General features: G+C 49.0%; 1 protein-coding gene across 1 annotated transcript; it reads right to left on the bottom strand.

Moving 5' to 3' along the window:
* Window positions 1-13,216: 13,216 nt before the first annotated feature.
* PKP1 (plakophilin 1) lies at window positions 13,217-62,098 on the bottom strand. Its single transcript, XM_027706242.1, has 14 exons — window positions 61,897-62,098; window positions 53,244-53,344; window positions 41,059-41,480; window positions 31,514-31,658; window positions 28,842-29,049; window positions 27,945-28,122; window positions 25,748-25,862; window positions 24,469-24,624; window positions 24,189-24,365; window positions 21,581-21,734; window positions 20,879-21,065; window positions 16,181-16,265; window positions 14,687-14,787; window positions 13,217-13,603 (listed from the first exon to the last, which is right to left on the bottom strand). Exons 1-13 carry the CDS (start codon window positions 62,096-62,098, stop codon window positions 14,716-14,718), a joined length of 2,202 nt encoding a protein of 733 aa, XP_027562043.1. The 3' UTR covers window positions 13,217-13,603; window positions 14,687-14,715.
* Window positions 62,099-66,427: the final 4,329 nt, after the last annotated feature.

Here is a 66,427-nt window from a genome sequence, read left to right as displayed (position 1 = left end):
TCATTGTCTGCTCCAAGTCCCAGCTGTGGGTGGCTCCATGCAGGTGGGATACAACACAAATACCATCCCCATGATGGTTCTGGCCCTCAGAGGCACAGAACTCCTCCACAGATTCCAGACCCCAGTGTCCTGAGATGGATATTTTGGCAACCTGGCCCTGTGCTCTGTGGAAAAGCATTTGGCCCAGAAGATCTGCCTCAAGATATGAGGGTTACAGCTACAGAAAAGTTCCTCTGAGGCACCTGAATCTTCAGTGGAAGTTGCAGCTTAGAACTGGGCTTCCTAACACCGTAGACACCAGAGAGGAGCAACAAGTGCTTCATGGCAGGGTCCTCAGCAGCCTGCACATTGGGTGGGATGGATGCCCATGCTCCAGCCACGAGGTTCTGTGTTGAAATAGAGCCCCTCTGGGACTGAGGTGTTGTGAGATGGGGCCTGGCATCCCTCAAGGTGTCCTGGAATTTGGCGTCTCCCTTGGAGAGGCACCTGCCCTCGAAGAAGCCCCATGGTTGCATTTCCTCCCCAGCAGTCCCATTTCCTCCCCAGCAGTTCCCCACAACCTGAAATTTGCTGAGGATCTGGGAAAACTGGTTTTAATATGGGCTGTCATTTAGAGGTTCTTCCTCAGAGGCAGTCCAGAGATGTTTCCTGCTGGAAACACATGCAGTTAGGCAGGAGTGTTCCAGACAAAATTATTGGCCTGAAATCCCTAAATTCTTCTGAAGGGCTGGGTCTCTGACTTCATTTACCCATAGAAAAAACCCCAGTGTTCCCATCTCTATTTTGCCCAAGTAAATGTGACCTATATTCCCCAAAAGAAAGGACCTGCAAGAGAAGTAACATTGTTGTGGAATCTCAAGAATTTGCCCAAAGCAAGGAACAAGAGAGCTGGGACTTCAACACAGCTCCTCAAGCTGGAGACACAGCTCCAAGGCCAGGTTCACAGCACAAAAGGTTATGGTAAAGGAAAGTTAATCCTCCACTAAAGGACACTGGTAAAGTGTTTTCATTTTGAATTAATGGTTTTGGGAAAGGGCTGTTTGCAAACAAAGCTTTCCCATGTGGGGTGGGATGAGCCCAGGCTTTGTGGAGCTGTGCAGGGACTGTTAATTCAGCAGTTTCATCTTGCCTGCAGATTAAAAGAAGGAAGCCACACAGTTGGTTTTGGGGCATTCCTGTCAAGGTGTTGCTCTTTTGAAATTGGTGGGGCTTCTCCTGGGCTGGGTCCATCCCTCCGTGCTGCTCATCCCCCTGGAACGTGGATTGGGGCGACCAGTTGGGCCAGTAAACAGACCTTCCTCCAAAATGAGTTTTTACTGAAAACTCGCAAAGAGCTGTTGCAAGCAGATTGACTCACATGGTTTCTCAGCTCTTAGTCATGAGCTTCTGCTCTGGACAGTTAATTACTTTGTTCTTGTGGAGCTCTTTGAAGATGCAAAGCAGGCCGGGAAAGTGAAATGTTATTAGCTCATTATCTGCAATCTTTTTATTTTTTTTTTTTGTCACAGTGAAGTCCAGGCTCAGCCTAAAAACCCAATTGTCCACGTGCCCAGCTCTGTCCTTATTCCAGGGCAGCTCTGTGACAAGGCTCAGTGACTCTTTAAACTAAAGCTCCCCAACACCAGCCAGGCAGAACAGGATGGTTTAGCATCACTGCCCAGGTACTCAGCAGCAACTCTAGGATTTAGCCTTACCCTGACAGAACTATTGAAAATTTGGAATTTGGACAATTAATTTCAGTCTTCTTCCTACTCGTTTTCACTTGGATGCAAAAAGGGAGAATGAAGCCAGTAGATTTTTTTCATAATTTATGCCCTGATGTGCTGATCGGGGGGTATTTGGGGTCAAGTTCAGCATCTGAGAAGTTAAGTCTTTACAGAGAGGAGTAAAATTAAGCAGCTCAGAAAATTATGAATGAGATGAATTAGCATCTGTCTGCACAAAGCAGCTCGTGTGTGTGTGCTGACATTCAAAGAGAATATTAACAGTATTATTGTTGTGTCTGCAAAGGGAAGCTGTGGAGTGCAGCAGCTCCAACAGCTCCATCTGCATAGCTGGTCACTAATGGTGCATCAGGAAATTTGGTAATCTCACCACAGGCACTTCCAAAGCCAGAGGGATGTGGGGCTGCTGGAAGGAAATGTGTCCTCACAATTGGGGGCTTCAGCTCTTCCAGCCCAGTTTCAACCGCCTCCCATGCAAAACTGAGCCTCTTGTTGAATTCTAGACCATCCCTGAGCATAATATCCACCTGTTTCTTAGGGAAAGATGGCATGTGGGCTGCCCTGGTCAGGCTGCAGACCTCCAGCCTGAGCCTCCAGCTTGACCTGAACGTGCTCCAGCAAAGCCACAAGCACTAATTCTGTGGGAAAAGGCCGGGCTGAGCCATGAGCATCATCCTTCAGGCACGTGGAAGTACCTGAGCACACACACACACAGGGGAGAGAAGATCTTCCATGACACAAATGTAAATTAAATACCTAACTGCTTCCGCTGGGTGCTCACTTCCAGACTGCAGGTTTCACCTGATAACATCTCCCCACCCCGAGCAACCAGACTTCTGGTGCTCACCTTCTCCAAGAGTCTGTGTTATGAGTTGGGTTTCCTTGTGTTGCTGGAGAAGAGGAGACTGAGGGGAGACCTCAGTGCAGTGACAACTTCCTCGAGAGGGGCAGAGGAGGGGCAGGGACTGAGCTCTGCTGTGTGACCAGGGACAGGACCCAAGGAACGGCTGGAGCTGTGTCAGGGCAGGCTCAGGTTGGATCTCAGGCAAAGGTTCTTCCTCCAGAGGGTGGTTGGGCACCAAACAGGCTGCCAGAGCTCCAGCAGGGTTTGGATGATCCTCTGGGGCACATGGTGGGACTCTTGGGGATGGGCCTGTGCAGGGCTGAGGGTTGGACTTGATGATCCTTGTGGGTCCCTTCCAACTCAGCATATCCTGGGATTCTGTGACACAAATGATGAATTCATATTATCCCTCGATACCATAATGAATTCATGGTATTCCTTGTTTGGGGAGTAAGATGTCTCATTTTCATTGCCTTTTGTGGCTACTGGCACCATTTATACAATTTCCAGCTCTCATTTCACTGGTGGGTCACAGCACCACCAAAAAAGGTGAGGGTGCACAAACAGATGAAGCTTCCTTTGCCACCCAACCCTTCTTTGCCTTGCTGTATGTCTGACCAGAGACAGTGAAAGCAGCCACAAATTGCAAAGAAAATCCAGTTAGAAGGGTTTCCATCCAAAGATGAGCACAATGAACCAGACTCAGAACATGAGTCACAGCACCCAGCTATTTACAGTGAAGTCCTCTTAATCCTCTCCATAAAGATACATTACCCTCCAGCACATGGGCGGTGCTCAGCATGTCAAGCTTTTCTCTGAAGGCTTTTGCCTGCAAATAAAAGAAAGCAAATGTCCTGGGCAGCTTAATGACTCCAGGAAGAGGGTTTTTCGGAGAAGTGGTGATGTCAAGACAAAGGTTGGCAGCTCTGTACTGGTGGGTGCCCCTCAGGCACAGCAAGAAGCTGCAGGAGCATTGCAAAGCTGCTGTGGTTTCACCTTCTTTGTTGGTCTGACACCAGTTTCATGCTCGTGTCAGAAGGACATGAGATGTGTTGTTTGCTGTCCCGTTCTGCCAGGGTAGAGCTGCTCTGACATCCTGGAAAGGAGATTGTTCAACACGGCGTTAGAGTGGGTGTTTCTGTGTCTGTGCTCTCCCAGAAGATGAAGGGTGAGGTCCAGGCCACCCAGCTACACCTGAGCACCACCTGTCTTAATCTGCACTTCCTTAATCAGCAGTGGAAACACAAAACTATTAATTTTCCCCTCCTTCCACCTTTGCTTGACGATGGGGTGAACCTCGTGCTGGGCAGACTATTCCTTTCCACTAGCCAGGCAGGGAACCCAGAGCAACTATCTTAGACTTCAGTCTCTAATTTTAAGCTGCCCAAGTGAAAAGCAATTGATTCTTAGAGATTCCTTCTAACAGGGAAGGAGAAATAAAGGTCAGGGATGTAGGAAAAGCTTTTTAGAGGTGGTTATTTAGCTCAGTTTATGGAGAGCTGGTATTGGCAGAGAGGAAGCTGTTCTGCCAGCCCTGCAAAGCCCTGCAGATGGGAAGGCAGGTACTTGTGGGCAAATGCCCATGGCCAGAGGGGAGGGGGTGGTAGATCCTTTCCCTCCACGCTGCTGGCAGCCCTGGCACAGCTGCCCTGCACTGCACCACCACTGCTACCACTGCTGGCAGATTTATTACGCTTGGAGACCTCCAAGACAGCTTTAAAAACATGGAATCATAGATTGGCTTGGGTTGGAAGGGACCTTTAAGATCAACCAGTTCCAACCCCCTGCCATGGGCAGGGACACCTTCCACCAGACCAGGTTGCTCCAGGCAGGTATCTGGGGGTATCACAGAGCACCTGAAGTTACGGGAGAAGTTTTCTGCCAGGATTTTTGGGAAGGACAATGAGCTCTCAGGGATGCTTGAGCTGCTCAGGACCCAGGCAGGCATCCCATGCTAATGGCCCGGGACACTCAAAACCAGCAGAAGGGCCAAAATATGCACCTATAAGTGAGATAAACTCACTCCTTGCTAAGCTAAAATGTTGAAGGAGAAGAGGAGAAGGTAGAGAGACTATGGAGGATGGAGCCTTAGACAAAGACCATCATGGTGCCAGCACTGGTGTCTCTCTTGCACCCAGCTTCTCTGCCTTCTGTGGTCCCAGAGGAGGGTGACAGGGTGGTGGCAACAGTCTGGACAGTGGAATCTCACACTCCTGGTCATCCTGGGAAGGAGGAGCAGCCCAGTGGCACATCCATAAACATGGACAGAAATAGCTGCAGTGCTCTTGCATGGGGATTGTCCCTGCAACATCTTCCCAAATGAAACCTGAAGACACCAACTACTTTGGCCTGGCTCCTCCTCAGGGTTTGGTTTCAGGTTGTGCCACACTGGTGCTCCTGTGGTGAGCAGTCCAGCTTTGCACTGGAGGGCATGGAGGTGCTGCCCTTGAATCACTCCCAGGAAGGCTGCATTTCCCTTTGGATAGTTTATGGAAGGTGCCTGTGGCTCTGCTGCTGCCAGATCACACTCATAATTCCATCCTTGGCACAGCCCTGGGGCTGCATGACCCTGCACGTGTCCCCCTGCCATGACTTGCTCCTGTCTGCCCAGCTCAGCTGTAGGTGAAAATGGTCCATCCCTCTTCCAAACCCCAGGAGATGTGTGGGACAAAGCCCCAGCCTTGGTTTCTGGGGATTGCACAGCCTGTTGGTGCTGGCATTTCCCCCTGCAGGGATGTGGTCCATGGCATGAGGACACAGCTGGTGGAGACTCATGGAGAAGGTATTCCCACATCCCATGCTCTTGGCTCTTTCAGCACTGGGCTCTGTTTGACCCCTCCCAGGGCAATGCCAAGCAGTCAGCTCCCTGCCCATGAGTATTCTCATGCTCATCCCATCCCTTTCCTGCCTGCTGGAGCCCTGACAGTCACTGTCAGTCCGTCTCTGTCTCAATTGTTGGAGGAAAAGCTCTTCCATCCACCCTCCTCACCCACCATCTGCCCCGCTGGCTAATTTGGGGCTCAGCCTCACCCCTGGTTTAACTGCAGTGCCTGGGGATGGGTCTGGGGGCCCCGTGGGTAGGAATCACCCTCTCATGTTCTGCCTTTTTCTGGATGCCTCTCCACGGGCTCTGGTTCCTCCTGTTGCCAGCAAGGTGGGGCTCTGACTCACCTGCAGCTGAGTCTGGCCGTGCGCGGGACGTGCTGCTGTTCCCACGGTGGCTGAGCCCTGCAGTGATGTTGCTGCTTCACCCAGGAGCTTGTGGCTGGAAGGCTTCAGGGGCAGGAAGGCCATGGGTGTGGAATTTGCTCCGTGTACCAAGGGAGTCATCACTTCCAACGGCATAAACACTCCTGGAGCCATCTCCTCCTTCTCCCCTTTCTCCCAGCTCCTTAACCTCTCTGCTTCGGTGCATCCTGCAGGAAATAATTCCTATGTTGCTTCTGGGCTGCCCTTGGGAAAAAAAAAATAAAAAGTATTTGGGATAGGCACAGCCAGTTTCTCACTGCACAGACAAGAATGAGAGAAGCCATTTAGGGGATGTGCCGCTGCCTGGGAAATCCAGAGTCTGCCTGAAATCCTGCCAATGACCCTGCCCCAATCCTTTCCAAAGTCTTCCCCCCTCCTGAATGTGTCTCCTCCCATGAAAAGAAACAAGAATCAGTTTTCATCCTGGGTAAAACATGCTAAAGAAAAGCTAAGGGTGGAACTCAAAGGCACTCAGATAATCTCCAATTTTTTTCCTTTACATTTTTTGAACAATTCTTTCAGCCCCGCTGACGTGAGATGATTTTCCTGTTCTGCCAGGAGAGATCCTTGTTGACTGAAGCAGGAGTTACCTGTACTGTGAGATAAAGAGGCTTCCTGGGGAAAGAACAGAAAACATAAGGAAGAAAGCAATAAGATGCATAAAGCAAATTTCTGGTACCCTTCATCGTACAGCACCAGTCTGGGGCATCTCCCAGACTGAAACTTGGCCTCGGGACCCAAAAGCAGTTACAGTTATTGCCTGAGCTCAGATCTGTTGGGAAAGATCCTGCAGTGCACTTGTAAGGCTTTTTTGTGCAGAGAAGTGCCAGGGAAAGGCAGAAGGAACTCTTGTTCTCAGGGAAACTATTTGGGTTTTGCAGTGCCAGGAATTTCCAATAGATTTATGACCTTCAAAAATTTCTACCTGCTTTTTTTCCCATCGCATTCCCTTGGGAAGCCAGACACGTGTCTGCAATGAGGGGGTTATTCACTGCTGCCCAGGCTGGGGGTATTTTGGCTGTTTTTCTCCTCATTTGCAGAAGTGTAGCCAAGGCAGGTCTCCTGCAGGCTCTGTACCCATGTATGACAGTGTCAAGGTCTGGAGAAGCAGAAGCAGTGCTCAGATCTGGCCACCTCTCAGCTTTGGGGCACCTGAGATCTCACCCAAGACCTGAAATATTGACCAAAGCGTTAACTGGGACCAGATCTGCTACCTAAAAATGACTGTCAGCAATCCCACTCTCCCAATGACACTCCCTAGTACCCTGGAAAGTTTCCTGCAGTGCTCTTCCTTGGTCATCAGCTGGGATGAGGAGGCTGGGAACACCAGGGATCTCATTTCTGCTCCAGGGATCTCATTCCTGCCACCACGGAGGGTGGTGCAGGAGGGGGGCAACAGGGAGGGAATGACATGAAAACCTCTTGTCAAAGCCTTTTCTGCATGAAATTATCAAGTTGCAGAGAGCTGTGATGGGAGTTGGAGCTAGAAAAGCACTCGTGGGGTTCAGCTGGGGCTCAGCAGTGGATGCCACATCCTGACAAACTGCACACAGTTTACTTTAGCTGGGAAATGTTGCTCTGGTTTGTCACTATTCCATTCATCCTAATGGAGAAGATGCTGTCAAGGTTCAGGTGGAGCTGCAACGTTTTCCTGCATCCCAGCAGTGCAAAGTGGACACCTCCTGGTGTTGGATGGAAGGGATATGGTCCTGCTCTTGGGATGCCTTATGGGTGTCCCTGAAAAGGCTTTCCTGAGACAAAGCCAAGCTTAGAAAGCACCAAGAAAGGGACCAAGTCCAAGCTTGGATATGTAACAACTTCCCTGCTCGGGGAGATTCAATCTGCAAGGATTGTAACTGTGGGGAAGATACAAATGAGGGTTGTATGATAGAGGAGCACAAAGCCCTGCACGTTCCAGGGCAGGTAACGAGGGAATGAGTCACTGTGCCTCACACAGGACTCATCCTGACCAGGCCCCTGGGGCAGAGGTGCCCTGGGGTGTGGGTTCATGAGGGCTGGGGCAGCTCTGGGCTGTGGGTGCCATGTACATCCCAGAATCCAAGGATATGCTGAGTTGGGAGGGACCCACAAGGATCATCGAGTCCAACCCTCAGCCCTGCACAGGCCCATCCCAAGAGTCCCACCCTGTGCCCCAGAGGATCAGCCAAACCCTCCTGGAGCTCTGGCAGCCTTGGGGCTGTGCCCACTGCCCTGGGGAGCCTGGGCAGTGCCCAACCAGCCTCTGGGGGAAGAACCTTTGCCTGAGATCCAACCTGACCCTGCCCTGACACAGCTCCAGCCATTCCCTGGCTGCTGTCCCTGGTCCCCCCAGAGCAGAGCTCAGTCCCTGCCCCTCCTCTGCCCCTCCTGAGGAAGCTGTAACTGCAGTGAGGTCTCCCCTCAGTCTCCTCTTCTCCAGCTGAACACACCAAGTGTTCTCAGCCCGTCAAGGCCCTGCACCATCTTCATTGCCCTCCTTTGGACACTCTCTAAATGCCAAAGCTCTTGTGCACATGCCTTGCTGTTTGGGGCTGGGCTGTCTGGTCTGGGCTGCCACGTGTCTCCCAGCAGTGCCCGTGTGGGCTCGTGGCACTCCCACGTTGTCTGGGATGCCACAGTGGTGCCTCTGTTTGGGGTGATCCCACCCAGCATGTGGGAACCCTCTATCTCGGGACAGAGGGACTTGGTTGAACGAAATATGTCCCAGCAGGGCCTTTGTGTGTCCCAGTGGGGGATGCTGGTACTGTGGGGTTGTTGGTGCTGTTGTGGTGTGTGGCTTGGGATTGGTGTTTCCTACGAACGCCCCGAGCAGTGCAATGTGATCTCTGTGTCGTGAAACTGGGAACTGCTCTTGGCTTAGGAGTGGTGATCCTCTGGGATGTGGCCTGGGGAAGGCAGGAATTTCTGAGCATGGCTGGGATCTGGGGTGAAGGTATCCCATGAGCATGAAAATGGAGAGTGGGGTCTGCTCTGAAATCTGCTTTACCATGGGCAGTGATAAAGGACTCAAAAGTTGTACTGTGGGATGGGAGAGGGGCCATGCTGGGACTGTTTGCCTGGTAGGATAAAGCTTTGTTGGTGGAGTCCTGTGCATTATTTGAGATCCCATGAGCTGTAGGACCTGTAAGCTTTCCAAGGACTTAGTGCTTGCCCTATTTGGGACAAGGAGTGCTCTGGGGATATTCTGCACCCTGCAACACCCATTGTCTTCCCTTGAATCCTGCTGCAACACCAATCCCATCTGAGCTAAGTCAGTGCATCCACGACTGTCCGACCCAGGCTCTAGAAGTGATCCATTTTTCCTCACATTTGAATCACACGAGGAGCACCTTGCTTGACTCTTCCTTGCAACCTGTCCTGTGGTCTCTGTGTGTGTCTGCAGAGCACCTTGTCCAAAAATGGGCTTTTCTTATGCATTCAAAATAAAAAGATATACTGGTTTCTTGGTATTCATTTTTCCGTGCTTTAAATAGAGTCATAGATTCATAGATTCATAGATTCATAGATTCATAGATTCATAGATTCATAGATTCATAGAATCATAGAACAGCCTGGGTTGGAAGGGACCTTAAAGATCATCTTTGCCATGGGCAGGGACACCTTCCACTAGCCCAGGTTGCTCCAATCCCCTTCCAACCTGGCCTTGGACACTTCCAGGGATGGGGCAGCCACAGCTTCTCTGGGCAACCTGTGCCAGGGCCTCACCACTCTCAAAGTAAAAGCTTTTTTCCTAATACCCAATCTTAATCTCCTCTCTGTCAGTGTGAAGCCATTCCCCCTTGTCCTGTCACTCCAGGCTCTTGTAAATAGTCTCTCTCCATCCTGTCAGCTCCCTTCAGGCACTGGAAGGCTGCAATTGGGTCACCCCAAAGCTTCTCTTCTCCAGGCTGAACAATCCTAATTCCCTCAGCCTTTCCTCACAGCAGAGCTGCTCCCTCTGGGGGCTTTTCCCTGCAACAAGCTTTGGATTCTTACAGCAGGGGCACAAATGATGTTATCGAGAATGAATTTTTTTCAGGGATTGAAGTGATGGCTGTAAAAGTTCATGGGAGAGAAACCCACTGAGGATGAAATCATAGAATCTCAGAAGATCCTGACCTGGAATAGACCCACAAGGATCATCCAGTCCAACTCCTGGCCCTGCACAGACACACAGACACAGAGAACAATCCCACCCTGTCCTGAGAGCGTTGTCCAAGTGCTCCTTGAACTCTGGGAGCCTTGAGGCTGTGACCATCGCCCTGCAGAGCCTGTTCCAGGCTGGAGGAAATGGGATTTCCAGCTTCCTTCCTCATATTGGATAAGGCAGAGCAGTCCAGACTACTCACTGCTGCAGGATAACAGGTTTTTTCAGACCTTTCAACCAGATGCTTAATTCTTTCCTGACATTGGCAAGACAACCAAAATAAAACCATCCAAAATAGGAAGCTTGAAGAAATTCCAGCAATTTTTATTGATTTTAGCTTTTCCAATGAAGCAAATACATACAGTACAGCCAAAACAAAACTCTGATATATTATTCTCACATAACTCTATCTTACAGAATACACTGTATAGCTATGGACCTGTAGGCTGAGTTGGTCTCAAACTGGTGTGTGTTCAGAGAGGAAGAAAACTGCCTACTGCCTTCTACTCATCCATGAGGCTTCTGAAATGCTGGGGTGGGTTGGATTGTACAGACATGAAACAGACAAAGCATTTATCAGAAAATAGACCAAAAAAGCTCTGTTACGCCCAGGACAAACAAGTGTGGTAATTATTTACATGGTTGTGTGCCCTGTGCACAAATCAGGCCCCAACTGCTCTTATTTCTGCTGCTGGCAGAGCTAATGGTGCTGCTGGTTGTGGTCCTTCCCTCCTCAGAAATTCTCCATCTCTACATCCCAGAGCATGTGCCTCAGACCTGCCAGTGTCCCTGTCATTGGGGGTGTGCCCCACCTTGGCTCTTAAAGAAGCAAGAAACAGCAAGCCAGCTCATCAAAGAGGATGTCACAGTTAAAAATATGCCTTTAAGAAGAAATACCTCCCTGGAACGGAAAAAAAAAATCTTAGAGGTGAAAACAGCATTAATTTATGATGGAAGGAACCTCACTGAGCTCCCAAAAGTGCTGGTTATGAACTTCCAATAAGTCTGATTTTCCTTTCTCTTCACTGACTTGGGTGGAGCCTGTAGTCCAGATTTTAAACAGAGAGACTGAGAAGAAAATAGAGTATCCATTTCTAGAGAATTTTTTGGGGAAGAAATAGCTGCAAAGCAGCCCTGGGATGGCAGAGCAGTTACAGTTCATGCAGCCAGCTGCTCTCTTGAGTTAGCTCTGTTTTGAGGTATGAAAGCAGTAAAAAACAGCATCATAAAAGTAATTCCATTGGAAGAAACCTCTCTGGTCTGCCCAGCTCAAGGCACCTGTGGAAGCCAGGCGAGATTGCTCAGGGCTGTGCCCAGTCACGTTTTGAAGATCTCTGAGGATGGAGACAGATTTTATTTCTATCATTTTATTAGCTTTGGAAAAAACAACTGTAATAAGAACAACTGTAATAATTTTTCTTAAATAAAATTTATGTGAATGATGTATCTGTCTCTTGAAGTCTAAGATTTCCTAATGAAATCTCCAGTACTTGTAAATTCAATTGTGAGCTGATGATCATATAGCTATGGCTCCTTGTGCCTTATACAGTGATTCAGTAACTGCATCACGAGTGAAAGCAGCAGCAGTGTTTTAAAATAAAGCCTAAACAACAGCCAATTAGAAAGAATTTCCTCAAAATTCCATCGTTCCATTTTGCAGTCAGGTTCCCCTAATTCGTTTTACAGAGAAAACCATTAACTCCCAGGTCTCCTGCTGAACATGTAATTACAGGAACAAATCTGAATGCAAAATTGCACCCAACATACTTTTACACCAAAACTGAAACAATCCTGGGGATGCTGCAACTGCTTTTGGACATCTGGAGTCTTGGGTTCTGCCGAAAACATTTGGAACTGTGGATCTGGGAATACACATCCAGTGAGGGAACTGCTGGCAAGGGCCTGCCCACGGGCTGGGGCTCCTGAGCTGCTGTTTAAACACTCCTGAAACTGTCCTACCAGATTCTCCTGGTTCTAACTCTCCACTTCAAAGGTGCTTTTTCCCCCTCTCTCATTTGGCTGCGAGCTCGGCACAGAAAGCTCTCAACTGAACGTGGGTGAAGGCAGGCAAAGAGCTGCTGCTCATTAAAGTGCACGAGATGAAGCCACCCTTTGTAGTCCAAGAGGAAAACCGACTGGTAGAGAGTCTCCCTCTGTGTACACGAGCTCCCTGTGCTCTAGAGGGGGGACCAACAAGTGCCACCCTGTCTCTTAGCTCTGGAGTTGTGTCAGAGCAAATCTGAACCTCATGGATGGTTCTTCAGCTGGCACAAATCACCCCGTGGATGTGAACAGGGACAGGCTGATTCCCACTGATTTAGGAGTCTGACACCTGCAAAAAATGAGACCATTTTTCCATTTCTAGGCTAATAGTCCATCCATCCCAAAGCACATCCTGAACCCCTGATGTTTGAAAAGTGGGGTCCTGAGCCCTTGCACAGTTTGAAGAAGAACCATCACAATAACCACATGTGTGGGACAGCCAGCAAATGCATCTTCAGCTGGTCCTCTCCCTGTGGATCTGAGCTGTGTTCCCTCCAGGGACATGTAGAGGATGTTTTTCTCCTGGAGGGAGGATGGTCACAAGAACTGGGTTGCCCTAAAATGAACTCAGCAGTCCCCTATCACAGCCTCAGCATCACAGGGAGATTCATGCAATTAAAGATCCCAAGAAATAAAACATTTCCAAACCTGACGTCACACAAACGCTTACATTCCTTTGCATATTAATACTACTTCTTTACATTGATCATTAAAACCAAAACGTGATTAAAAATCCCTCATTTTTCACTCTCGTATGGCAGTCAGTGATCCTGGGGGAAAAACCACTTTGCCTGTCCTGCTCAGCTTCTCAAGTGCCACGTTTGTCCAGGTACAGTCACGAGATTGAGTTGTTCTGGTGCTCAGAGTGGATCAGGACCCGGGAATGCTCCTGCTCTGCAGATGTGCTGCAATTGTCCCCTCAATATTCAGCTTCAGAGGAGGGTTACTGAGACCCGGGAGAGTATTTGCAGGATGTCAATTTGCTTCTTGAGACAAAGAGTTCATGTGACAGGAAAGAAAAATACTAATAACTATCAGAGAAAAAAAATGCTAAGCGGAGAAGAAACCCATGTTTGTAAACGTTGGGAATAACCAGCCTTGGAAAGAAGAGCATCGATGTGTGTGTCTGTTGAGAACAGCCATGAGCAACGGGGGAACTCAGCCTAAAACTGACATTTTTTTTTTATTTGTGGATAAAAATGGGTTGTGACAGATTTGTAGCGTGGCAGTGTTTGGTGCATGGATTGGGTGGAATTGGAATAAAGGTCTGCAAGGGGGTTAAACTGCACAATTTTGGGAGGAGGACAGGGGACTAAGCCTGTAGGAAGATCCTACTCACGGCATGTGCCCGTGTGCTGCCTGCACACACATACACAGCACAGACTTACACAGACACACTCTTGGCAAAAAAAATAATTATTGACCTCAAGAAAGTATATAAAAGTCCCTTCTCCCGCTAAAAAGAAGAAAATGCTTAAAAATATCAGTATCATCCACATGAAATCCACATGTTTAGTTTGCTTTACAGTTGAGTTAAACTCAGAAACACTCTACATCTTTAACTTCCTAAGTAATTGTGGAAGGGTTGTCTTCTTGGACATGAACCAATTCCAAATTCTGAAATGGAAAAAAAAAACATACAAAGAGAAACTGAAAACCCAGATAATTAAAGCATCCAAGAAATCTTTTCATTACATGAAACCCCAACTTTTAATCTTTTTTCTTAGCCTGTACCCAGTTTCTTGGCTGCCAATAGCTTTTCACCCTGGACTTCCATGCTCCTGAGAGTCTCAGTGGGAACAGAACCACAGAATCACAGAATATGATGAGTTGGAAAGGACCCACAAGGATCATCGAGTCCAACTCTACATCCCAACAGAGCAAGAAGTGAAATCTGTACATGGGCAGAGGGAAGAAATGGGCTTTGGCACCATTTTCTCTTACACCAGGACTGTGCTTAGTTTGTTCACAAGGAGCATGTTGGGGAAGGGAGCAAATAATTAATTCTTGGATAATCTCATCCGCCACCATAGAGACATCTGGTATTTGCAAAGTGCTTAAAACTTTTCTCTTCAGTGGGAATTATGAGTGGAAAGAGCCTTGGGGATTCAGTCCTCATTTCACACTGAATATAAAGCCACAATGATGCCCTAAAAATTCGGCCCATGATTCCTCTACCCTGGTTCCTCTGTTGGGGTTTTTCAGTTGACAGCACGTAGTTCTCAACTTTGACACGAGGCTTACAGGTGGATTAAGGGCTCAAACAATCCCTAAAGCCATAGCATGGGCTGGAATTAATTGCACATTACTGACATTATCTGGATAACACTATTCAAAGTTCAGGAACAAGAGCACTGACAAGGAGAATCCTGTGAAGAGCCTCTCCTGAGAAGACTTGGAAAAATGCAATAAATCAGTTACTGCTTGGCAAAGTAAGTGAGAGGTACAGCCATGTCCAGCAGCTTTGTCTGTCCTGTGACATCTGTGCAGAGGATCTCTGAAATGCACAGCTGGGCAACATCTGCCCTGATCCAGGGACAGCACAGCTCCTGCCCTTCCACTGACACAAATGCTTTGCAAACTGGGCTGAGAAGATTTGGGATGAAAATCCCCCAAACATACTTTAGGGGTGATTAAAAGTAGCAAAAAGCTCATAGGACTCCTCTGCCCCAAATCCACCCGTGAGGGCCCCGTTCTCACCTTCAGCCTGAACATGCATGGAGAGGCTCCTAAAATCTGGAGGAGAGGGTCCTGAAGGTCGTTCCAGCTAAAGATCCCATCATGTTCTTATCAAACCCTTGCTGAAAAAGCAGATGCATATGAAGTGCAGTGAGTGCATATCAATTTCCAGGATCCTATCAATATATCTATATATTTACATACCTATATATCTATGTATGACAGATATCTATTGCCTCTTGCCCAACTTCAGCACCTGTCCTCCCCTTACAAAGTGTGCTTCCTTCTCAACCAGCCTCCACTGTCAGCCCTCTGTGTGCCTTTGTCATGTCAGCATCATGGATGGACTTCATAGAATCACTGAATCATGGAATGGTTTGGGTTGGAAAGCACCTTAAAACTCATCTCATTCCAAGCCCCTGCCATGGGCAGGGACACCTTCCACTAGACCAAGTAGCTCTTCCTTGCATTGCTTCCCATCGACCAAGAGCTGGATTTCTCCAGTTGTTTTTTTTTGTTAAGGAAACCTTTATTTAATCATTCTTTGAGTATTATTCGGGTTTGTTCCTCATCCTGAAAAAGCAGCACAAGTCAATGCATGATGCATGTTCCCCTTGCAGATTCCATCCTCCTCATCTCATGTTTACCTGTGCAGTGAACATCTGTGTGAACACCAGAGTGGCTCAGTCACATCACAGTGAGTTGGCACAGGCTGCTGAGCAGAGCCTGGCACAAAGCTGCACCAGCTGCTGTGCAGAAAGTCCCTAACCATTAATATGAGAACCATGTTTGGATGTTCTCTCCCTTCCTGCCCCCAGGTAGCCCCCTTTGGAGATATAGATCCTTCTCTTTAATTTGGCCCTTTACTCTCTGCAGGTGCTGCTGCTCTTGAGTTGGAAAAACCCAGCTTATTCAAAGCAAGCCACTGGGAGCTGGGAGCTCAGCCCCCGTCTGGCTCTGCACTTTCACAGCTTCTGTTGCAGGGAGCAAAACAAATCCTAAAATACTCCTCCTCTTTGTTTAAAAGCTTCCCCTGACTGCAGGGGTGATGTAATCACAGGGTAGCGTTATGGACACACTAGAAAATGGGCGGAAAGAGGGAAGGAACCTTGCCAGGGATCTGCTGGGACATGCTGATCCTACACGATGAGCTGCAATGAAGGGAATCTCCTAAACTAGTGTGAAATGTCCAGAGCTGTCCCAACCCAGAGCAGTGCTGTGCACACACACCCCCCAACCCCAGGAGAGAGGTGGCAGAGCCCATCTCAACCAGCATCAGCCCCAGGAGGAAGGTGCCCAACACAGGCACACCACTGTCTGCTCAGCCCCTAAAATCAGCTGTGACTCACTCCTGCTTGGATCTCAGGTGGTGCCAAAGTGCTGGGAGCATCGTGGTCCTCCCACCACCCCGGGCTCCTCCCAGCCCCTGCTGAATCATGGCCTCTGCAAACTCACCAGCTTCAGCAAATGAGTCAAGACAGGGTTGTTCCTGTCTCCCAAAAGTGTTCTCCTTACCTGCTTGAGCACACTCTGGAGCTCCCTGTTGGACCAGAGATCTGTCAGGAGGAGGCGAGCGGCTTCGGCTGCCTTTGGACAGGAGCTGGGAAGATGAAAGCAACCCCAGTGACTTATGGCAAGCCACAGAGCAGCAACCTACAGCCTCTGCTAGCAGCCCATCTCCAGCTGGAGCCTGGCTAGACACAACGGAACACTCAATAAACCCCTCCCTGCTCTCTCAGCAATACTGTGGGACAACATCCTCTGGGAGCAGAACAGGACAAATGAAAAAGAGAGGAGGATCTGAGAGGGAAAATGAGCACTAAATGGAGCTGAAGGAGTGTTTCTGAGTGTGGAATTTGAGAGAGTGAAAGAGAAGGGAAATGGTGGCAACCCTTCCCTGGAGTCTGCAGGGACAGCGTGGGTGGATCTGCTGGGAGGGCAGCAGAGGAGAGGGCTCCGTCTCCCTGGGGAGGACGAAGGAGATGGGAGCATTTGTAATAACAACATCTGCAACCATAAGCCCTTACTCAGCACAAGTTAATAGATACTTGCTCACGTAACAGCTCCGAAACCGTGAGTCATGGCAGTGCCTTTTATAATTTTGGAACATTTCATACAACAACCCAGATCTAAACCTCCTTGCTGGCTCCTATCACCACTCCTCATCTCCTGGACCTCGTCCTGTCTGTGGGAGACTCTGACCTGGGCTCAATGCAACAGCCCCAGCCTGTCTCAGCCAGGGGGATGGAGAGGTACAAGTCCAGGCTCAGGACCCTGCCTGTGTGATACAGCTTCACAAAACCAGTTTGTCCCCAAAACATCCTCACCAGGCCACGAGAAATGGGACCATGGTCGTGAAGAACCTGGGACCTCAAGCACCACACTTGGAGTGTGAGAGGACAGTGATGTAACCACATTCAGCAAATTTTGGGGCTTTCCTCTAACATGCACAGCAGTAGTTACCAAAGAAATGATTAAGTGTGACTTGATCATAAACTTCAAATGGGTTGTGTAGCTCGTGGTGATGTGTAGAGGGCTTGGGGCACAACCAGAAATCCTTGAGCAGTGCTTTGGGACAAAAACCCCCAGGTTTTATTGCAAAATCTCTGGTTATAACCATCCTATGCTCTGTCATCAGAATGACTACGTTTTAAAACATTTTTTGGCTGAAATATTGTTTGTGGCTGAAAAGCCATTAAAGCCCAATAAACCCAAGGGTTCCTGTGATTAAATGGTCAGTGCACGTCCTGGACACTCTCTTTCAAGAATATGTTGTTTCATGTAGTTTCTCTCTTTCTAAGGCAGAGTAATTTTCATCTATTTTTAAAATAATTTACTTCTAATGATGCTAAATAAATCTTTTTTGCCGTTGTGTCTCCAGAGCAGCCCTCAAAAGTCTTTTAGTTTTCAAACTAAAATTACCAACATCTGGTGCCTGAGCCATTTAAAAATTCAGACAAAAGAATCTCTAAACACTTAATTTGAAGGACTGACTGTTTCATACAGCATCTACTCTACACTTTAGGTATAAAGAGATTAAGCATGAGCTGCTGGAGCTGTAATGACAACTTCAGTATATAAATAGTATCTCCTAAACAAAAGTGCTGGGAATAGTGTGATTATAGCAGTGGAAAACATGGAGCAGAATATCAAGGACAGCTGATTTGGGTGAAAAAATTATTAATAACAAGTTGCCTGAAAATCAAAGTTGATTTTAAGGACAGACTGTTTTTTTTAAAAAGAGAATTATTCATTAAAAATGTGGAAAGAAAACAGGGAAGACGTTCACTGGTGGCAGTGGCAGGAGTCATCCAAAAACAAAGCACAAACAGGAACCTAATCAGGAGGAGATGGTGGGGACTGGGGGGAAACATAAAGGGGGCAAAAAAGGACAATTTTGTACATAAATATCAACTAATGGGGGAAAACAATTCTTCCTCAAAGGACAAAAGTATAAAGAACCTCATGTATGTCACAGAACATGCCAAGGAATCCCCAGAAGAAGGATTTCTCCAGGATGTCATACGTTTATAAAATTTATATCAAGGTGAAATCTCTGGAAGAAATGGGAAATTGGAGATGAGTGGATGAGAACTCTTTTCCACAGGAAAGAATCAAGGGAAGACCTGAGTTTCTTGAAAAGTTAATTTGGGTAAAATGCTGTGGAATTAAAATCCAAAATAAAATTTTGCAATAGAAAAGGGGTGAAAAGTGAAGGAGCAAAGAGAAACAGAAATAAATCTGTGATAAAGGGATTGTGAGGTGAAAAATCTGCAAATCTGATGCTCCAAAGTACAGGGAGAGATTTTGGAGAAATGCTTTGACTGCAGCCAGTAGAATTATTGAGAAAAATTGTAATTTTATTAGTGAAAAAAGTTGCTTGATAATGAGCAGAAAAATGCTTTTCAGAGAGTTGGAGAAGAAAGGTGCAAAGGAAATCAGACATCACAATAAATCAGGTACAGTAGCTTGATTTTTAGAAACAAAAACAACAACAAAAAGTAGGAAATATTCAATATTTTGGCAACTTGGTTTAAAAATAACAAAGAGTGAATGAGCACCATCATGACCATGAACCCCAAGTCAGTCATAAATGAGAGTAACTGCAGAAGACAGAGACAATTATTTAATTGGGATGCTCAGGAAGGAGAAGAAACCACATCTATCAGATAAACTGCTGAACCATTTATGCCTTTCACTCAGAAACCAGCTACAAGAAACATGAGGAGAAAGAAACTTGGGAAGAGAGAAGAACATGGGAAAGGCAAAGATCTGTAACTTATTTGTTTAGGAATGGACAAATCCCAACCAAATTTTTCTTGTTGATCTTCACAGGCTACACAAGACAGTGGGAAAATATATCTCCCTTGTGAACTAGCAATTGTCCAAGGACTCTTTCACATCTGCTCTATGGGAACAATCTCAAATAACATGGCTTGAATAAGTAAGATTAGTCCTGGGTGTAAATTTATTTTTTTTTTAAGAATTGAACAGCATAAAAATATTTGGGGACCAAAAAAAAAGAATAATGGAGGAAAAGGAGCAACTGGAGTTTTGGGTATTTTAAGAACTGGGGAGTTTCTCAGGAGGAATTTGTGATACAGACAGGAGGGACATGCTGAAGATACCTCAAGAGTTTAGTAACTCCTCACAGTTTAGTGAGTCACTGCAAACAAAGCTCATCACACCAAGCAGTGAAGACAATTAAGGTGAGCACAAGTTGTGCAATGTGGAGCTGAATTAGTAAATTAGCTGACAACTGGTCTGAGGCCTCCAAAGCGGGACTTTAGGCACGAGTAAATACCATTCAAAACAAGGAAGACTTAGAAGAGGGCTGGGTTTCATGTTAATTGGGCTTGTTGTAGAGTGGAAGCCTATAAAAGCAGCAAATAGACCAGGGCTCCTTGGCCCAGGCCCAAACTAAACACGGAGGCCACGTCTAATGACTGAGAGCCTCCCTGGTGCTGCCATGAAACAAGGGGGAGATTGGAAGTGGTTTATCAAAGGATGATGAAGGCATGCAAATGCCTTCTCACAGCAGAAAACAAAAGGTTCTTGTATAAGGTATTGTAAAACAAAGGCAGATGGTAGGAGAGATGAAAGTCTAGGAAGGAGAATACATGGTCAAAGCTAAGGCAAGTTTAACACCAGTTTGGCCAGAAATGAACATGGAGCTTGGCAAGGGTTGACAAGCCTGTGCACAGGGCTGTAGGGAATATGGATAATAAACAGGACAGAATTGCTACCACCAAAACCCAAACCAAGTCCTAAAATAGAAAGTGGCAAAATACGTTGTGGTGGCTCAGTTGTCGTAAAATATCTGAGTAGACCAGGGGAAGTACTTAAACAATTCATATACATCTACCCTCCCAGGTACAGCTTGAGGAAGATGCTTCAGCAGAAAGATGAACAGATCTGAACGTAAAAGTTAAGCACAATCCTTGTATTCCTGCAGTGTTGAACATCAGACCTGATTTCATGGTAAGGTTTGCAGGAAGGCACGAGCAGGGAGCCCAGGAGCCAGGAAATCACTGACATCCCCTGCTCTGAGGGCTGGGATTTTTCATACATCAAAAAAGTACAGAATGGTTTGGGTTGGAAAGGACCTTAAAGCTCACCTTGTTCCACCCCCTGCCATGAGCAGGGACACCTTCCACTAGCCCAGGTTGCTCCAAGCCCTGTCCAACCCGGCCTTGGACACTTCCAGGGATGGAGCAGCCACAGCTTCTCTGGGCAACCTGTGCCAGGGCCTTACCACCCTCACAGAGAAGAATTTCTTCCTAATATGCAGTATAACTCTCTCCTCTGTCAGTCTGAAACCATTCCCCCTTGTCCTATCACTGTCAGCTCACGTAAAAAGTCACTTTCCCTCTTTTTTATCAGCTTTATAAGTACTTTTTCTAAAAGCTTTAAAAATGTTGGTGCTTCAGCTCTTTTTAGAATTTCCTAAAATTCAACCAGAAAATTTCCTGAGGCTCCCACTTTACAAATCCCTCCCTGGATGGCTCCTGCCTGGTTCCCAGAAACCAGTGCTAGGGATTCCTGTCTACCAAAATGCGGGGTATATTTTAGTCTCATTTTACAAGAATGATGCTCTACTGTGGCTCTGAAGGGTGTTGGGAAGGCTCTGGGGTTAAGCTGGCTTTGCACAGAGGTTGAGGGCTCAAAAGCATCTGCACCTGACCTTTCCCATGCCTCCTGCCCCAAACTCACCCACTTCGGCACAGGCTCACTACATTATTGAGCATGTTGCTTGACAAGTAAGACTTTCCCAGGTGGGGGTTGGACATGATGAGGTTCCTCAGAGTGTAACAAGCTGATGTCATGATCTCTCCATAGCTGCTGGTGTTTCCAGACTGGAACGACAGGAGACGTGATACATCTGGGAGCACCTGGTGAGCTAAAGAGGTGGAGGGAGGAATGTTCCAATCAACAATTAAATCAAACCTCACACGAGTGAACAGTACTATTTGTGTTAACACTATTCAACACCAGAATGCAGTGCTGTCTCTGGGAGGAGGCACTGATGGTGCTGGACAGCAATGGCATAATATTCATCACTTGATTTTTCCAAGACAATATAGGGGGGGCCTTTGGAAGGGCAATGCTGGTGGTCATGGGCAGTCAAGTCTAACTCAGTTCCTAAAACAGTGTCACCCTCATGATCCTGCAGATTTATCACTGCCTGTGAAATACACCCCATGCTTCCAGAGAATCTGAGATGGCACATTCCCTCCATTCAGCCTGCAGATACCACTGATAACTGTCCTTTGGGCCAGAAGAAATGACGCTGCTTCAGCCAATTCGGGAGCTTGTCTGAGTCACCTTACGGGGTTTACTAAGTGAGATGGGCAGATATCACCCAGCTAGAAACTGGGCATTGTCCTGGAACCCACCGTGGTGGAAGTGACTTACCCATGGTTTTGTGGAGAACAGGATGCCGGGACATGTTGCTCAGCAAAGAGGCCCCAGACCGGACGACTTCAGAGCTGTTGGACTGGAGGAGCCGCGCGATGCGAGGCAACCCTTTCTCCTTCAAGCCAATCAACTGGCTCATTGCGTTGGACATCTGGGAGAGAAAACAGAGATGTCTCAGGACTCCCCACGCCAGGAGGACACAACTGGAATGATGTGCAGGGCTGGAGAAACATGACTGTACTATAAGATAGGCAGCTGTATAGAACTTTCTCCTGCTGCCATAATCCCACTTTCTTTGTCATTTGCCTCTCTTCTCCACAGTTATGTGAGCCTGGAGAAAAGGAGGCTCAGGGGGGACCTTCTCACTCTCTACAACTCCCTGACAGGAGGGTGGAGCCGGAGGGGTGTCAGGCTCTGCTCCCAGGGAACAAGGGACAGGACAAAAAGAAACAGCCTCAAGTTGCGCCAGGGTAGGTTTCAAGTGGATATTAGGGAAAATTTCTTTACCAAAGCAGTTGTTAGGCCCTGGCACAGGCTGCCCAGGGCAGTGGTGGTGTCACCACGCCTGGAAGCGTTCGAAAAACCTGTAGATGTGGCACTTGGGGACATGGGTTAGTGGTGAACATGGCAGTGGTGGGTTCACACTTATTCTCATAGGGCTTTTCCAACTTTAATGATTCCATGACTCCATGACATTTGAAAAGTCAGCCTGATCTTCTGTGATACAACTGGTACTCTTTCTGGACCCCGAGTGGGAACAGCTGATCGCCCATCTGATACTCCCAAAAGCTGGAGAAGTTTTTCCTTCATGTCCACGTTGCCTTTGCCCTTCACAAGACTCCTGCAGCTCCCTGCCATGTCTCAAGTAACAGGCTGTGGTGTAGTAGGAACAACTAATGGTTACCCTTAAAAAGGAGTCTGATGAACAAAAATACTCATCTTAGATCCTGATCTCGTGCTTGCTTATGTAAACCTAGAGGATCTCAGGATGTAGCCAGTGCAGATGAGTTGAAGCACATACCCTGACTGAACTGCTCTCCTACTGACAGGGTTTAAACTGAACTTCTGAGCCACTCCCCCATCAGAAAGGCTGCTAGAGAGTGTTGCACCACCAGTGACATGTCCACCAACAGTAACATGAGAATGGAGAGAATAGGCTGGAAAACAACCCTCTTCCAGTGGGCTGAGATCCAATTTTCTTCCCATGCTTCAGGAGGCACTTGTGCCCTGCTACAGCTACCAGCAGGAGTGGGATGTGTAAAGCAGAGCTGAAAGAGATTCAGAGCCATCCTCAATAAACTAACGGATCACAGCAAGCTCTGCAAGCTTATCCCCAGCTTCCTTTTCCATCAAGAAACAGCAAACCCAGCAACTCACCCCAACTCCAGCTCTGAGCTCCCTTAAAGGGAGGAGCCAGTTTGTCATATCCAGACAAATTTCAGCCATTCCATTCCAGAAGGCTGAATTAAGTTGCTTCAGCACTGTCAGAGCAGGGTTTTGTTTGTTTGTTTGTTTTCTTCCCCCGTGCCCAAGAGACACCCTTGTGCAATTATGTCAATTGTTGAAAGACTTTTCATTTCCATGGAGCACAGAACTCCAGCCCCATTTCCCTGATCAGCTCTACCCAACCTGGAACAGCCTCTCTCCACCTTCTGGTTAGTGGCACTGCTGAGTTAAACTGCAAAACATCAAGGTTCCCAAAGTATTTCACATAGAACTGCTTGTAACAAAAGCTCCCAGGAGATTGGAGCTGGCAGGTCAAGGCTGTCCCAGCAGTGAAGGCTCCTCCCGTGAGTCACCCCGTGTTTCTGGGTGGAACACTTCACACACGTGACACACCTCTCCTACGTATGAAATCATTATCTCCTTATCTCCCCATCCATCTTATTTAAATTGGAATTGATGAAGTTCGGCACAAACAGACAAGTCAAGATCTGTCCACGTGAAGGCAGCCTGCGAGGTCATGCCCACGGCAGCGATATTGGGCACGGCAGAGCTGCTGTCGTGACGCGTCCCTCGCTCCTGCAACATCCCTGGCATCAAACAGCCTGTGTCACCTCCACGCTGCCATGCCCACGGGTTAGGACACCTGTCAGAGCCACTTTACAAGCAGCTCTGATGTGAGGACAAGCCACAATCCACAGAACAACCCACCCTCTAATTAGAGCCACCTCCCACTTGGAGAACACTCACTGGCAGTGGCACACACACAGCCCTTCTCACTCCTTCTGTGGCATCTGTCCACATGTGCACATCTGGGCACATCCTCACTGGTGCCCTGGGGGGAGGGTGTCAACACCAGCAGATGCTGGTAGAGTGACCAACAGACTGGGGAAACCTGGAAAACAATGTATGGACCTGGGATAGACTCTTGGGGTACTGATTATAGCTGCCCACAAGACTCCATTTTTGGAATTAATAAACATCCCACTGGAGCATTCCCTGGCCATGGTGCCCTGAGGTTTAAGGAGGGCATTTTCCTTTCTGGTGGCTGTAAAGTGATGATGATGTAAGTGATCTTAGAGGTCTTTTCCAACCTTACTATTCTGTGACTCCATGCTGACACGTTTGGCTGCACACGTGCAGAGGACAGAGAAGTGCTCACCAGCCCTCGGCTCGCAGTGAGGTTCTGCAGAGCTCCAGCACAAGCTTCCAGGGTCGCATCCTTCTTGCTCTGATCCATCAGGGACAGGTAGGTGCGGATGGCATCGGAGTGGTAGAGCCAGCTGGGTCCTTTGGGTTTAAAATCCTCCTCAGGAAGGGGGACACCATACTCATCATTCTACAAAGAGATGAGAAACTGGAAGCTCAGATCCTGCTCTTCGCTTGCAGCCCCTGCCTGGGGCTGAACATCACATTCCCAATCCCTCTGTGGCTCATCTTACCTCCATTTTCCCACTCCTGCTGTTGAAACAGCCTGTGAGAGTTTTGTCCATGTAAACGCTCCGGGCCATGTGGTTGAGCTGGGTGTATTTGTTGGGAACCTCGGCATCCAGGCGGTAGGAGAGGTTATGCAGGATGCAGATGCAGTTCTCCACAGACTGAATCACCCCCAGAATAAAAATGCAAACATCACATTAGGCAGAAAAATATGGAGCAGCACCTGCTATAGCTCCAGAGAGGACATGCCCCATGCCACAGTCAGCTTTTTCAGCTGTTGTGCCATATACGCTCCTGATCCTGCTTTGGGAAGCGGTGGATGGAAAGGAAGAAGGAGGTGGAGTGGACATGAAGGAAGAGCACATAGCCCAGATGCTGCAGTGTGGATCTCAGTGAGGTGACTGACTCAGTGAACCTTGGTAGGTCTCACTGCCACAGGCAAGTTGGTAACAGGAAAGGAGAGTGTGAGGGTGGTTACAGCAAACTATGAAATGCCAAATTTTCCAAGTCCTCCTCTTGCCATAGTCAGCTTTCAATTACTTTATCCAAGTCACAGCTACAGATCAGGTGACACTTTTTACCAAGAACACACTTTTAAGCCTCCTTTACCTGATGTCAGAGTGGCCAATGGAAATAGCAAGGGAGAATTTTGACTGGATACCCATAACCAACACCAAAACATGTGGCTCCATTTCCAAAGGGCTGTGTCCTGTATGTGCTGCTGAAACTGGTCTTGAAAAGCCCATCCCCAAAAGAGGATTTGCTCAATCCTGAGATAATTCAAAGTAATTTTGGCACTTTCCTAGACATTGAGGACTTCAGGGTGGTGAACTCCTGAAAATGGGGCTATAGACACCATTTTATCAGGGTCTGGCAGAAAGATGCCAGTTCCTGACTTCTTGCTGAACATGATGATAATCTAGGGATTATCCACTTGAGTCCTGCTGGATGAAGAGATGCCCTGATGGGAAGAGCAAGAGATGGAGATTAGGATGCTGGAAGGATCCCAAGGTGGGAAGGGAGTAGAGCATATTGGGGGCCCAGTATTTTGGTTTGTGTTTGGGAATGGAATATTGTAAAACCTAGCTCTACTTCAGTCCCAGATCCCAGAGGACTTGTAATCCTACAACAGATCCCACTGGGGCTCAGAAGGACAAAAGCAGCCACAGAGAGTCCAGTCCCCTCTTGTGTTTGTTTGAAAGGGATTTTGAGATATTCCCAAAGTTGCAATTATTAACCACAGGGCTGAACTCCAGCAAACAGCTTGGGGTGAGCATCTGGTACCTTATCATCAGGTCGGTTGGAAGCCACACAGTTCTGGGCATAAGTCATGACAGAATCAATCAAACCAGGGTAATTCCTCATGGTCTGGCGCCCCATGTCTGCAGAACTCAGGTTTCTGAAGGAAAGCCATCGAGGAGCATGTCAGGAGAGAAGGAGAGAAGGTTAGTTGGGCTCTGTTCTGGCTATGGCTGTCCCTGAATTCAGGAATTTTTTTGTGGATTCAGCAGGGCTGATCTACTGCTCTCATTTTGGAGGCCTTCTGTAGGACTGTGCTGGTGCACAGCTCTCTTGTTGCTCTTTAGGACTGATTTAACGTGGGAAAACATCCTGTTAAGGAGAAGACACTCTCCTAGTGAGAGTAACCAGCAGGATGTTACCTTAGAGGCTGTGCCTGTGCCATGACACCTCATTGCCCCCTGCCAAAGGGAAGACTGGCTAAAGACCATCTGGGATTATTGTGATCACCAGGAAGGTGCAAGTGGTTGTGAGCTCAGAGCTACCAGGGCCAACAGCAGTGTCTGATTCTGACACAGGGCAGAGGTGCTGGAGAGCAGCAATAGCTCTGACCAGTTAGTTTGTGAAGTTGTAATGTATTCCTGGGCACTGGTGGCTGCCTGGAGAGGGGAGTTTTTCCAGTAACAGGAAATGTTTTTTGCTGTTTTGTTGTGTTTTTTTTCCTTCCCTGTTTTACTGCCTTGTAGCTTGCAAACGAAAAACAAAGAGAGGCTGGCAGTCGTTGTGAGATATTCACTCTAGGCGTTCCAGAACTGGATTTGAGCTCACTGTGATTTGCAGCCTCCTCATTAACATGAATTCATCTGCAATCCAGAAATGCTTGAGCAGCAATGGCTCGAGCCCAGGGCAAACCCAAGGCTGTTCTCATCTCTGTTTTATGATGTGGCAGGGCAGTGAGTCACAGCAATCCCGGCTCACCCCTCAGAGCAGGGGCTCCAAACTCAAATGCCCAGCTTTCCTCACTCTCCTTGCTCCCCAGTCCTGCTCCCTTTGGCCTTTTGAACTCTCTCTCTGACCTGCATCTGCCAGTCTTCATCGGGGGGTTGGACACTGCTGCCACAGGCTCTGGTAAATCTCTGCAGACAGAGCCTGCCTTGAGTTGAACTCCACAGAAAGCTCCTTTTACTGTCACCATGCTCCCTCCCTCATTTTAATGGAATATTTTGTGGCATTGGTGACTTGAGATGGTCTTAAAGTCGAGCACCTCATATACACAACGTACACCACACATCCCCACGTGCATGAGGATGGTGCCCTCCACGACAGGGAAGGGACCAGCACCCACTGCCTGTCAGGGAACAGCACCCACTGTCTGTCAGACACGGTTCTCAGCCACAGAAGACGATGGTATCACGTCTCCAGAGGCCCCTGCTGCATTCACCCAGTTCGTTTCACAAGCAAATACAGCTCCTGCAAGCTGCGTGTCTGGGAAGGGCGCGGCCAGCACCGAGCTCCCTCGGGGAGAGCTTCCCTTGATGAAAGTACCTAATTATGCAGGGAAGGTTCTTTTTCCCCACTTGTTCCCATTGAGACAAGGAGCTCCCATCCAAGTGGAGGAGGGTGGTAGGAGAAACAGCAAGTCAGGGCAAAGATCCTCTACAAACAGGCTCTGGCTTTCCCGTGAAAAAAATAAACTACTCTGGGCTCAGCCTGTGCCTCATGTTTTGTAGCTGAGCTGCCTGACGAAAAGAGACAGGAAAAGTCCAGGGTGTTGGGACTGATCTGTGCTAAAACAGTTATTAAAATGAGTGGGAAAATGCTTGTTTTCCCCACATAGAAGATTCCGTCTTTTTGTCACTTAATGCCCAAACCAGTTTGTTTTCTAGCAAGTAAAATTTTCTCTGGAAGCCTCAAAAATCTAAAGGCAAAATGTGCCCAGTTTCCTGGTCTGAGCTGAAAACTGACAGGTTTCAGTATTGCACAAAGCAACTTGCATTTTTCTGAGAAAAGTCTTATCAAGAACAAAACCCTTTTAAAAAAAATAAAGAAAGAAAGCTACTCCAAAAGTATTTTACATGTAATATTTTTTTCTGCACCTCCTCTGAGGAAAACTTTCTCAAGGAGAATTTCTAATTGACACAATTGCAGCAGGCATGTCTTCAGCCCATTGTTAGAGGATTTAGATGGCTTCAGCTTTTGCCAACAGACACAAGCTGCAGTAAGTCCCTGCTTGGTGACTCACCTCAAACACCCTGTGGCATTGAAGAACACCTCTGGGTCAATAATTTCTCTTGTCCTATTGCAGCTGCTGTCAGACCAGCCAGAAAAAGGGATGATAACACAGTCTGTCAGGACAGGGAGGGCCTCCTGTATCAATTCTTCTTTTAATTCATCAGTGGAGGAGAGGTTCCAGAGCAATCCTAGGATGGAGGTGGGAGACAAGCTCAAGCAGAGAGTCACCAGGCATTAGGAAGTTACTTTCAGTCAGAGTGAATTCCAGCACCAAAAGCCTTCCTCACTTCACCCCTCTTTGAGCTAAGGGTGCAGAAGCTGCCTTAAACCCAGTCTCTGCATCCCTATGGGAGACAGACAGGATAGGCCCCACGTGGAGACAGGCATCCAAGCATCCTCCCTCCTCCCAAAATTGGTGTTTATTGCCATTAGGTTGCACGGGGAGGGCATCTCTCTAAGGATCTCATAAAGGCTTGCACGTAAGGCCTCAGCCACAGCTGAGTGTGATCTGCACCAAAAAAACTCACATCAACCCCTCAAGGAAAGGTGAGACATGAGTTAGAGAACCTGCCCAACCATACTGGGGTTTCCAGCACCCTTTAGTCCTCCTGGGAACATCACAGTGGCCTGGGGTCCAGGAAGGCATGAGGGTGGCAGGGTGACCACAACTGCGGGGGAAACCTGGGGCAGGTGCTTCCCCAAGGGGCACTTTTGAAGTGAGGAACCCTTATGGGACATCGAAGGGCCAGGACCTCCTCTGCCTTCTGATTTAGGTCACCATTTGGTGCAACAGGAGCATAAAACACCCCTTTTGTGGTATGGTAGCCCCATGGCTACGGGGCCTTTGTGTGCTGGAGCAACACGGGCTGCGGGGAGCACGGTCCTGCTGAGGGCTGGGCCATTGTACCTGTCAGCTGCTTCTGGATTTCAGTGTTCCCTGTCCTCCGGAGGAGGCTCACGCACTCCCTTATCCCGTTCTGCCGCCGGGTTTCAATCTTGTTGGTTGGATTCTTGAAGACCAGGTTCCGGAGGGCCCCGGCTGCTGCCCGCTGAACGTTCTGGTTGGTGCTGCGGAGCAGCTCCACGAGCTTGGCAATGCCCCCCAGCCGATAGACCTGCACCAGGAGAGACAGGCTGCCATCAGCTCAGGGGGCTGGGACAGGGACACCTGGGACTGCCGGGGCAATGCTGGGAGTCACAGGGCACTTCTTGAACTCCTCGTACTCAGGGGAGCTGGAGAAGCAGATTTGGCCGGGAAGGATGGCCAGAAATGGCATGTCACAGAATCACAGACTCACAAAATTACACTCACAGAATCATAGATTCACAAAATTACACTCACAGAATCCTAGAATACGCTGAGTTGGAAGGGACCCACAAGAATCATCAAGTCCAAATCCTGGCCCTGCACAGGTCCATCCCCAAGAGTCACACCATGTGCCTCAGAGGATCATCCTTCAGCTCTGGCAGCCTTGGGGCTGTGCCCATTCCCTGGGGAGCCTGGTCAGTGCCCAACCACCCTCTGGGGGAAGAACCTTCTCCTGAGATCCAACATAAACCCTGCCCTGACACAACTCCAGGCCATTCCTTGGGGTCCTGTCCCTGGTCCCCCCAGAGCAGAGCTCAGTCCCTGCCCCTCCTCTGCCCCTCCCAAGGAAGTTGTAACTGCAATGAGGTCTCCCCTCAGTCTCCTCTTCTCCAGCTGAACACACCAAGTGCCCTCAGTGTCCTCATATGGCTTCAAATCAAGGCCCTGCACCATCTTTGCTGCCTCCTTCGGACACTCTCTAAAGGCTTGAGATCTTCCTTATATTGCAGTGCCCCAAACTGCCCCAATATTGCAGGTGAGGCTGCCCCAGGTCAGAGCATAGTGGGACAATCCCCTCCCTGTCCTGGCTGGTGATGCTGGGCCTGATGCCCCCCAGGACACACGGTTCAGGCCATAGGTCATGACCACAAAGCTGATGGCCTGGAGGTTGGAGCTTAAAGCTTAAGCTCTGTAAGTAGAGATGTCTCTGAGTAATGGCCACGGACCGAGTCCTTTGCTGAGGTAAATGTGCTCTCACAAACTTTCACCAACCTCCACACTCTGCATCAGATGAAAATGTTGCTCTGCCCATCTGAAGAGGCCATCTATAGCCATGTAATGACATGCTGTGGTAATTTGTCTGCATCCTGGAATCACGGGCTGAGCTTAGAGGGATGGTCATGGCACAGTGTCACCACCCTCGAGCTCAGGGAAGGGGTGTGAGCCCAGACCTGCAGGACACCACACACATGACAGAGAGGTTTGGAGGCAAATTCCTCCAGCTGAGCTCTCCAAAATGATGAGTATTCCTGCTGTAGGATGTCCTCTGTACCAGGACATGATCCTGCCTGGAGCCCCTCCTGGCACAAACCAACCCCACTGACAATAGACAATGAACGAGCACCTTCCAGAAAACAAGTGTGTGCTCAGGTGACTCACAGACCTACTCTGACACATCTCTTCTGGGAAGCCACCAGACAGGCCAGTGCTCAGAAAGTGTTTTCAACCGTAAAGGAAGGGTGTGGCCACTCCCACAATTAGCCCTGTTAAGGTGGGCTGGGGGACCTGCACTTGATTCAGACACAGCAAAGGCACAGGGGCACAGCCCCACATATGCCAGCACATCCAGCTCCACTATTGGGCCAGGAACTGGAAAGCCACCTCTGTAGGGTTGGCATTTTGATCAACCCATGTTTGCATGACTGCAAACACACCAGGGTGGGGATAAATTCAGCAGATCCATCCTTCAGGCTGCCTCCCTTAATGGATTTTGGCAAAGTAACTGAATAGCAAGAGCATAAGAAAAATAAGCTGTGCTGTAAGAAGGGCATCTGTTTGATCAAATATCATAGAATGATGGAATGGTTTGGGTTGGAAGGGACCTTAAAGCTCATCTCATTTCACTCCCTGCCATGGGCAGGGACACCTTCCACTAGCCCAGGTTGCTCCAAGCCCCATCCAACCTGGCCTTGGACACTTCCAGGGATGGGGCAGCCACCGCTATGGATGTGCAAAATCTTTGTACACGATCACCAATTAATCCATTGGCTCAGGTGGCTGAAAAAGGCTGGGAAATGGCTGCAGAGTCACTGGGAATGGCCACTGAAAATCACAGTGGCCTTGGGGCAACTTTGTCTGACCCTGACACTGCAGCTCTGAGACAGTGAAAGATTTATGTGGAACTGGGAGCAATTGCACCCAGAAGAGGACACTGGATGGCTGCTTCCATCTTGCCAGACCCCATCAACCTGTGCCACAGCAGCTTATGGTGATGAGGTGAACACAGTCCTCTGTGTTAAAATCCTGACTAACTGCTGTTAGAAAGTGGCCACTAATAGTTGAAAAGTTGCAAAAAAACATTTAAAAAATTAATTCTTGAGCATGACTAGTAAGGTATAAGGCTCCCTGTGGGTCCCTTCCAGCTCAGAGTATTCTGTGATTCTGTAATTCATGAAAATTAAGGATCCTTGGTACTGGGAAAAACCAGCTTCATCCATCTCTTGTGCTGTCATACCCCGCGTGCCAGCAGAGCTCAGAAGGGGTTTGCTCACCTCTTGCTTGGCAGACTCATCCTGGAAGCAGGTGTGCTGGAGGTAGTAAGCACCCATGGCCTGGTATTTGTCATCAGAGGAGCACAGGAGCTGTATGGCTTTCTGGATGGTCATTGTCCCGGCATCTATCTCATCACCACAGATTCTGTGTTAAAGAGAAATATGGCACTGGTTGAGTGCTCAGCTAGAAGAGCTACAGCAGAACTTTGAATTATTGGGAAGGAATCAATGATAAAATGTAAAATATTATCACATTCCCACATAAAGCACACACAGTGCTCCCCTAGAGAATTTCTCTGTCTCAAAAAAACCAAACGGTAAAAAGTGGAAAATACACAGTGGAGGGCACTGAGGCTAATAAATCCAGTCTATCCAGAAGCAAAGGAGACAGAAAATGAAAGCTCACTTGCGGTGCTAGATGTCTAATCATGTCTCAAGTGGAAGGTTTAATGAACAGAGAACCAGTCTTCACTGTTCCTCAACAAAAGAATGAGTGGACAAGAGTGAAACCATCCTCCAGGTTATTAGGACAATGCAACGTAGGCAGATGATTTTCCCACAGTGTGTGATCCTTTGATGTGAGATGTGGTGGAAGCAAAAGTGTGAGAGCAGTTGATGGTCTCAGGAGGCCTGAGCAGATCCCTTAGGAAAAGGCAACAGGCACGTCTGGAGCAATGGGGTGGACAAATATTGAGTTTATTAAGTACTAATAACAGCACTGAGACATCCTGCTCCCAAGATATGTTCACTTTGGTGATCTCCATGCTCTCCATAAAAGTTGATTACTGTCCCCATTCCCTGTTAGGTAAAGAATGTGCCTAGAGACTCCAGAGGAAAGATATGATATCACTGGCTTGGGGCAGGACTGGAACCGTGGGAGAAATATAAACACTGGAATGTTTGTCCACTTGTTTAGAAATATGAAGGTGATATGGTTTGAAGCTGGCTCCCTGCCAAGTCTCCAAACCTTACCACCAGAAGTAGCCCCCCCCCCAAAAAAAAAAAACCTCAGGGAGAAGAGGGAGAAAAAAACTAAGAAAAACCCGAAAATGAGAGGGAGACAACCAAAGTGATATATATAAATATATTTACACTTATATACAATTTCACAAGGGAAAGGGAAAGGGGAAGGGGAAAAGGAACAAAACTAAACTAAAATATATATATATATATATATATATCCCAATCAGTAGCCCGAGATCTAGTAACTAAAAAAAGAAAAAAATGTTAGCAAAGAAGATATCTCACTATTCTCCTGGGACAACTGAGAGTCGCTCCGGAACGATCGCCGGCAACCTCTGTCTCCCAAGGTCGGCAAGGCCTAACCAGGCCTCGCTCCCCAACACGGCAGACTCAACAGCAGGGAAACCTGCACCTCCAAAGCCAAAGGAAGGAAAAAAAAAGCGAAGGCCTCTCCTCCTCTCTTCTTATAGTCTGGCTTACGTAAAAATCGTAGGGAATACTGGGTAAATCTGGACCTTTCCTTGGTTACAAACTGGTCACCAAGGAAGGCCTAGCCCAAACCACCACAGAAGGTCCTACTCTTTTTGGTTTGTACTTATTTAGCATCATCTGTGATGTTTTAACCACACAAAATTGGAAAAGGGTTCAAACTTTCAGGCTGATGAAGAGGGTCTGAACTGCAAAGCTTGTCTGTGTTTCCAGTTATAGGAATTAATCTAATTAAAAGTTGCCTTCTCCTCTCAGGTGCAGCAGGATCTGCGCTCATTGCAGCAGTGTCTGAGTTAATTTTCATCACAACAACAGCCCTGGAAAGTTCAGGACTGAGAAGAGTGAAAACCCAACCTCCTGTTTGGTTGTTACTGCCAGCAGTGACAGGGCACAAATGGGAAATGCTTCATTAACAGTGGAAGAAATCAAAAAGTGTGAGGGCTTTGCTAGGCCAGCTGGGCCTGACTGATGTTATTCCCTGTGCAGGACCCAGCTGGGACTGTTGGTGAGTTAGTTTTACCTGGAAATCAGGAAACCAGTTCCTGTTTGAGTCGCATTTATTTATATATATTTTTAGTCCATGCCATACCTGTGAGTGACTGTGTAGGGGAGATGATTGTACATGTGACTGATCCTCTTCAGACAATCCAGTAGACTAACAAAACATAGTGATTCTGAACAAGTTCTTCAAATGAGCACATTACATTTGAAGTATTAAATATCACTACAAGAGAGTAGCGCTTCTAGGCGTGGGATGTGGAGTCATTTTGACTGTGCCAAAGAAATGTTAGGAACAAAGGTCTAGAAAGGACACCCACGTGTGGTCACCGCCCCCAGCAGCTTACAGTGAGATAAAATATTGTATTCTTAAAAATCCAAAGGTTCCCTTCCTCACAGTACAGAGCAGTGAATAATATCCACAGTTATATGGCAAATTTCACACAAAATATCAAAAGCCAACAATGAGGCTGTGACATGGGAAGGCAGCATGAAGGACTCTTGTCTCCACTACCTTCACTGGCATAAAGTTGCACACAGTTCATGTTACTCTTTTAAGCACCCGTGGAGCCAATGGAGAGAAATAGGTGCTTCCAAAATCCATTTTTCCTAAGACAGGAAGGCCTGTCCTCTGGAGATATCTCTTCCTCTCTTGGAATGAAGGAATGATAGACAACAGCCTTGGATTGGACCTTAAGCATTCAATGTCTAAGGCTGGATGAACCTAATTCCACTTCTATTTCTACACTGACAATAAAACATCACTTCATTATATGACTTTTCATCAGTTTGAATCTCCATGAAAACTTGGCACCAAGAAACTTCCCTTAAACTTGCAACAAGGAAAACACAAAATTGGAGAGACAAAGTTTAAACTAGAAGTTAAGGAGCCCCAGAAATCTTTGGTTTGACCCAGGATGTTGGGATTTTCACTTCAGTTTTTTTCATGCTCCTGAGACACGATAGAGCTGAGACACTGATGGATCCTGCACCAGAGGAACTTCTTTGAGAACTGGGACCTGGGTTGGCAGTGTGGGGAGGGAGGCAGATTAGTAAAAATATCAGGTCAGTGACCATGTAAATAATGATTTTTTTTTTCTTTATAATTTTTAGATCAAATGCACTTTTTCTGAGAAACAAGGATCTCCACTTGATACAGCTACTCAAGGAAGGCAATTTTCTTCCCACCCACTCCATAAGAGGGCCAAACCCTTCTTCAGCAGGAAAAAACTTGGGATCCAGGTGTGAGAAAAGATGGAGAAGATTCCTTTTTCCCTCCTGGCTCATCAGCAGGAGAAGCTCCAGTGGGTAAGCAGCCAGGCTCAGAGATTTCTCCTTGCTGGGAATGTAATGACCCTGGCAAAGCCCAACTAAAAGGAGATTGTTCATCAGCCAGTCAGGGATATGCCTGACCAGATCTACACTATGGGAAAAACATCTTGCTCCGAGAAAAACTCTTGAAAAGTGGCCATTTCCAGCCTGGGCCAATGTGCCTGGTAGGAAGAGCTCCAAAGGTTATTCCTTTGGAAGAAGCAATCAAAATAGGAAATGATTTAATGGAGGTAAATGGAAGTTATTCAATGGAGACAAAAAAGATGATCACACTCGGGAATGGAAGGGAAACAAATACTGAAGAGGATCAGTATCACAGAAAGGCAAATTCCCTTAACATTGTGTTAATCAAATCTCTGTCCTGGTTGTTGGGGCTACAAATCCCAGGAGAGGAGGAAGCCAGAAAACTCTTAGCAAATTCCATAGTTCATTAATATCATCAGAGTGAAAACGCTCAAAACAGAGTATTCAGCACATCCAGGCCTTTCAAAATAAAGCTGTGCTGGAGCAAACCCGACAGCCAGGCCCCGTGCCAGGCAGCCATGTCCATCTCTGGGACATGGCACTGAGGTTTTGACAGCGCTGAAAGCTCAGCTGGAGCTTCCCCTCGGGATTTGCTCCATGGGGAGACACCAGGGGAGATGGGCACAGAGTGAGTGACACTGGGCCGGGTGACGGGGGATCCTCCCCGTGAGCAGTGGTGGGAACCCTGCCAGGACAGAATCACAAACAGCTCCTCAGCACCTGCCTTGGATGCAAACACAGAGCTCAGACAAGTTCACATCACAAGGAGCCGGACTGTGAAATGGTCATTTTTAGAGGTATTTTGTCCCAAATAGGAACAAACCAAAATGAAGGTGCCTTTCATTGTACACGGTTCTGCTTTCATGAAGTGGCATAGCCCTGGAGAATTAATGTTTTGATGTTGATCACCTTTATTTATCCCAAAAGACAGGAGATAGATCAGAAAACACCCTCAGTACCTTTTCTGACTATTTCGAGAACCTCAGTATGTTTTCACTGTTTATAGAATTTCCAGGGAGGATGAGCTCAGCCAAGGAGTGAATGGCTATGGGAAACTCAGTTACTGTCTCTGAACTTTACTCACAGAGCAGAGAGGCTGATGCAGCTCAGCTGGGGCCAAATTGGTGTTTCCATAGACAAATATGAACCCAAAGAAAACCCAAAGGGTTGTCCCAGTCTTTACTGTCTTGTCCAGCAGCCAAGGTATCGAAGACCTTTAACAGAGCAGCATCAAGATATTACATATTTCCAGGTGCCTTGAGAGTCACTTGCTTCCACATGATCTCTAATGAGGTGTTTTAGTCTCTCTCATAGACAGAGAACTCCAAAGGGAAATGTATCCACATGGTAAAAGGAGGCCAAAGGTGCATGTGGGATTGTAGGTGTCCATTAATGGTTCCTGATCTGTATCAGCAACCCTTAACCTGGGGAGTGTCTGCAGACACCCCAGCTCACCTCTTCATCTCTCCAAATGAGAACACCCCAAATCCTTCACCAGGGCTGGGATTAATCTGGTCTCTCAGTAACGTCTCCAGCTCAGACACCTGGGGTTCCCCCGGAGTCAGCAAGGGCACTGAGTGTGTTAGGGGGGTAACTCAGTGACTGAGCTCCAAATTCAGCTTCCCTGGCCACTGCCTGAATCTCTGCAGGGACACCAGGGGCCCTCAGCTCAGATGCAGGCACGTCCTAAAGTGCTGGAACCAGATGGCCAAGGGCTGGTCAGTCTCATGGGGCACCTGAAGCACAGAGTGTAACATGTCTACAAACAGAACCAACATAATGTCAGCTGGTGGTAGACACAGGTTTTTTTGTACCTCGGGGTTCCAGTTGAAGCAGGACAAAGGCTCAAAAGTTTCTGGGAGGCGTTAAACATCACCTCCTTTATTCCTCTTCTCATTATCAGTACCTAATGACCAAGCAAGATGTAGAAACTTTTTTCCTGACTGGGCATAAATGACATAAATAATATTGCAAGATGTTATTTAGCTAAAAGCTGCCGAGCTCAGGGTGACACCCTGTCACTTGGAGCATGTTGCAAGTACCACCCATCAGAGGAAGAGATTTAAAGTGAGCAAATATGGGTGGTCTTCACCAGCTGCTGAAATCACTGTTGCTGAGAGTTTCCAGATCTGAGGGATGCCACAAGAAAGGAGAAGGGTTCTGGGGGGATGAGGGAGCCCTGGACACCAAGAAGACTGTCTCCAGCTCCATCAGGTACCTGGACTCACTCCAGAGGGCTGTATTTTAGCAACATCTGAGTGCTGTTCATTGAAAACTGCCACCAGAGTAACCCGTGGACATCTGAGCCCAGGACAGATGTACTGAGCTTGGAAATGTAGATCCAGATATGACATAATGCTTACAAAGGCTTAAGTCCTTGAGTGGTTATAGAGATGTATGTCTGGAATCACAGAATCATTTAGGGTGGAAAAGACCTCCAAGATCATCAAGTCCACCCTGTGCCCCATCCCCACCTTGTCCCCCAGCCCAGAGCACTGAGTGCCACGTTCCTTGGACACCTCCAGGGATCTGGACTCCATCACCTCCCTGGGCAGCCCCTGCCAATGTTTAACAAACCTTTCCATGAAGAAATTCTTCATGGAAGAAAGGAAGGGGCATCAGAAGGAGCACCGTGCTCAACAGGACCGGTGGAAGAGAACAGACTTCAAGAGGAGTTTTCTCCAAGCAAGTCACTGCTGCTCAACCTCCTGATCTGGCAAACAGTGCAAAACTCAGATTTCATCACCAGAACCAATGCTATGGAGTGAGTAAAAGACTATGTCATGGTTTAGTTTATCAGAGAATCAGAGAATGGCTTTTCCTGAAAAACATTTAGGTGTTAAACTACTCATCAGTGAGCTGGAGGAAAGGTGCCTTCATCAGAGTTGCTGTTGTAAGAGGAAGGACTCTCTGAGAGATGGTTATCAAAGAAACAGCTCTTCCATGTCTCACACAGCCAAAGCCAGTTCAATAAAAGGCAGCAATCACACAATCAAGAATAGTTCCAGAAATGAAATAACTTTGTGACCAAATGCAGAGGGATTGTTCAGTACAGTATTTGACACTCAGTCAAATACTTGTTGCACACTCAATATTTTGATATCTCCACACACCATTCTCACTAGCTGAGAACACCCAGTCACACATTTTTCGTCTCACACCATCCAAGGAGATCAGATCCATAGCAGAAGACATCTGAGAAGCACCACTTTTGAACCAGCAATGACACTGTCCACAGCCATTGTATTATAGAGGAATTTTGTGTGGCAAACAGACCCAGTGGATCACAGGTCCCACTGCAATCACTCTCACAGCAATGGAAATCACTACATGGATCACCTTGGAAAGCATGGAAAGCATCCAGCCCTTCCCTGGCTCATGCAGGTGGTTTGCAAAACTGCAGACAAGACATCCACCCACACAGGAGATTTACAGCACAAAAACCCAACACAAAATTATCCCTGTTACAAAGGCACAAACTCTACCTGGAGAACGACTAGAAGAGAAGGACAGAGCCCCAAACTGGGCACTGCAGCAGCTGTGACCCAGCTGAGCCCCGTCCTGCATGCACAGGTTAATAATGGGGTACCTCCAAGCAAACCTCTCCCTACTCAAAGATCAGGTGACCCAAATGAACACTGAGATCTCCAAGTGGAGAATCCTCCAAACACAACAATCCTACACAGCAAGGAGAGCCCAGACGTGGTCCTAACCCACCTCTGAAGGCCCCTTCCCACCCAAAGCACACTGCAGAACAAGGCTAACAGTGACTGCCAGATCCTTTCTAGGGGCCAATAGTCTTCCAAACAAGTAATTTTTCCAAAGAGGGAAACTCCTTCCTATGCTTCCAAAGCTTTAAGGACAACTCCTGCCAAACTCATCTCCTTTGAGCAGAATTCCTTGCACGAGCTGCCCTCAGCAGTAGTCCAGCTCTGCAGTCTGAGGTGGAGCAGGGGGTGTGCCCCAGCCAGATCAGATTTACTCAGGGGACACAGCCCCAGCTGAGCCTACGACTCGGAGCCGACGTTTCCACATCAGAACCAGTTCTGCCAGATGGGCCATGCCCCAAGCCAGGAGAAGTGTATAAATGGAGCCACTCCCTAACCAAGGAGCACCCAGCACTGGAGAAGGTTCCTCTCACAACAGCATTTCTCCTCCTCAGAAAATGCCATCATTCTTCAAGTGACCTTTTCAAAGCAATGACCAAGCCCACAACAGTGAGCACTGTGCAGAGCAGGGCTTGGCTTGGTGTCATGGTTTTAAAAGCCCAAAATCCAATTCCTGATTCCTAGCCCCCCTCCCACATCTCAACCCAATGTGAGATGGGTTTTCCAGACAAAAATACAAGACTCAAAATGGGGGGAAGGGAATTATACAAATAAATAAATACTATAATACATTACATACAATCTTAACTCTATCTCTACCATGACAATGTCAGAGCCTGCCTGGGACTAACTTCTCAAAAGCAGTGTTCTCCCCAGAAAAAGGCAGCTGCAGCCACATGTTTAGTCATCCTGCCATCCCTCCCACTACACTTTTATGCTCTTTAGTCAGAAATTCCCTGGGACAAGTTATTCCCAGCTTACATAACATCTGTTTCCTCTTCCAAAGGATTTACAAAGCTGCTGACAGCAGCAGGTCATTGCCACCAGTGGTCTGGGTTGGCCAGGGCTAATTTTGCATGTGTTAAACAAGAAGTAACTGAGCACATGGATAGCCAAGGTTTCATGATAACATGCTAAGGGGTGAGTGATGTTTCTTGGCATACATGCTCTGGGACACGCTCATACTCAATACAAAACCAGAGAGGCTTAGCCAGAGAAATCTGGAACATTCAGATGTGAAAAGGGGCCTGATTTGGCTCACAAACTGCTGACTGTGAGGGGGTTTTCTCAATATCTACATCATTCCTTGGGGCAATGGCTCAACAGTTTCTGGCCTTTGGTGGGAGTTATGGCAAAGTCTTTGAGCCCTTTTAAATAGTGTCACTCTTGTGCTGCAGTGTGCAAATTCTCTTTGGGACCAGGGAACACCAGGAATGAGCTTGGGAGCTTCTAGGGTTTGTGTGACAAGCTGTCACATCTGTCTGGGAGTTGTGAGAATTTCTGGGTTGTGCAGCAGATGTAGTGCAGTGGCTCCTGGAAAACGCTTGTGGAAGCTGCAGACCCTCCTTCTCCAGCCCATCAGAACAGCGTTTTGCAGCTCAAAACATGGAAACCACAGTCTTCCAAGACTTCCAAGTCTTCCAAGACCATGATTTGTGCAGACCAAGTCTATTCCAAGGCTGCAGCAGAACATGGTTGGTGCTGCAGAGCTGGAGTCAACTCGGCCTATTGGGGCAGCTTTCAACCAGCACCTCAGTAACAGCACCCAAACAAGGCTAAATTTTAGTGGGAGCTCTGCTGCATTGCCCAGTTACGTTCTTGGGAGTGTCTGAGCTCCCTGGGGTGTTTTATCTGCCCTGTTGCTGCAGGCAGCTTCTACAAGAAGGAATCTGATGCTGACATATGGTGGACCATCCTCCACCCTTATGTATTTCCTAACCCAAATGGGACTGGATGCTCTGGACAGCAAGGAATTAACAGCTTCCACTGATTCCTCTTTCCTGACTAGGCAAATTATTCCAATTAGGGTATTTATTTCAATTTTGGACTCAATTTTTTTTCTGGAACCAAAATCAGACCTTTTGGGCAGATGAAGCACAGGCAGGGTGGAAAGAAAAGAGGTAAATGCCACCACTCAGCAGGTTCTCAGCTCTGCCTTGAGTAAGACCCTCAGGAACCAATTCCTTCAAAGACACTTGTTTTGGTGGTTTTTTTCCAGGTATGTTTTCTGCCAAACTGAAGCAGCCTGACAGCCAGGAGAGGCACCCAGACCGCACACCAGGCTTTCTGCTCTTCTCCTCCCCACCCTCATCCTGCAAAGGTGCTGTCAGTTAATGCCACCACAGAGACTGAGGCATCGTCTTGCCCAACACCACACAGCTACAGCAGAGATATCTACACCGAGCCAGTCCTATTGGTTTCTCAGTCATATTGGTTTCCCTCCATAGCCCAGGAAGAGAAATAAACCCTTCAAGAGCGTGACTGATCTGACCCACTTTGCTGTGGGACGCGATCACACGTGGGGTGCCCTGGGCAGAGATCCCCAGTGGCTGTGAAGCAGCTCAGGTGACTGGCTCTGGTGGACGGACCTCCCCAACACATCCACGCTCACTCAGATCACAGCAAACTTACTTGGAGCTGGACTGAGCCTGCCCATAAACCGCGTCCTGCTTGCAGCTCATCACAGGCTGGGCATAGACCACATCGGGCTTGTTGCTGGAGGGGCAGGAGAGGGCCCGTGCTGGCATTTTTTTACTTGTCCTGGTAGTTCCTTGCTGGGTGCTGCAGCTGCTGTAGATGCTCTGGCGGTTCAGGGTCGTCTTGTGCTCTGCCCGGCCCCCGACCTGGCTCTTCCTGAGGGTGCCCCGGGGCGGTTCACAGTAGAGGTCGGGCTCGCTGCGGCTGCTCTTGATGTTCTGCACGAAGCAGTAGTCGCTGCCGGCCCTGGGGCTGCACACGGCCTTGCCGTAGTGTTTGTTGCCCCAGCCCTCCATCTGGCTGTAGGAGCTGTAGCGCCTGTTCTCCACGTCCCGCTTCAGGGTCCCGTTGTACAGCTGGACAACGACAAAACAGGGCACAAAGCTGTTAGGAAGGAGCTGCAGACCCGTGTTGCCGAGCCCACTCCTATGTGGCTACCAAATCCCTGGGGCTCTCGGGTATTTTTGTGGCCCAAAATGTGTGGGAGGTTATCCCACCTGCAGCCCTTGCAGAGGTATCAAACCCTGCCTTGATATTTCACAGGATCCCAGGACATGCTGAGTTGGAAGGGACCCACAAGGATCAATGAGTCCAACCCTCAGCCCTGCACAGGCCCATCCCCAAGAGTCACACCATGTTCCTGAGAGGATCATCTCGAGCTCTGTCAGCCTCGGTGCTGTGCCCACTGCCCTGGGGAGCCTGTTTCAGTGCCCAACCACCCTCTGGGAGAAGAACCTCTTTCTATTAGATAACTTAAATTTGGGACACTAACCTGATTTGGGACACTTACTGATCAGGATGTGGCATCCAGGAGCTTTAAAGCAGAACTGAAAGCTCAAATATGACCCTGACAACAGAGAAAATGCCTTTTTGCCAACACACACAGGGTCTAAGGAGCTCACAGCACATCTCTTGTCATCACAATTTGATGCCACCTTCTCACCTTCCACCAGTGCCTGCATTTATTTTTAATTTCCTAATGCTATTGTCTTCCCCTCCCATCTAGTAGTTCCTTAGGAAGGGAGTAAAGGGAGTGAAAAATGAGTAAGAAGTGATTCTTGAATCAAACTGTGCCAAGAAACAAGTGGAGACAATGAATATCTGCTTATGAGTTACAAGGTGTGTAGCATCAGCTCGCATAATGGGATGCTCTGGGAACAATGCGGGATGTGCAATAAAAAGTGAGGTGACTAAGCCAGGAAATAAAAGAGAAAAGATAAAAGATGGTAAAATAAATCATCTGCAATTAACAAAACAAAAAATGGCTTTAGCTGCTCAGCTGTCAGTTCAAAATCACTGCACCACTTCACCAGAATTCCTTCAGATTTGCATCGTTTGCCACACCAAGGATGAATTCAATATTCTTTTGCAATATTAAACTTTCTGGATGTCAGTGCTGGCATCTAGAAGCTTGCAGGGTTGTATCCAAACGAGAGACAAGTCACTAAGGTGTGTACTCCACAAAGGAAAATAAATACAGCTATTTTAGTGCTGTTTGCCCCATGATACTGAGTTTGTGCACTGCACCCCCTCTGCACTCTGGGAAGCAGATCTCCAAGACATGCAGCAAACAGGGATAAAAAGAACTAAAGAATAAAACTGCCTGCCCCATCCCCCTTTGGTTTGTCTGGGGAAAGCTCATCTGTGGTCCCTTGTTGGGTCAAAGTGGTTTTTTCCCATCTAACTCTAAGCAGTGGTACTTCAGGTGCCTCTTTCTGCTAAGGCCACCCAAGGGTCTCTTTGGCTGGGAGACAAAAGTCAACACTGGCACCTCACTATTTCCATGGAGATGTGAAAAGCCTGTGCCTGGTGTAATAGTTCATGTCACTGCAAAAAAATTCATATTTCCTAACCTAGAAACACCACATGACAGAGAAATGGGAATTCTCTGCAGGCTCACCCCGAGTCCTTCAGCCCTGAGCACACTCAGCATCATTCCTGTCTCCAACAATCTGCAGAATTGTCATTATGTTAACTAATAAGCCAAATATTTCCATTAATAAGCTGATCTTCAGGAATGCAGGGAATCCTCTCGGCTGTGTCCCAGAGATAACAGCTGAAAACCTCCCAGAGGGGTTCCCTTGCAGGCACAACATCTGGGTGACAGGAAACCTTTAGTCCAGCTGTGCTTGGTACCCAGAGCCCTCTGTCATCTGAAGGAGTTTTCAGGTTTGCATCTAAACAGCTGAATTGTTGGAAGGGGAGAAAAGGGGAGCAAATTCTCTTTGCCTTTACTGCAGAGGACACAGAAACAAACCTGCTGGTGCTGCAGCACCGTGGGTCCAAGTTTGGTGCCATGGGTTTGGGAGAACAATATGGATGCGATAAGAAGAGCAAGGACGAGGCACAGGTCTCAGGGGCTCCCTGGCAGTGAGGCAAGTCCTCTGCAATGTATGAGGAGTGGCTGAGGGCACTTGGTGTGTTCAGCTGGAGAAGAGGAGACTGAGGGGAGACCTCAGTGCAGTTACAACTTCCTCGGGAGGGGCAGAGGAGGGGCAGGGACTGAGCTCTGCTCTGGGGGGACCAGGGACAGGACCCCAAGGAATGGCCTGGAGCTGTGTCAGGGCAGGGTCAGGTTGGATCTCAGGCAAAGGTTCTTCCCCCAGAGGCTGGTTGGGCACTGACCAGGCTCCCCAGGGCAGTGGGCACAGCCCCAAGGCTGCCAGAGCTCCAGGAGGGTTTGGATGCTTCACAGACACATGATGTGACTCTTAGGGATTGTTCTGTGCAGGGCCAGGAGTTGGACTCAATGATCCTTGTGGATCCCTTCCAACTCAGCATTATTCTGTGGTTCTGTGAAATGTCCAGGATGGACATGCACACAGATTCTCTCCATCCCAGTTTTGCTTGGGATGCAGCACATGCAACAACAGCAAAGTGACCTTTCATGAAGTCATGATGCGCTGTGTATGCCCTTCTAAAGTGACATCATCCTCATTTTTAATTCATTTTCCCATGTTTATAAACTCTTAGGACAGTGAGGGATGGGACAGGGCTGCAGTGGGAAGGTGCAGGGTGGACTTTACTGCCCGGTGGAGCAGGGAACCCACTCCCAGGGCTCGCCACTGGCAGCTGCCGCGGGACAGACACCAGCTTATTAGACGTGAGCCCTGTTGGTTTTCTTTATGAGTCAGTTTAAGCTGGGTTTATTTTGTAGGGCTGTCAGAAGCTTGGCAGAGCTGGGGAGCCCCTGGGCATCTGCTGAAACTGATTCAGCCAACCCTGGAAGAGTAACCTGTTTATCTAAGGCTTTTGTTTGCTCTGCAGTGCTCTCACACTGCGGCAGGGCGGGCGAGGGAAGGTGTGAGTGTGTCTCTGTTTATTGGTACAGAATTATCAATTCTGGATTTCCTGCTGGGTTTTACAGTGGCCGATTGAATTGTTCTCTTCCTTGCCAGCCCTGGGATGGGTGAAGCAAAGCCACTGCCTGTTTGGAAAGACACCTTTCTGCAACACAGGGAGCCCTGAGTGGCAAGTCAGTGCAGGTCCTGGAAGGGCGGGGAAGCCTTTTGCAAACTCATGGGAAAATAGTTGCCGTGTGATGTGAAGCTCATTACCAAAGTCAGTGCATGACTTTTATTGCTGATTCTACCAGATGCTTGGCTGAGCCCATTTTAATCTCTTTCAAGTGGCATGGACCTAATTGGTATCTTAGAATTCCTCTTTGCAGCAGGAGCCTGATCCAAGGCCTCCAGATCGATGAGGGGTGTCCTGCCAGCTTCAGTGGATTTCAGACCTGTTTGCCAAAGAGTCCCTACGAATCCTTGCAGAGACTGAGCTGAACCCTTCTTGATCTCAGCAAAGTGCCGTGTCTGTGCCTTCAGAGCAGCTTTCTCAGACTAAAACCTCTCTCCCCCTTTTGGATGCTGAGCCAGCTAAGTCAGAGACTGTCCCTGGAGCAATGGTGGCAAAGGCAATGGAATTCCCAGTGCTGTGATCTCTTCCCTGGCTGCAGTGATCACTGAGATAGAAAGCACGGCAGAGAAGGAGTGAGGCAGTGCGTCTGGAAAGGAGATGACATCTCTGAAGGTGAAGGTGATCCTATTGCACAGTCTGTGGTTTAAGGAGCCACCTGACAACCATCTCACAGCTTTTGCTGATGCCATTCTGCGTGTAGGGTGAGCTTTCCCTGTGAAAAGCAGCATTAGTGAAAGGAAATAATCAATCTCTGGCCTTCAAACCTCATAAGCTGCCGAGGTTTCCTAATAGCCTGAGTTGCATCTGCCCACTGCTCGTGGGTGTTTGCCTGGTGTGCCAGGTCCACACCTCCACCCTTCAGGAGTCGGGAGAAATGCTGGAAAAGGCGAGGAAGTCCCTCAGAGTGGGGTGGGGACAGAAAGCAGTGATTCCCTCTGCTCTGCAAGATCTGGAAACAGTTTTGGAGGGCACAGGCTGTCACCAAGACTTCTCCCCATGGGAAGTGATAAGTCAGGGCAGTTTGGTAGGTCTCTCCTTCCAGCACACAATTCCTGTGGTAATGTGAGTTTGCAACCCAGAAAGCCAAAGGTGTCCTGGGCTCATCCCACAGCGTGGGCAGGAGGTGAGTCAGGTGATTGTCCCCCTCTACTCTGCTAAGGTGAGACCCCACCTGGAGTACTGCCTACAGTTCTGGTGTCCCCAACATAAGGACTTGGAATGCTGGAGCAAGTTCAGAGGAGGCCACAAAGATGATAAGGGGACTGGAGCACCTCCCCTATGGAGACAGGCTGGGAGAGTGGGGCTGTTCAGCCTGGAGAGGAGAAGATTGTGTGGAGACCTCACAGCACCTTCCAGTATCTGAAGGGACCTACAGGGAAGCTGGAGAAGGACTGTTCATCAGGAATTGGAGTGACAGGACAAGTGGGAATGGCTTCACATTGATGTAGAGTAGGTTTAGATTAGATATTATGAAGAAATTCTTCCCTGTGAGGGTGGTGAGGCCCTGGCACAGGTTGCCCAGAGGAGCTGTGGCTGCCCCATCCCTGGAAGTGTCCAAGGCCAGGTTGGACAGGGCTTGGAGCAACCTGGGCTAGTGGAAGGTGTCTCTGCCCATGGCAGGGGGTGGAACGAGATGAGCTTTACAGTCCCCACTACCCAAACCATCCCATGATTCTGTGATTCCAGCCATTCCACCTCGCACTGTCTTGTAGGACTCAGGAGGACGCTCATGTGCAGCCAGGCAACCCAACATCCTGAATTTTAGCCTGAACTTCTCCTCCCTACTGTGAACTAAGTCTGTATGTTTGAGGCCAGGCCTTGGGAAATGTTCATTCATATTAAAACAAGGAAGGGAGGGACAGGAGGAAAGGCAGCAGCACTGGGAGCACTGGTGCTCCTGCCAGGCCCAGGCAGTAAGTGCCTCCCTGCACTGGCAGCAGCACAGGCCTGCCCATAAATTAATAAGCATTTGTGGATCACCAGTTCTCAGCCTGCAATATGTTTCAGCAACAACAGCTGCAATATCCAACAGTCTCACAAAACAGGTGAATAAACATCTTTAGCCTTTTATTTCAGCTGGAATACAACCGGTTCTAAAGAGAAAGTCAAAATGCCACTGTCCCAGTCACTGGCCAAGAGTCCTTTTCTGTCTTATTCTTCCATTAACTCCTTTGCTTGTCAGGAAAAGTCCCTCCCCTCCTGCTGCTTTTCAGAGAAGCAGAAGCACAGAGCAAGGTGCACCGGCCCTGGGAATGCTGCTCTGATGCCAGCTCTGCCTTTCCATGGGTGTTTCTGCCTCCTGCATCTGAGGACGCCATCAGTTCATTACCTGGCTCTCATTTTTTTTTCCCCCTTTGCAATTTGTTTGTTTCTAGAGCAGCAGACAGAGAGAAGTGAAGGGCTCCGTATAAACACGTCAGGAGCAGGTTTCTCCCAGGCTGGAGGGCAAAGCACAGGCGATGCAACATGACAGGTCCCACCCTGAGTGATGGGTGGGGAAAACTCTTGATGCTGCTTGCGAAACGCTCCAGCTGCTGCCTCCTGCACTCTCCATGGCAGGGAGAAAAATTGCAAAACCGGCAAATACATTGTTTATCTATTTCTGAAATGCTCTTTCCCACCTCTCCTGGGTGCTGCCTTTTGCTATGATTTTTCATTTGTTGTTTTTGTTGTTTTTTTTTTTGTAATGCAGCTGAGATTTAGGTCTTGGTTGTTCAGTTTGTTCTGTCCAGGGAAGGCAATGTCCAACTTGCTACTCCAAAGTGTGAAGCCTCTTGCAAAACCTCACAGGGACACCAGGATCTGACCAAGCAACGAAGTGCAATGACTCTAAATCTTGGTTTTCTTTGACAAGATTGCCCAAAACACTCTATTTTGGGGTTCTTTTAAACTCGAATGCGTCATCACAGGAAATGACACATTTGGACCTGAAATCCCAATGGAACAAAGCTCCCACTGACAATGGGAGATGTTTGTCCATGGAAGCAAAGCCAGGCAGGGATAGCAGGAAGCGTTCCTGTCCCATAGTGACAACTCACATGCAGATAAAGCACTTGGGAGAGAAAGCTGTGCAACCTTCTCCCACAGAGGCCATTTGGTTAAGAATTTTCATAGTCTCTAGAGCAGAGGGATCACCAAAGTGTGTGTTTTTCATTAGTGCCATAACTGACATAATTAATTGCTACAGGGACCCAGCTGGGTGGGCCAGGGCAGGACAGAGCCCGAGGCTCCAGCAGTGGGGCCTGAGGGAAGCAGTGGTGAGCACGGGTGGACCAGTAGCCACTGGTCCCCACCTGTTCTGTGCCAAGATCCAACTCAGTTAACTGCTTTAACTGGAGCCTGACATTAGGCCTGACAGATATTCCTTGGTCTGGGAGCAGGGCTGCTCTCAGAGTCATTACTCACTGAAGTAACATCTGAGCCCCTCATGACAAGAAAGACACTGAGGGGCTGGAGCGTGTCCACAGAATGGAACGGAGCTGGGGAAGGGTCTGGAGCACCAGGAGCAGCTGAGGGACCTGGAGGGGGCTCAGCCTGGAGAAAAGGAGGCTCAAGGGGGACCTTCTGGCTCTGCAACTCCCTGACAGGAGGGGGAGCCAGGGGGGGTCAGTCTCTGCTCCCAGGAAACAAGGGACAGGATGAGAGGAAACACCGTCAAGTTGTGCCAGGGGAGGTTCAGGTTGGACATCAGGAGGGATATCTTCCTGGAAAGGGTGGTCAGGCATTGGAAGGGGTTGCCCAGGAAAGTGGTGGAGTCCCCATCCCTAGAGGTGTCCAAGGAAGGACTGGATGTGGCCCTCAGTGCTCTGTGCTGTGTGGCAAGGCAGGATTGGGCACAGGCTGGACTCGATGATCTCGCAGGTCTTTTCCAGCCTTAACAGTTCTGTGATTCTGTGAGAGCTCCAGGCTGAGGTCAGCTCTGTGGGGATGAGGGTCTGCTCACCCTGTTGAAGGCAGAGCATCCCAACATCCAAGATTTCCAACCCAGCACATCAAGGGCTCATTTGCCCCTTGTTTGGGGCAGTCCTGGGGGGACTTATACCCACACCAGGCCAGTGTGTTTCCTTCTGTGGAAGCAGCAGCACAGGGAGCCCGGGTGGGTTTCTGCACCTTGTCCTGGTACTGCCTCATCTTGATCGTGCCAGGACAGACATGGGACTTGGGAATTCCCCTAACTCTCTTTCAGGGATGGACTTGCCAATCCCAGGCAAGTGCAGGGTGGCAGTTGAACTCGGAGGGTCTTTGCTGATGGCACTGCACATTCTGCCTTCTGTGGTGTTCGGGGTTTTGCACCACACATGCTGCAACTCAGGGACCACCAGGCTGTGCCCTGGGCTTTGAGCCCACTCCTTGAACAGACCCTATTGAAGGTATCAAGGTGTCAGAGTCAAGGGAGCAGCTCATGCTGGGACTTCTCCTGCCATGATTGCACCACTCTGGGTGCCCTAGTTCAGCTTCCTTAAACCTCCCTCAGGTTTGTCTGTGTAAATCGTGGTGGTGACCACTGAACCTCCTGTGGGACCTGTGGCATCGCTCAGGCATCAGGACACAGCACACACAGCTCCTGCTGGGTGCCTTTGGAAACTGGTGGCCACTCATAACTCACATTGTCAGCAGGGTGACAAATGTCTCTAGGGGTCTTCAGGGCTCGACAGCACCTGGATTGAAACATCACCTAACCCATTAGTGCACCCCAGGATGGTCCCTCTGCAAAGGAACCTTCTTGAAGGTCAAACGTCCCCGAAGATTGAACATCCCTGAAGGCTGAGCCAACCCCTGGCACATGAGCCAAGGAAATGCTGCAGCCAAGTGCAAACCTCTGCTGTCCAAGTGCCTGTTTCTGCGGTGGCACTGATTCCAGTGTTGCCTACTACTACTACTACTATTACTACTACTACTACTACTACTACTACAGTGAGTAGCTACTTGAGCAGTTACTCACTGCAGTGCCAGGTACAATAATGCTGCAAGCAAGGCTCTCCACAAGAGGAATAAACAGAAAATAATCTTTAATAAAGGGTAAATCAAAGGTTTTAGTCAGCAGTGCTAGAATAGAAGTATTAAGTCTATGGCCTTTCCATAGAATTGGAAAATCCCTCTAAGATCATCAAGTCGAACCATTCCCCCAGCACTGCCACAGTCACCACTAAACCATATCCCCAAGTGCCAAATCCACACATTTTTTGCTCCACCACTGCCCTGAGCAGCCTGTGCCAAGTTGACTGATCCAGAGAGAGCTCCTCCTCCAGATCTGTCATTTCTTTTGCTCTAGTATTTTAACATCAGTATCATAAGGTTGGGAAGAAAACACAGAAGCAAAAGGGAAGACACATTTTCAGGAAGACACAAATCAAGACAAAAGGAGGAAGCCAGGGATAACAGCTTTTAAAAGCTGTGGGTGAGACAGGAAACCTCCTGTTGTTTAACATCACCATCTAAGGCAATGTCTTGGATTAAGGCAATTTAAGGGCAGTGTCTCAGTTGCAGGTGCTGTGGAGCAACAACACGGACATGGATTGCCTGCTACACCTTTTTAGCTCCAGGGATATTAAGAGTAAGCAATTTTCCTCAATACAAAACTAGGTCATTTCCCTGAAGTATCTGAATTTGCCTCTGCACCTCAAAGACTCTGCTGGTTCTGAGGCACATTCACAGCTCCAGGTCCAGCTGGAAGGAAGTCCAGCAATTTCATTCTTCAAAAATAGATTCACTTTATCTTTGTTTTCATGCCTTACAACCTGGGGATTGCAAACAGGAAACACTTTTTAGAAAGCCTGGAACCTACACAGACTTCAAACAGGTCTGCAGACCAAAGCTCAAGTTAACCCAAGCTGGAGGCTGCTGGTGGAGGTGTGTAAACCTTTAATACTTTCTGGAAAGAAGCAAAATGGAGGAGGTTCCTCAGTGTGGTTGGGGAGTATGATGTCTGTTAAGCTTGTTAAGCAGATTTAGGCTTGAGGTTATATTTTCCAATGTGCCAATGGCACTTGAGACTCATCGCCCCGAACTGCAGCCTGTTATGTGACTGCTCCCATCCAGCTCCCAGTGGCAGGAGATAGGAATCCAGAGGGGCTGATTCATCCTGACCTGACAGATCTCCAAGATACAGGAGATGAATCACCTCCTCATACTTCTCTCTTTGTTGGCCAGGGGAGGAGGCCGGACGACTTGTTAGGACTAAATGGCTGATTTTCAGATAGACACAGTTAGGTAAGACAAATTTTACTGTGAATCCTTCACAAGTCCCAGTCCTGAACAGTAGCCCAGGTCCTGAAGACCTTTACCAAAATTTTCTAAAACAAAAGGCTTGTAAGACACTTAAATTTGGAGAGAGACCTTCTCTCATCAATAACAGCAGGAGAGACCTTCAGAAAACAGCCAGAGCTGCGTAAGTCCATGGTGAACCACGAGTGACTGAAATTCTGTGTCCACGGGACTCTGGTGTCTAATGGAGGCCCTGACCTTCATCATCACCTTCCAAGCTGTTCACCAGAACACCACCACTGCTGGCTGAAATCCCCAGCAGCCAGTGGCATTTCTACCTACCTAGAATTTGTCCCCATGTCACAATATTTGGGAAGAAGATCAGGAATTAACAAAATTAAACAATAACCCTCACACCAGCAACACTGACCATGTTCCCAGCATGAACATGAGCATGAGCTCAAAGGGCTGTTGCAGAGCTGGGCTGAGCTTCTTCTCTCTTTAACAAAAAATCCATCCAGAAACTATTGAAATGGCTGAAACAGAGCATTTTTGCTTACACAAAGCATAACAAACTCCATTCAGAAATCACAATAGACAACAGCAATGTATCATCGAAACAAAACATCACAATCATTTCACTTATGAGGCTCAGAGACTCCACCTCTGCCTCAGGAGGTGCCTCAGCTGCAAATTTCTGGTGGCCACAAAACCCCTGCCAGTTTACCATGCCCAGACCCTTCTGTGGGGCCCCACCACTGCCTTAGGGATGGAGAGAGGACAGTTCAATGGATGGACCTTTGCTCTGACCCGTCACAGAACCCCAGACTGGTTTGGGTTGGAAGGGACCATAAAGCTCATCTTGTTCCACCCCCTGCCATGGGCAGGGACACCTTCCACTAGCCCAGGTTGCTCCAAGCCCTGTCCAACCTGGCCTTGGACACTTCCAGGGATGGGGCAGCCACAGCTTCTCTGGGCAACCTGTGCCAGGGCCTCCCCACCCTCCCAGGGAAGAATTCCTCCCCAATATCCCATCTCTCCCTGCCCTCTGGCAGTTTGAAGCCATTCCCCCTTGTCACTCCAGTCACTTGTAAATAGTTTCTCTTCCTGTTTCCTGTGGGCTCCCTTAAGGTCCTGGAAGGCCACAATTAGGTCACCCCAAGGCCTTCTCTTCTCCAGGATGAACAGTTCCAATTGTCTCAGCCTTTCCTCACAGCAGAGCTGCTCCATCCCCTTAGTCAACTTGGTGGCCTCCTCTGGACTTGCTTTTCCAGTCACAGTCACTATAGTCACCCTTTTGGTGGCAGAAACCCCTCTGTCTGGGATTTAAGCAGCGCAGCAAAAGGCATTGAAACAAGACAACAGACAGGCTGTAAATAGAAATTTCAAAGGGACTCCAGTGCTCCCAGTTTTCCTGATGAACATGCAGCAAACCTAATGATGCAAACCCACCAAGAGACATCACTGCCTTGAAGCAAGTGTGCTACAGCAAGGCCATTGGGAACGACACAGGAATCCTTCTGAAGCTGAGGAATGCTGATGCTGTGAACAGGCAGAGGATCCAACAACTACCAGGAAAAGCTGCAACCCTCTGTCTGTGTGCTTGAAGCCAACAAAAGCACCTTTCCTGGTTCAAGCCTTTGATAGTTGACTCAGAGCTGCTTTGCAGTCCCAGAGTTGTTGAAAGGAGCCCTTTCCTTTTCTCATATTCAAATCCCAGAGCTGAATTGTTCCTTTCTACTTCAGAGCTGATGAAAAGCAAGGAAAAAACAGAACACAGGTCTGAGGTGGAACATGAGCACAAGTTGTGCCAGTAGACTGTGGAGTGGTTTGGAGTGATTCCTTGTGTACCAAGAGTCTGTCACCAAGGACAGGACCAGGACTCTGTGGGATGTCCTGCACAAAGACAAGAACTGTCTCACCTGTGCTTTTTCTGGCAATCTGTAACAATTTTTTTGGAAATCACTGCAGAAGAACTGGACAATGGGGTTTTTTTCCAAGAACAGAGAATATCTGGCAAGGGTCTGCACTAGCATGAGACTGGGAATAGCAACACAGTTTTAATGCAACTCTCCTGGTCATCACCCCTCAACCACATTAATGTTATTCAAAGGGACATTTCAGTGCACAGAAACAAAAGTGGAAACTGCTCCAGGTGAGCAATGGATGTGCTCCAAACTTGAACTGAACCTTTAAGAGTCTGAACCCAACACTGATCCTTCAGACAGCTTCAAACCCCTTTCAGGTCGATATTAATCCACAAAACCAAACCAAATCTTGCCCACACTGAAGTCCCCAAGCACATAAGACATAGATGGAGGGTCCTCGATCATCCTCCTCCGTTGCACTGAATCACTTTCTAAGAGAACATAGTGATGCATAATCTCTCTTGGGCAAGTTTCTGAAGCACTGTGACCTTCCTACAAGACTGTGAGAGGGTTCCTTCTCTACAGGTACCTCAGAGCAAGCCACAGTTCCCAGATCAAAGAGCATCTTACCGGATATCCCCAGTTGCTGTTCCCTGTTTGGGTTTTGGTGTAGTAGCTGCCTCGGGATGTCCCGTAGCCATAACCATCAGCTAAACCATCATACATGGAACCTGTAAAGGGAAAAACAAATGTGTTCAGCAGGAGAAAGTATGCCCATTGGACACCTTTCAGAGCACAGAGTTCTTTTTTTTCAGCAAGTTTAGTTACAGAATAGTAACAGAGTTATAAATCTCGACAGGAACATAGAAAATACAGGCTGTAAGTTGAGCCCTTGCCATTGCAGGCAACTCATAGAAGATGTTTATTCCAGAAGAGCTCTTGGAAACTCCAGCCCTCAGACCACAGGTGACACCCTAAGGTTTTCAGCACAAAAGACCTGGTGCCATAAAATCTACAGCAGACAAGCAGAAAGGGTCAGAGACCAGGCCGGGTCATACAATCACAGAATCATGGAATGGTTTGGGTTGGAAGGGACCTTAAAGCCCATCTCATTCCATCCCCTGCCATGGGCAGGGACACCTTCCACTAGCCCAGGTTGCTCCAAGCCCCGTCCAACCTGGCCTTGGACACTTCCAGGGATGGGGCAGCCACAGCTTCTCTGGGCAACCTGTGCCAGGGCCTCCCCACCCTCATGGCAGAGTTTTTTTCTAATATATAATATAAACCTACTCTCTGTCAGTGTGAAGCCATTCCACCTTGTCCTGTCACTCCAGGCCCTTGTAAACAGTCTCTCTCCATGTTTCTTGTCAGCTCCCTTCGGGTACTGGAAGGTCACAATTAGGTCACCCTGAAGCTTCTCTTCTCCAGGCTGAACAATCCCAATTCCCTCAGCCTTTCCTCACAGCAGAGCTGCTCCATCCCTCTGATCAGCTTGGTGGCCTCCTCTTTGCTATGTGAGAGGAACTTGATGATATTTTGTGCTGCACAGCCTGGAAGGTCTGATCCTGGAACACACTTCCCTCGTTCTGACTTGGAGATAAATACAAATTCCCTCTCTGGAGGAAAAACCCATCCCTGACCCTTCCCCTGGTCTGCCTTTCTGTGTCTGAATCCCAACAACCACATCAACACAAGCAGCCTGTGCAAGGTTTGCTAAAATCAATAAATAGCCAATAACAAACACAATGGGTAAAGGGTGATCAAATCTATTTAACACATGGGGATCTAAAATAGCCAAACACTAAAAAGCCTAATTTCACTGCCTTAAATTTTAATGTCATCTCTAAAAGATCACTTGGGGTGTTTGCACTTTCTTTTCCTGAACGTGTATTAAGCTCCATCATTATTTTTGGGATGATGGCGAGATAAGTGAGTCTGGATCTCAGATATGCTTTTTAAACACCTTGGATCAGGAGGAACCCATCAGCCACTTCTACTATTCCTCAGTGCTTTAACCAGGGTGTTTGGATTTACCTATCCCAGCCCTTCCAAAAGCTGTCTCTCCCCAGTAGCCTTTGGCAGTGCAAACCTTGGATCCATCCCAAAAATATTCTACTCAATGCCACGTTCATCACTACAGGGAAAAATGAAGTGAGTCATTCTCTTTCCACAGTGAAATTTCCTTAACCCCCTTCAGGTGGTCCAAGAGAGTTTAAGGTCATTTAAGTTTCATTTTCAAAAGTGCTCAAGAATTGTGGCATCCCAGGTCCCGTTATGAGGAAGTGCAAACCCTACACCCCAATTAACTTCCAGGGGAAGCTCTGAATGTCTAACAAAGTACAAAATCAGGACATACCTGTCTCAGCTTATGCACCTAAACTGGTGGGTAATGTCAGAAATATCCTAATCTTTGTGATTGTTTGATAAGACTCGTCCCTTAGATAAACTGGATAAGCTCAACCGCAAAGGCCCCGAAGCCACTCCAGTCTTCTGCAGCCACTGATCCTTGGAATAAACCTGATTTATTGCCTTGCCTGAGGCTCCCAGAACCTGTTATGGTGATTTGGTTTGTGGCTAAAAATTCTTGCATTTTCTCAGGAAGATGATTCCTGTGGATAATAATGAGCTTTCTGTTGTCAACAAGAGAGGAGTGAGTCTGTAGGGATGGGAGCACCTGGAGAACATCACCCAGTGCAGAATAGGCAATAGTGAGGTATTTTCACCTGTGCAGGAAACCACAGGACCTCATTTTCCATAGGCCAGAGCCTTGGTGGGCATTGCTCCTTATGGACATCTCTCTAGCCCTGATTGTTTTAGGTATATAAAGCTGCACAGAACTTGCTGATAAATCATGGAAATGGCCATGGACATGCAATGGGACATTCAGCCATGTCCTTCACCTTGTGCTATGTGGTAGTTTGGCCTAGGCCTTCCTTGGTGACCATCTTGTAACCAAGGAAGTGCCCAGATTTCCCCGGTATTCCCTACGATTTTTACGTAAGCCGGGGTATAAAAAGAAAGGAGGAGATGCCTTGGCTCTCTTTCCTTCCTTTGGCTTTGGAGGTGCAGGTTTCCCTGCTGTTGAGTCTGTCGGGTTGGGGAGTGAGGCCTGGTAAGGCCTTGTCGACCTTGGCAGGCGGAGGCTGCCGGCAGTCACCAGTCAGCCCAGCGTGACTCTGCGTTGTCCCAAGGAGAGTAGTAAGATATTCTTTGCTAATTGTTTTAGTTGATAGACCTTGGGCTACTGATCAGGATATATATATATATTATTTTGTTTTTTTGTTCTTCCCTTCCCCTTTCCCTTTTCCCTGTGAAATTGTATATATATTTCAGCTGTACATATAAGTGTAAATATATTTATGTATATATTGCTTTGTCTCTCTCCCGTTTTCGGTTCTTTTGGGTTTTTTTTCCCCTTTTCTCCCTTGGTTTGGGGTGGGGAGGGGGACTTCTTGTGGTAAGGTTTGGAGACTTGGTGGGGAGCCAGCTCCAAAACATATCATGCTCCCTCACCACTCTGGGATTCCCAGATCAGGAATTAGTGTTGGGCCTCAGCAGCAGAAAGGCAGGGATGGAAATGGGAAGTTTGGGCCAGAGTTACCTAACAACCATAATTCTGAGCACAAAGATAAAGCCATCCCATGATAATTTCCTGGGAATTCCTTCTTTGAGTCGGCCTCTTGTTCTCTGTAAACATCATGTAACTGCAGGAGGGAGGACCAGGGAGCATTTTCCTGACACAATGAGGGAGCAGGTGCAAGAAAGGGTTTTTTTGGCCATGACTCACAGATCCATCTGACCAATCCTCCCTGGGGACCAGGCTTTTCCTTTCAGGATCTGTTCTTGCCATGCACTACACTCAAGACTCAAGGACTTCAGATTCGAGCAAGGAGACACCAAAAAATAACCCACTTTGGGCACATCTCTGATTTTCTTGGATAAATTCACTGCTACAAGGCTGAATTCAAGAGATCGGGCAGCTCATGCAAGTTTATGTCCTTCAGTTGTGGAAGAGTTGCCTTCACCTCGAAGAACTTGTATATAAGAGCTTATAAATACATAATTATATAGAACCTCAAATGTTCAAGGCATTTTGAAGTCACCTTGCTGGTTGGAGAAGATGCTTCTCCTGCCACCACACAACTGTGATTTTATTGCTTGGAGAGCTCAGTCTGAAGGGCAGGAAGGACCTGGGAATTTTCTGATGGAGGTGGCTAAAGAAAACATCATCTTTGTTTGTTTCTGAAAGTTTAGACACTTCTTTGCCAGGTTCATCTTGAGAACCAGCTTGGAGGTGTCATCAGCCCTCAGGGAGAGGAAGGACATTCCTCTTTTCAACCACCTCAAGGGTGAAGACGGTCACAGGTCCTCAGAATCTGGGATAAAACCAGACAATCTCAAAAAACCCCACATTTTTGCAGGGTGTGGAAATGCTCTTTGGGGGAGGTGACTCCCTGGTGCTTTTTTCTATCTATGTCCATATATCTGTGTCCCATTTGTTGTCATCCAAGCAGCTGGTTGGGTCTCTGAAGTGCCCACGTGCACTTGAACAAACACAGAGCCAATTAAAACCACGATATTCGTAGTAGATAACAGAGAATCACAGAATCATTCGGGTTGGAAAAACCCTCTCAGGTCACTGAGTCCCACCATTGACCCAGCACTGCCATGGTCACCACTAACCCACGTCCCCAAGTGCCACATCCACAGGCCTTTTGAACACTTCCAGGGATGGTGACTCCACCACTGCCCTGGGCAGCCTGGACCAGCGCCTGACCATCCTTTCCAGGAAGAAATTCCTCCCAAATATCCAAGCTAAACCTCCTCTGGCACAACTTGAGGCTGTTTCCTCTTGTCCTGTCCCTTGTTCCTTGGGAGCAGAGCCCAACACCCACCTGGCTCCACCCTCCTATGAGGGAGTTGGAGAGAGCCAGAAGGTCCCCCCTGAGCCTCCTTTTCTCCAGGCTGAGCCCCCCCAGCTCCCTCAGCTGCTCCTCATAACAAAGGACCACTCAACAGATGGAATAGGGGCAGAAAAGACATGGTTCAAATCACTCAGATGAAGCTTGGCCTCCCAGCAACCACATTGTGGACAGGAAATCCCCCTGAGGGCTGCTCAGGCTCTCCCCCTCCCCAGGTTATCATTCCCCCAAGACATTTCCTTCAAAACTTGGTCAACTTAAAATCTCGTTGACCTTCAGTGGGAAAATCCATGAGGGTAAAATCTAATTAAAACGGGTAAGAATTGCAATATCTTGCACTTTGCACCCCCACTACATTCTCCCCTTGCCCTTATCCTCCTCTGTATCCCTATTATGGATCATTGCAGAGCAAACTGAGACTTCCACCTAACCCAATATGCCTGTTCTTGATGAGTTCTTTGCTTTCTTCAAAGGCAGCTTTCCTCTCTTGAAGCTGAGAGCTGATGGCAAGGAGAAGAATTGGGTCCAAAGTGCCATTTTCCAGCAGGAGAGCAAAGGCTTCAACTGGACACACAAAGCCAACATGGAGCATTGTGGAGAAGGATGCATGTTAATAAATATTAATCTGTGGCAGGGAAAGGCAAGACAAGAACCAGGCACTGGTAGTGCAGGCTAGACAAGTTAAATCATAAACTATGCACGGCTTTCAAACAATAAGGATGATTAAACATAGGAAAAACACAGTAAGAGAAGAGAGCCTGTGGGAGGCACAAAGCAAAGCCTGGATGCCTTCTAGGAGAGAGGTAGTAGTGAAATCCCAGACGCTCAGATTCTTGCAGGAATGACCAAACTTCATTTATGCCTTCTGGCCTATGAGCTAAAGAGTTTTGGTACTTTTTTCTACCCCAATAATCTGAGGTTTGTGGAAGAGTGGGAGGCTTTCACTGAATCATGCTGGGGGAAGGGTACAGAAGTCTTCAAAAGACTTGCTATCCCCAAAATTTCCTCCTCCCTTCCCGTCAGTGTAATGACCCCCATTGAAACTAGGTGGGATCCCATGAGAGCTCAGTGGGATTTCTCCCCTCTCAGCCACAGCCAGCACAGGAATCCTCTCAATCCCAGCTCAGCCATGAGACAGTTGGATATGACACTCCTTGGTTGGGTTTCCTCTGTGACAAGTCACAGGCAGAACTTTTCTTTAGCCAGAGGACTTTGCAGACCAGCACTGTTGGCTACAAGGAACTGGCTCAGCTTGGCCTGGCCTTTTCTGCTGCTGTGCCAGTGAAATTCATTTTCCCTGGAAATTTGCATTACTCACAAATTCAGTGGGAGCCATCCAGTCAGGCATTCCCATGGGGAGAAGGACAGATACGCCCTAGGGCAGATACCACAGACCCAAAACCTAAGGAGAACTGATCCAAAACTGATCACCCCACTGATCCAAAACCCAAGGAGGGCAGACCCCAAAGAACCAAGAGACCCCCCAGACCCCAGACTCTGCAGTCATCCTTGGGAACACCTGCAGCTGCTGTGCTGAGACAAGACCCCATTGTGGGTGCAGGCAACTGGTTTCTGCTCACTGTCCTACTCCAGTGCACACCCTTTTGAGCCCAGATTGATCACCTTGCCCTTCTGTGACTTGTGCCACATACTGGGTGACACCAGATCTGCAGAGAGCAGCCACAACACCGTGACCTGCTGGACTCCAAATAACCAACTCACTTTATTGTATCCATCAAACAGCAGGATATTGAGGGAGGGTGTCTTGACCTTCCTAAGGAGCTCTAGTTATGGGATACACCACCACCACCCATCCCTGCTACATGCAACAGGGTTCCATGTCCGTGCTTCCCATCCTACACACACAGGGACGTGGTTCCTGAAGCTCTGGGCTGTGCTTCAGCTCTGGCTCAAAACACAGATCAAAATGCAGCAACAGACACCTGGACCTGGACCAACACCTGCCCAGACACACACAGGAAACTCTCCGGGTGCAGGGGGAACAAAGCATGTGGACATTAAGCAAAGGGCTTTGGGAATACCTTGGCTTGGGCTGCCTTTGAGGAGCATCTCTGAGAAATCCCAGGTTGCTGGTGCTGGGGGAGCATTTGGACAGGCGGGATCCATGTCTGGCAGACCCATGTAGCCTGTTTGCAGGAAGCATTAATTTTCCTTCTCGAGCCTGCCTGGCTAATCTTTGGCCAACAGCAGTAAAAACCAATGCCAGAAAATTTAGTTTGACCAGCTCGGGCACCAACCAGGAGAAAAACCTGAGAATAAAGGGCAACTTCTCGCCTTTCTGGGATTCCATCCAGAAATTCACTGAGAGAGCAACTGTTGGAGTGAATCAGCCACCAGGACCTTCATGCTGGGCAATCCCCCCGTGGTGGGAGTGGGGCAGCCTCGCCCTGGTGTGTGGAGGCAGCTCCTGGGAGCGGGATGAGACTCAGCTTCCCTGGGACACAGGAACCAGAGCTGCACACCTCCATGCAATTCCCATTCCCAGACATTCCCAAAAGTGGCTGGAGGAGGGGTTTAGCTTGTCAAGCAGAGACGGGCAGCTTGGGAATGTGCTATTTTTCTTTTTACCCTGTCCCATGGGTTTCACTTGGGCTCCTCTCCAAACAGAATAATCCCATGCTGCCTCCCTTCCATCCTGCCTACGGGCACCAGTGGGAGATATTCCTCTGCCCACTTCCCCTTGAAATGCCCCTCCACTGGAAAGGGAGGCTGGCAGTGCCCTGATGCTCATCCAGAGCCCCTCATCTCATCCTGGCTTGTATTTTATTTTGTCAGGTCTGGCACCTGACAAAAGCAATAAACCCTCTGGAGGTGGAAGGAGATTTGCATCTCCCACTTTGGTGGCAGAAGAAAGCTCTCCTTGCCCCAGCCCCCCCCTCACCCCTTTGGAGTCTGTGCCCACAAAAAAACAAAAAGCAGAGATTTGTTCCTGGTGGTGCCCAACATGGGGCACGTTCCTTCCACCTCAGGACATGGCACACATGCCCTCCACCATGAACCTGCTCTATTCCCCCCATCCCAGCAATTCCAATGCCTAGAGCCAGGATGACTCCCATAGGAGCACCACCTCCACACTTCACCCAGCAGCCTTGTGCCATCCGGCTTCTCATGGCAAACCAGCCCAAAATGTGTGTCTGGACCACAACACCTCACCAGTGCTGGATTTGGCCTCAAAATCCAGCTTGGAAAAGCTGCCAGGCAAGGCATAGTTCCCCCAAAAAAGTGCCAGAGCCTGGCACAGCTCTCCCAGCTTTCCAGCAAACTCCCTCTACACTCTGCTCACTCCAAACACGGCTGAACATTCAGTCTTAGCCTCAGCACACCTGTCCACCCCCAAAGCCTCAGGCTTTCCTCTCCCTGGAGGACTCAGACAGGACAGAGCTCTCTCCTGCTGCCAAAGCACCTCCAAGTTCATGAGATTTTGCACTGAGCTGTCTCAACCCTCTGAGTTTGCAGCTTCCAGCTTTACCTCCAAACCAGCTTTCTCCAGGCACAAGGATGGCAAAGAAAACGATTTGCCAAGTCTTGAGCCACAGAGGAAGGTATTCCAGCAGGAAACCTGGCTCCAGGACTCAGCTGACTGCTTGTTTTCTGTGGCACAGTCTCAGTGCACAGAACTGGAACGGCCACCCAGAGCCCAACAGCCCTTTTTACTCCTCTGCACAATGGAGGGGGCTTTGAAACACCCCCACCAAACCAACACCAGGGACACCTCTCTGAATTCAGCTCCTTCCTGCCACTCACACCAGGGCGACCCAGAGACTCCCACACTTCTTAGCCTGCAAATGGCAGACGTGTTGGGAGCTCCAGAGGCGAATCCCAAGTCGAGGTTTGTGCCCTGTGAGTGGGCACAGCTGCCTGCTCTTCACCTGCCCAGCGCTCAGGAGGCAGTGAGCCCCGGAGTGTGGCCAGTTCCAGCCCCATGGCACAGTGGAGGAGCAGCTCTGTTAGCTTTGCCCATCCACAGGAGGGGATGGTGGAGAATTCCAGCCACGGAAGCACTTGCAGAGGAAGGATTTGCAAAGTTAGGAAGCTACTCCAGCTTTAGACCCAGGGGAAAATTGGTTAATGGCACCACACCGGAATGTCCAAGTGCCTTGGGGATGTGGAGCAGTGCAGCACTCCCGGGGGATCAGCTCCACTGGGGAGAGAGTCGATGTATCCAGCTCCAAGTCTTGTCCTAACTCTTCCATCCAGGGCAAGAGACCTCGGCATCCCCTGCTTGGGGTGACCACGAGAGACACAAACCGGTCTGTCCCCCACAAACAAAACCCCACAACAGCACCCCAGAGCATCAGCCCTGTCCCCAGAGGGGACCCCCTCACTGTCCAGGGTTTTACCTCTGTTGGAGTGGCCCACGCTCGACGACACGGACGACTTCTGCTTCTGCCGCTTCACCGTCATCATCACCTGCTCCTGGACCCGCTGCTTTCCCGTGCCCTTAGTTTTCAGCTTGTGGTCTGAGGGCAGAGCCAGCGTGGAACTGGCCTGGTCTTGGAAGCATTCATATGCCAGGGCTGTTTTCAGTGGAGAGTGAAGCATGGCTGCGATCAGGCCGTGGGGCTCGGGGGGACAGGGGGCTGCACTTCACCTGAGCGCGCACGACACGGGGCGACCGCGAACCGGCTCGGACTGGGGTTAATCTGCCAAGCCCCTCCTTGCCATACGTCCCCTGGCCGAGAGTGTCTCAGGGCTCCTACTCCCAGCTCGGCTCCCCGGCGTGTGAGCAGGCACACCCTCTGCCAGACTGGATATACAGCCCTGCTCGCACACACCCACGCGCTCCCGCCGCAGCTCCTCACGGCCCCCGCGCCGTCGCTGCAGGGCACGCGGCTCCCCACGGCCCTCACCCCAAAAACCGCCTCCCCCAGACCCTGCCAGGGCACAGCGGGGCGAGGGGGACGTGTGGGTGCCAAGGCTGGGAGGTGCGAGGGTTGGGGATGGACGTGGCCGTGCCTGTCGCTGCCAAGGGCTCGTGGGTGAGGCTTTGTGGGTCTGGGTAGGAAACGGCGCTCTTGGGCAGCCGGACGGCTGCAGGATCTCCCACACAGCCTGCACGTCCTGAGTTCTAGCGTTTCCCTCAGTCTAAACTGGATCAAAATGGTGTCTCAGTGCCAAAAGCCTGGGGACGCCCCTGCTAGTGGGAGGCAGCGTTGCACAGGCCTTGGGTCAGAGGGGCAGCGCTGCCCACAGTGCCCATTCCTGCCTGGGGTCCAACCTCCGGCCTGCCAAGGTGCTCCCGGCTCAATGTGTGCAGCTCCCAACCTGCAGAAATCTTCCTCTGCCTGCACAGGTTCCAAATCCGTGCCTCTGAACCTGGGAATGCAGGATCCCTGCAGAACACCCAGCGTAGGGGTCAGGGAGGGTCCTGAGGTCCTCAGGAGAGTCACGGTGCTGCCCATGGGGGTGAGACCTCTCCCCAAAGGGTGTCCCACTTGCTGCAGGGACAGGCCTATGGACAAACATGCCAGGCAGAGTTGGGGCAATCTTTGCAAGCAGCTCGGGGTAGCAGGGAGAAAACCAGGACATTTAGCAAGCAGAGTAGAAGATAAAATGGCTGTGCAAGAAATGACATGCCAGGTTATGAATGTGAGCAGAGAATTTTCTCTCTGCCAAGCCACACTGCAGCAACTCGTTTGCAGAGAACTGAACACCTCGGTGCTGGTGTGACCAGTTTCAGGTCACAGCAAGCGCTGACAAAGCTCCTGCCAAGCCACAAGAGGCTGATAGGGGAGAAGAGGGAGAAACCCCATCAGGAGGGAGGCCGAGGGGAGGGTGCCCAGGGCAGAGGATTCTTGGGTCCCCCGGGACCAGGTCCTGGGTGTTTGTGCCAGCACACAGACTGGAGAAGGGCTGGGAGGAGCAGAGCCCTCTGTGCTGCCAGATGGAGGCTGCTAGAAAGGTAGAAGGGTAGTAGAAAGGACTTGTGTGGTTTCTCTCCAGTGAGAATCATCGGCACCCAGGGCTTGGCTGTCTGCAGATCTGGTGCTTTTAGCTCACAGATGCTTTATTTCATTCCCATCCATCAGGTTTCATGTTTCCCCTGGTGCTTTGTGTCCACCATATTTTGTACAAACAAGAGCAGTCTCAGAAAGCAGAGGGCAGGCTCCCCAGGAAGGTGAGTGTTGTGCAGTGTCCTCTTCTGATGCTCCACAGTGCTCCTCCCATGAAACCCAAGAGCAGAAAGCCAGGTTTTGTCAACGAGACACAGCACTAGAGCAACTGGAGGGTATTTGCCTTTGGTCTCTTCTCCCCTCGTTTCCTGACACCTCATCCAAGGGATGCAGAGGCTTCCCTCTGTGCCATCACCCAACCTGCCTGGACTTTTAAACCATGCCCAAGCAAGTCCAGCCAGGAGGAGAGCTGAGTGCTGCCCGAGACCTGGTGGCTGATGCCCAGTGAGACAGAGTGGGTGGAGTGGATGCCCTCCTTTTCTGCTGCTCCTGAGCGTTTCACAGACTGGGGATAAGTCCATGCACTTCCAGTCCAGGTAAGGGAACAGCCAAGCAATACCTGGGTGTTGTTTTCCTCTGTCCTACTTGTTTCTCCTGAAAGCTTGTTATCGATGCCAAACGATGTTTTCGCAAATCAATGACAGGCTGTCAGCGTCAGATGGCTCCTGCACAACAAAGTGCCCAGCTCTCACAAACCTGTAATGTCATTTTCCCCCGAGCAAGGAACAGCCCTCACCCTGTCCCCGTGCGGGAGAGCCGAGTGTTTATCACAGCCCGTCATTTGGCTCTGGCATCTGCCCTGTTTCATAACTCGCCCAAAATGCTGAGCTGGGCTGCGGAGCCGCGGACAGGGAGCTTAAGAGAGGCTTTCAAGAAACAATGGTTTCTTGGGGCGAGTTTGCGCGGTCTAGCCCAAGGGAGGGAATCTCCCAGGTTTCTGCAACGGACTCCAGACCTGGATCTGGAAGAGCAAAAGGTACTTAAACAAAGGAGTTTATTGCAGCTTTATGCAAATCGCTGTTCTGCTCGGTGTCGGGGCTGGGGATGGTCCCTGAGCAGGGCACGGGGAGTGTCATCCCCAGCGAGCCCAGCGCAGACCCGGCGCAGCAGCAAAGCCTGTATCCACCAGCGCCCGGAGCAAATTCCCTGTCTGCCTGTCTGTCTGGAGCTCACGGGCAAAGCGGGGAAGGCTGTAAAGGGAAACAAAACCCGCGCCGAATTTGGGGTGCGATAGGCAAAAAGCTCGGAGGGTTCAAAAATGCAGCTGAAATGCCCGGGCAGGCGGTGATTTGAGGGCGAGGGGGATTCGCTGTGGTGCCGGGGCCGCGTGTGCAACACCCCGAGCATCTCATGGCGATGCCGTGACTCACAGAGCCGCACCCCACACAGGGACACGCCTTGTGCATCTGGCCTCTTCAAAGCATTTTTGCGCGAGTTCCTGGGATTCCTGCCAGCTGGCTGATCCCAATCAAAGGGCTCGCTGGCCCAGCGCTGCTCCCGGAGCGCCGCAGGTTCGCTGTTCCAACTTGTCGGGTGCTCCTGAGCTGGAAGTGTCTGTGGAGGAGAAGAACTGCCCCCTAAAACTGGTGTCAGGGAGTCCAACTCTGGGGGTTTTTTTAGCACCGAGGGTTGATTCTTCCTCAGGGCTGGTGGTCACAGGAGGTAAAGGTGCTGGGAATTTCTTGTATTTCCCGGGATAATGCCATTTTCTGACAAGTGACTCAGCCTCACCCTGGCACAGCTGAGACTTTGCAGAGCCTGGCAGGGTTTCTCCAGGAGGAAACCTGGATTTGCAAACCTTAGTTTTGCTCTGCCTGCCATGAAAGTCTCTCTTTCTTCTGTGGGGCCAGAAAGCACCACAAGAACAGGAGAGATGGAGAGCTTAGATCCAACAGGGCAACCAGGATCCAGCTGAAAGAGAACATGGAGCTGCCACGTTGAGGAAAGCCACTCAGGAGCCTGTTGGGACATGTGGGCAGGTTGTTCTTGAGCAAAAACCTTCCCTCCACTCCTTGCACACGTGTGGCACTGAGATGTTTTTGGGGTGGTGCTGTGGGAGGGTGAGAAGACGACAGCACCAGGGAGGTCATGGGCTGGCCCTTGGCAAAGCAGGAACTTCACCAAGCCCCAGAGATCTTCCAGTGGGCATGGGAGCTTAAGGGGGGAAAGTAAGGAAATCCTTGATTTCTCCATGAACTGTAAGGATGGCTTATGCAGAGCAGCCAAGAGGCTCCATGCAGCCTTGTGTCATGGAGATAAAGCACCTGGGAACATCATTAAGGTGCTCCCTAACAGAAACATGGGATGGATTGGGATAGGAAGTGGCTGCCCCTCTGCTCAAAGCAGGGTCAGCTTTGTTGAACTGGGTCAGGACACAATTGTTCCAGACCTTGTCCAGTGGAGATCCCAAAGCCTCTCAGGCCTCTCTCCCAGTATTTGACTATGCTCATGGTGAATTTTTTTCCATGTATCTAAGAGGAATTTCTCCTGTCCCAGCTTGTTCCAGTTGCCTCTTCTGCTCCCCCCATGCACCCCCGAAGGTGTGATTCCATCTCCATAGAATCACAAAATGGATTGATTGGGTTGGAAGGGACCTCAAAGCTCACCTCATTCTATCCCCCTGCAATGGGCAGGGACACCTTCCACTATCCCAGGTTGCTCCAAGCCCCGTCCAACCTGGCCTTGGACACTTCCAGGGATGGGGCAGCCACAGCTTCTCTGGGAAATCCATCCCAGCCCCTCACCACCCTCACAGGGAGAAATTTCTTCCCAATATCCCATCTAACCCTGCCCTCTGGCAGTGGAAAGCCATTCTGACTTGTCTGTCCCTCCATCCCTTGTCCCCAGTCCCTCTCCAGCTCTCCTGGAGCCCCTTTAGCACTGGAAGGGGCTCTCAGGTCTCCCTGGAGCCTTCTCC

This window comes from Neopelma chrysocephalum, unplaced genomic scaffold (genome assembly GCF_003984885.1).
Source record: "Neopelma chrysocephalum unplaced genomic scaffold, ASM398488v2 Primary Assembly neopelma1_366, whole genome shotgun sequence".
Taxonomy (NCBI): Eukaryota; Metazoa; Chordata; class Aves; order Passeriformes; family Pipridae; genus Neopelma; species Neopelma chrysocephalum.
Note: the sequence above shows the minus strand (reverse complement) of the source record. Positions and strands in the feature narration are given on the sequence as shown.

Coding starts and splice junctions, on each gene's coding strand:
- PKP1 (XM_027706242.1), bottom strand. CDS start 62,098: ATGCTTCACTCTCCACTGAAAACAGCCCTGGCATATGAATGCTTCCAA. Junction 24,366..24,468: donor GCAGGAGTGGGAAAATGGAG/GTAAGATGAGCC, acceptor ATCTCTTTGTAG/AATGATGAGTATGGTGTCCC. Junction 21,735..24,188: donor TCACTGCGAGCCGAGGGCTG/GTGAGCACTTCT, acceptor TTTCTCTCCCAG/ATGTCCAACGCAATGAGCCA.